Here is a 72,089-nt window from a genome sequence, read left to right as displayed (position 1 = left end):
AAAGCAGTTTCAAGCACCGGCATGGCTCAGAGGTTGAATACTGGGCTCCCACGCAGAGGGCCCAGGTTTGAACCTCGTTCTATCCTGGAATTTTTTCTTATTTCAATTTTTTTCTTATTTCGAGCGATAGTGGTTACGGACACCGGCGGCGGCGGCGGCGGCGGCGGCGGCGGACAACTACGGCACCAAAAACGGCCGGTGAAATGATCTCATAACAGCTTTCGCTGTAAAAATGCAGGTGATGGGGAATGGGCTCTCTGCATGTGGTGCAGCCAAAATTAACAAAGAAGGTGGAGTTTATCTGTGACAGTTCTCGCGTATTGACAGGTGATCTAATAAGTCTATTTGCATCAATTGCCACACTCTACATACTCAATTAAATGCAAGTAACCTTGAAACCGGTGGGTAGCTATAATGAACATTTTACTTACTATAGACTGCATTGTAAACCCAATGCAGCTTTCCTATGGACTGACAAGAATAAACAGTTCTACTAGACATATAAGTACACTCATAGTAATAAATGTCTTTTACACGTAAATTATAAAAAATGAGTTATGCTAATAATAATTAGTACAGCATTGATGAATATGTCAAATTATCAGTGAGAAAGATGGACACTGCATGATCTCTTGATGAATGTGGGAAGCTAACAGGATTGCAGCAGCTACAGTACTCTGGAAACAGTAGAGAAGATATGTTTATTGAATTTGTAGAAAGGATATGATTGCAAATAATGAATACGAGATTTACACAGTCAAATGTAAGCAAAGCATTAACTTCAGCACTTCTGGTGATATATAACACTTAAAGACAGGAGCAAAATTCTAGGCTGAAGCAGTACCCAGAACAGCCACATAACTCAATATGACACAGCAACAAACACAAAACAAGGTTCCTTATGAAGCTATAGGGATGAGGTGAAAAGGTTGTTTTATGATAATCAGAAAAAGAGTGGCAGGAGCATATCTGAAAAATATGGCGGACGTGAAAAGCTTGTGACACCTTAATTTGCAATACATGATTTCAAGCATGCGAGCAATTTAAGCATGAGGCAATATAAAACACATCACCGACTCATTTGGCAGTATACAGTCCCTTTGATTGCAACAAGTCTCTGAATTGAACACACACTAACATGTTATGGGTCCAAGCAGAATATTTACATCAAGATGACATTATATAACGCATCGAACTAACTACGCAGAAGTTGAATGTGCGCCCAATTTTTCTGCAAGAAAGACATACTGTGTCTCTAATTCCATGCAATAAGAAAAAGACAAAACCACCATTATCTTCCCAGTAAGAAGCTTTATTTGTGCAATGATCACCATCATCAGGTGATTTACACATGCAATTATACACATTTGGCACATTCTTTGTATATTTTGATCATCGCGCGCACCTAGGTGGACACTGCTGGTGTTGTAACTACCATTGCTATCACCGTTATGATCAGGCATGTATAAGATGACTGCCACATTAAAATTTCAAGATAACCTGGACTTTTTGGTCAAAATCAAGTTAATTAAAAAATCAAATTAACTGTCTAATGTGCATATTTATCTTAGCTTAATGAGTTCTTTTATTTGATGTATAAGACATTTATTTTTGACTGCAAGCTTTATATTTAGTACAATTTATTATTAGTTGTTCTGTCGATCAGTCCAATAAGAATTTGCATTGTTGGGCACATGAATTATGTAGTTTATGGACAATGTGAATTGCTTACATATAGGCCATGGTCAATTCAGACCATTCAGATAAAGCTTCTTGGACATGTAAGTTGCAGCAGCCAACAGAATAAGGTAATGCATATTTTTCTTTTAATTTGTAATGAAATTGGAATGAAATTCACCACTTAGCTTTAGTGAGGCCCTGTGCGAGTTGTTTGAAATAAATTTTAATCAGAATTCACTGGCTGAGTAATGCCTAGGAAACAGCAATATAAATAATAATACAAATTAAGCATTAAATAATTGGATCAAGGAAGCTGTACTTCCCTGTTTGTGAATGACATAATGGGCACACGGTAATGTATGTATGTCACATGCATGTGCCAGTGTTGATGATGTTTGATATTTCAGTTACCATTTGGCACACAAATGAATAAATATGTGACTAATTAGCTTTATCCCCTGGCTGCGGTTGGGGATTAGGTGGGAAAGGGGTCTGTGTAAGGAGACTGTTGGGCAAACAGCAAGTTCATGTCAGTCTTTGTTCCTACTTGTTCTACTGGCATATTCAGACTTCTTTGGTACATGCTCAGTTCAGTTGCTCATGCATGAGCCTGCCGACCTCTCCTACACCTCTCGAAACAGGCCACTTTGACTTCCATATACTGTGAGGACTTTCCATGCTTCATTATTAGATGGTACCAAACTTTGTAGAGTTATCAATCAATCAATCAATCAATCAATCAATCAATCAATCAATCAATCAATCAATCAATCAATCAATCAATCAATCAATCAATCAATCAATCAATCAATCAATCAATCAATCAATCAATCAATCAATCAATCAATGCCTTATTATACAATGCCCAAAAGAAACTGCATACAGAACCATTTCAACCAATAGCCTTTTTGGCTATTATTTGGTCCAATACAGAAAGAGCACTTGTAAGTCAGCCACAGGCTTCAATAAAGTTCTATAAGCAACTAAAACAGAGAATGGTACATGTGTGCAAGCAAGGGCATAAATAAATTAATCGAGATGCTTTACTACAAAGATAACAGTGTTATATGCAGGAGCAAAGTTTCTCGCAACCTTGTGTGGTAGATGTTAAATCTCCCTTGTGAGAAAGCTACAGAGGTTCAAATGAAGTTCCAAGTCTGCTCGGCATAACAATTGACAATGTGTGCTTTGGGTAGAAGTATTTGCAATCAAAGGTTGTCTGGCTCGGTGCCATTCGTCAAGTACGTGTGGTGTATATTTTAAGCATTGACGTAATACACGCCAAGAATCCTTGTTGATGGGTATAGACCCATCCTTGTTAGTCTGTGCACAGGTGTAGCTTCTTCTTTTTGTCTGCTTTCATTAGAGTGTAAATGTAAGGCATCAGCGCTCCTCTAAAAGAGCCTTCTGCCCAGATCTCTCTGCAGCGATTTTGGCCTGTCTGGTTCGGTCATGAACTGGCGTGTGGGGTGTTGGATATGTAGTCAAGATTACTGGCTTGCGTGGCTGTCTTTCCCCTGTATGCACGCCAGTGTGTCTCAGTACATGTCCACAGAATTTCAATATTTGGGTCGTTGTCTTGTATTTTCTTTAAATTTTTTAATGCCATCGGCCACAGCACCTTTAGTCCTTCGTGCCGTTATTATTTGGGCCACAACTCTCTATGAATCTGTAAGCATATGATAGTTATTATTTCTAAAGAAAATTTTAAGCTACGTCTACTGCACTATATATCTTAGCTGCAGGCTGTAGCAAAAAGAAGCAGAGAGGTTCACAAAAAGTAAATACAGTTCACTCTTAAAAACAACAAAGGTTATTGAATTACCACAGAATAAAGTGACAATGCCAAAACAGATGCCATTTTGTCATGGGCATTAGCACTCTAGCACTGCACAGGTGCCAAACAATCATGGGAGAAAATGACGTGCTGTGTAATAAAGCACAGAAACACAATAAAAACAAGAATTTAAAAAATAAAAGCTCGTTATATAATTTAAAAATAGGTAAATGGCACATGTTTCAGGAATTCCAGAATATGGAAGAAGAATTAACTGTTAACATTATTTTGTAAACATGTATTTGAAGAGCAGCAAATGTGGTCAGGTAGCTTGATTACAGAGGAACTTTTCAGTCGGCAAGCAATCTACAGTGTTTTTAAAGAGCTGGTTCCACTCCCTGACTGGGGTTGAATAAGATGAATTACTGACGGTGTTGCAAGAAAATCTATATTCTTTAAGGTGTGCGTTTAGCTTGAGCACGTCTTGTGTTTGATGGGAAGAAACGGCAACTGCTGTCAGTTCATCGGGCATTGTACCCACGAGCAGGAACATAAACGTTAACTGCAAGAATTTCACTTGCTTATTGATTATATAACACCCCAGACCACTTCAAGAGCTCACTGGGATAGTCTAAATGTGTGAATTTGTTGTGTACAGATATATAATGGGTTTTCTATAAACATTATCTAATTTCACATTATTATTTTCTGTATAAGGAAACTAATTATTATGACACCTTGTCCAGGAAAGGAACCCAAAATCAGGGCTGTATAGGCTAAGAGTTTAATGCATTGAGATATGTATCAGAGCAAAAAGTGCTTATAGCACTTATTGTACTTGTTTGTTATATTTGTTTTACGTCAGATAGGCATTTACTGAGTATTTAGTAAGATATAGCTGCAGTAGCAGTGCCTCATTCTTGTTTTTAAAATATGGAGACCATAAGAAAGCGTTTGCAGTAAAGAGGTCATCATTTGAAATGACACAATTTGGTTATAATAGATAGGATGGATAGGTACTAAAAGTGTGGGTTTTAGGCACCCAAGGCAAACACTTAAAATGAAACTAAAGGCAAATTTCATTTTATGTCAAAATGAAAGGTCAACGCTTGATAACCTCTAAAACGTCTATATTATGCGCAGAAGTGCTTCAGTAATCGAGAAATTAAGGTAAGAGTAGGTGATGATTTGCACCGCCAGTGGGACATTCTGGAACAAGATCCCCCATAGAACATACTCAGTAATACTACTCACTCAAACTATTCATGATATACATTACAGTGAATGAATTACAAGATGGAATACAATGGAACTTGCAAATTTCAGTTTGATTCATGGAAAAAAGAACTTGACGTTACCCCTGAGAACGGCGCGAGTTCCATTTTTGCCGGGCTGTGCTCCGTTGTTCTGGCTCTCGAGCAGTAAAGGGTGAGCATGGCAAATGCTGCGTCACATGGCCGTTCTTGGAGGCGGGCGGTTTGAATTGCGCTAACAATATGTGGCCCGCTAGAACATGATGTCCTTCAAACTAAGCATTTACTTGGCTCAAAATGAGCACTACAAGGTTTCTGGAATGCTATTTCAACAGCCCACATCAACTTAACGTTTGCCTTTAGTGGGCCTTTAAAGCCTTATTATAGGCATTACAGGCGCCAAACCTTACCAACAAAGTGAGGACCGAAGCAGATGCTCAGCTTAATTCATTTTAGGTTGCAAAGTTATTTATAGATTGACTGTTACTTTAGACATTATTCCACAATGCTTCATTATTGTGGAAGTATATATTGTCTTTTTAAAACATGCTGTATCAATAATACATTTTACTGAGCTAGTATGTGCATTATAGTTACAGAAACTGAAGCACAGCAAAATATCAGGGACAAAAGATAAGCTTATGGACCTGTCGTGCATGTACAGTACTTCTTTATCTACAGTCCGCATTCTCCTGGAAACAATCAATTGGAAAGAGTGCACCTGTCGCTGTTGCTCCTTTCGTCCCTCGCACTTTGCTGCACTGCAGTTTTTGTAAACTGCCATTTAATATTATTAAAGAAGAATGTATTAGTTTGATTGCCATAGACGTATGTAAGGTTAGCAGGTTCATTTTTCATATTTGTCATTGTGAATACTAGCTAGGGTTAGTTAGAAAGAATCTGGTCAAGCTGAATTTTATGGCAGGAAGCAACACACGTGTATTAATTAAAGAAATTTGCGAGAAGCCTGTGACCAGTTATTCATAAATATGCTTCAATTTACCTAGAGTAAAACTCAGACTTTTATTATTTGATTTGAAAACATACATGCATGTATATCAGGGGTGTACTACAGATATTTGAAATTTCGATTATGAATCAAGTAGACTTTTCTACTCGATTCATTTTCTATCCAAAAATGTGATATCCGAAAATCATGAGCACTTATTTCCTCTGTGAATATAAAATAAATAAAGAACACTTATTGAAGTCCAGAAGGAGACAGAAAAATAAGTGTGGGGACTGTTACAAATGAGTCTGCTGCTGTAGGACACAGCTGCGCTTGTGATGCAGCGGCACCAGTTTCTGAGCAAACGACCAAAATTTCTAGCTATTCAGCAAGACACGCTTGCTTTTAGGGAGCTTTTGTATGAATTTTCTCCAATTTCTGACTTGACCAGTCTCACTACATGTTTTCTTAGATTCTCTTACATAAACAATTAACTTATATGCAATAATATATTGCTTAGTCACACTTCCCTCCTTCAGTGAATACAACACTTTATGTGCATATGGTAACATGATGTTTTCTTGTTTAATTACTGTCATTGCTATGGTACCACAGGTAGTTACAAGCAGTTATAATTTATCAGTGTTTGCAATTGGGTCAGTTGGTGCAGTGCTCATTGAAACGAGACAATTCAGGGCTAAGTAATGCACATATGTCTTTTGCGTTGCCTGTGTAACTATTGTCTCAAAAGTGGGATAGGTTGAACGAACAGGAGAAAGTGCTTCGGACAGGCCAGCCGACGTTTCGATAGGAGGACCTATCTTTGTCAAAGGCGCCTTGTCATCCTTGGCGTGTTAGTTTTAAGGGGTTAGTGTTGACGTCATGTCCAGCGGTGGTGCGTGTCGCTGTTGGTAATTGCTGCCTGGAAAGAAAAAACTATGAAGCAGAAGAGTGTAACCCTTGCCACATTTCAAGAAAGTTTGCAACGGTGCTCAGGCATCTCATCTTAGAGATAAGGGGAGCTAAAAGGAAAAAAAAAGAAAAAAAAGGGAGGGGGGTGGTACAACAAAGCAAGAGCCGCCAAAGGCACGATGAAAAAAAGAGTGGAGCATGAAAGCAACTTGGAAAGCCAGCGGAAGGGCGCCAAGTCTAGCTATCACAAAGGGCTGCAGAAGATGGTGGCGGCTCTCTATCGCAAATCTCTATCACAAAGGACTTCTGCAGCCCTTTGCGATGGCTCCCATCTTGACTTTATTGTATCAAAAGAAACCCGAAGATGTGCGCCGGTCATGAACACATCAGTGTCCGAACAGTGCTATATTCCATTCCTTATGCCCCTGATTTACAATTTGATTAACAATACTGGAAGAGAAGTGAGGCTGTCATGAATTAACTTGGGCAATTACATAAAAAGTGATTTGAAGGTAACTCTCCATGAAAAATTCAAAAAGCTGATGGCATTATATATTATTTATTTATTCACAGAATACCTGCATTGCCTTGAATGCATTATCGCAGGGCAGACAGTTTGAATAGCACGTGCTCCATTTTTTTTACAGTGATAACCAATAAAATACATAAAACAAAGATAACATCAGAGTACACAAGGTGAAACAGACAATGTAGGTTAACATTCTCAAAGGTAACCGAAAGTTCTGACAAAACGAGGACAATAATATCATAAACACAGTCAGGAATAAAAATCATGATTATCAGATACAGAAACATATATGTGACACTATTTAAACACCTGTAACTACCTGGCAGGGAGGAACTCTGGCACTTGGTTTCAGGACATCAAATCTTTACTTTCAACACCAAGATGTCACGCAGACAGAGCCACAAGTCAGCTTTTCTCAGGAATCTGCCCAGGTGTACAAGGCAGGTGGGAAAAGAAACGGCTAGTATCAAGCCAAATACATAAATGTTGGCATCAGCACATGCATGAGTGTATGAACATATTAAAATAGATTAAACTTCAAACATATTTGAATGAGGCAGCTAGTAAATATTTATTTTAGGAATCTGAGCGAGTTATTCTTTCATCATGCAATGTGGGCAGTTGGTTGGTTCACCAGCATAAGATGATATTTTATATGTTTGAGGCCACTAGTGAAGCAGCGCCCACGATGCTTCACAATTTTTTTCTGCTTTGTCCAGGTTTTCTGATGGTATCCACTTGGTTGTTGGGTACTTTGTCACACAGACACACCATGCATATGTGGCATAGATAATCTGGCATTCCACAGTTGTGGCAGAAGTAAGGGAAGTGCATGGTGTGCAACTGGTGCATTATATGGTGAAGGTAAAAACCTCGAGGCACTGCGCCGACCAAAATAAAAGTTCAAACACACAGCAAAGACGTTTAATGGGCAAACCAACTGGTGTCTCAACACCAGATTTAAAGAACATTTGAATTGCACAAAAGGCTCTGTGCACATGCATCTTGCAATGTACACAAGGGACTGCAAATCACAAGGTAAGTGCACATCCCACTTTGAAGAAACATTTGTTGTTTTCAAGCAAAGAGACCAATCAGAAGGGAGGTTATTGAAGACCACGAAATTAAATAGAAAGGGAAAGGGGTGTGCCAGTCAAACTTCCTTAGCGCTTCTTAATGAAATGACTTTTTTAAGAAGGGACTTAGGCCCATGGCAAACATTTTGTGTGTTATAACAAAGCAAGTTTCTTGTAGCTTTTTTGCTAGTCTTCACCGGCTTTCTTGACGACGCAAGACATGTTGTGTTTCTTACTTTCAGAATAAACATTCAGTTGTCAGTAATAATAATTGTTGGGGTTTAACATCCCAAAACCACGATACGATTACGGGGGATGCCGTAGTGGAGGGCTCTGGAAATTTCTACCTCCTGGGGTTCTTTAACGTGCATCTGAATCTAAGTACACGGGCCTCAAGCATTCTTGCCTCCATCCAAAATGCGGCCGCCACAGCTGGAATTCGATCCTGCAACCTTCGGGTCAGCAGTCGAGCACCCCACTAGACCACCGTGGTGGCTTTCAGATGTCAATAGTGCGTTGCCTTGTCTGTTTGTGTCTTCACTTGTGTTCCATTAGTTTGCGCTCATTATTTGCAATGCTTCCATACCAACTTGCTCGTTTTTCTCTCTTGATGGGCGTAGGTGTTGGTTTGGAAGCACCACTGGACAACTGTCTCTGTCTTGCTGAGTTTGGGGTGAGGCAGTGGGAATATTTGTCTTTCTGTTTGGTAATGTTGTACGATATATGAATATTTGCAGAAGATATATGTCCTCAGGCCCTATCGTCTTGCAAGTCACCTCTGGTAAGAAGACCTGGCTTGTGTAATCTTGGGCTGCGACGTGCGTCGCATTTCCCATCAAAAGCTCACAACTCGAGCTCTAGGCAATGTATGCCTCAAAGAACAGCTTCTGGCTTAAGAGTATTTTCCAGGGTCTTGAGCGCAATCATGAGTATGTGACCCCTCTGGTAGTTGCGTCATGCTGATTGGAAGCCACATAGAATGATCCATGGTGTTGTTGGCACGCATTGATATGGGCAGCATGGTAGCCACTTACATCTACTGTGTCAGTGCTTTATGCTGGGATAGTAGCAGCAGTTTTAGTGGGAGTTTGCGGTGCTGGCTGTATGTAGGTGGCAACACTTCGATATGTGCACCCATATTGTGTTGGGCTCTGCAAAGTGTCTTTTGTTAAGTGCTTTTGTTCTGACCTACATGACCTTTTTTTGTGGTATGTATAGTGTGCGTGCATGTTCTGTGGTAGCAGGGTTATCGCCTCCGGCAAAATCTCTGATATGTGTCAGGGTTTGAGCTTTCTGGCGAATTGTTGCCACAAAGCCTTTGCTGTAATCAAACTGATGTAGGACAGTTCTGCCAATGGAGATTAATCTGAGCTCCTCAACTTGACTGGTTTTGTAATAGAGTCCTTTTTTTTTTAAGCTGTTAGCTGTACCACTGCTATGTTAAAGAGTAGAGGCAGAATTACTGATCGTTGCTGTGGGCCTTTTTAGATAATTCAAAAGTTTCAGTTCTCAAGTTGCTGGCCCAAACTCTGGATGTTCTGTGGATAGAGGAGCCTTGCACGTGTGTTGCAAAAGATGTGCTCCCGACAACTGCTTTCCTAGAAATATTGGAATAAATTACTTTATGGAAATTTAAACCGAACACGGATGAAAAACTGCTTGTGTTACTACTTTGAGAACTTCTGCTGTGATGTAATGACATATGAGGCCAGCGTTAACTCTGCAACAGTTTGTCGTCTGTTTCTTCGTGCAGGTGAGTGAACTTTTGCTGTGAAATGTAAAAAAATGTGAATGAGATCTGTTAACAAAGGTTTTGATTTAGAGCACTGTAATTTAGAGAGAAGGTTTATTTGTGTAGCCGTATTCACATTTTGGGCCAAGCCTAGCTAAACACTAGCCGTTAAAAGCCTCGCAGACACAGCATACCGTCATAGACGGCGACACCCGTAGCTCTAGGTACTATGCTACCTTTCATGCGATCTATGAAATTATAACATAAAAACACACAAAGGGGGGAGGGGCAGCCCCCCCCCCCCATAATTATCAATGGGTGGGGGGGGGGACGCCAAGTGTGCCCCGGAACAATTACTCAGTCGCATTTGTGCCGTCGTGCATTGTCTAAGGATGGAGGTTTTTCGCGATAATGGCGGCCGAGGGCCCCCCGATGTCAGATGCGAAGAACGCAGTGACTATTCTGTTGTTGTCCAGACCACAGAATAGAGTGCAGCTTTATTCTGTGGACCAGACCACAAACTAAAGCACAGCCTTATTTTGTGGCCCACACAATAAACTTGCGCGCTGTGGGCTGTGCACAATGTACGTACTTTAGCCCAAGCAGCACACCTCTCTTGACGATGGTATTCTGTCACAGATTGCGAGGGTTCATTCTGTGGTCTGGTCCTCAGTTAATGCCCTCAGAAGGAACTGAACCCACCCCATGAACACTTCGATTTGCCAACGCTCGAGCTCCCTTGACGACAGCTTCTCTCGCGAATCTCAATATGTGCTCGCCGTTTTGTGAATCGCTATTGAAGACGCGTATGCGTGAAAGATTCCAATGTTTTGACATATGCCAGTATTGATATCAGCCGCAGATAAACTTGTTATTGTGAACGGAAGCAGCAAAACGAAGGCGTATAATGATAACAAATGACAGCGGTTCTAAAATTTCCTGAACCTGATCTATCGCGTGCGGAACACTCAAGTCACTTTCACCACAGTACGTTTGTGTCATGCGCAAAAGTGCACTAACATTTGCACGGGAGACTCGAATTTTGAGCAATCCTTCTGAATGGGCGCGGCCATAAATCACCCGTAAAAGAACGCTAACGCCACCGCGAAAAGAAAACAATAATAACAAATGACAGCGTGTATAAAATTTTCTGGCCTTGATCCATCGAGTACGCAACGCTTAAGCCACTTTCGCCGCAGTACACTTGTGTCAAGCAAAAAAAAAAAAAAGCGCAATAAGATTGGCGAGAACGTACTAGTTGTCACTGGACACAGCACGCGTACTTTGTCACTTAATTAGATACACTTGCACGTGCCGTATAATTACGAGTACTTGTATGATCGTCAACGTCTGAAAACTTTACAGAAACAGCTGAAGTAGCCCCTTGCCAATGTCAGTGCACTTTTTTTGCACGACATTAATGTACTGCGGTGAAAGTGACTGAAGTGTGTCCTGACGCGCGAGATCAGGGCCAAAGTATTTCAGTAGTGTCGCCCTTTGTCGTTATGATTCCCTTCTCGCGGTGGCGTTGACGCTGGTTTTAAGGAGATCTGTGGCTGTGTTCGCACAATCGGGGGGATTGCTCAAAATTTGAGTCTCCCGTGCAGATCTTAGTGCACATTTTCTTTTTGCATGACACAAATGTACTGTGGTGAAAGTGACTTAAGTGTTCCGCACTCGATAGATCAGGTCCAGAAATTTTTAGAACCGCTGTCATTTGTTATTATACGCCTTCTTTTCGCTGCTTCAATTCACGACAAGTTTACCTGCTTTGGCATGTCAGACCAGCAAGCATGCCAAAGGTGGGCCTCGCCTTCATATTTCGAACCTTTTACGCGTAAGCGTCTTCCATCTCGCGTACTATGCCCGGAAATGACCTCCTTGGTCCGGAATTATTCACAAAGCTGCGAGCGAATATTGCGATTCGCGAGAGAAGCTGTCGTCAAGAGAGGAGGGCGCAGTGCTTATTCTGTGAATTCGACCACAGAATAAACCCTACCGATACAAGAATACAAGATCGAAAACCAGCTATGACTTCGGAGTGTGCCGACTTTGAATTCTGCTTTGGCTAAAAATTACAACCGAAAGCGAAACTGGCGCTAGCACAGACGAAGGAAATGAGGATTGGGAAAGCAAGGTACAAATAACTAAGTCTGATAAGACATTGGTACCAACAAAATTTGCACTCCTCCGCGGACAGGATTAATGCGCACAAACAATACAAGTAATTACCCACATGGAAGGCACATGTGCGGGGGGAGGCTACGCATGTGGATCCTGGTTTTATTTTAACTGTAGTAGCCGAAAATACGTTACAGACGTAAGGAAGGAGAAGCGGGGTGCGATCCCTTGTTATCCATAGAGAAGCTCAGCGCCAACTTGCTCAGCCAGAGTCACGGTGTAAGATATATACTCTCATATGGGTGCCTTGATGCCCGCGCGCTCCGCTGAGGGTGAGGACAGGCGCGTCGTCTGCTACGACGGCCGCCATTGCGAATCCCGCCGCCGCTCGGCAGCATGCGAAACGCGCTACACAAAGCGCTTGCGGTGCGCGGATACGTCCCGAAATAAGTGCACGCTAGTGAGCTTTCTCTCTTTCTTTTCTTTTTTGAGGCTTGGGCAGCTTTTATTGCTGTTTTTGCCTAAATGTTTATTAAGGAAGCATGTAATTCATGTAAGCTGACGGCCTGTGCATGTGTTATGCGCTAGAGGTAGACGTAGACTCCGTTATGTTGAAAACCAATCCTCTTCCTTACGTCGGAAACGACAAAGTCTAAAGCCTTACTTAATTTTCTCGTAAGCTCTGCATTCCAAATACAGAAACAATCGTTTAAAGTATTTGTATACATGTCAGCAGCAGCAGCAGTATATGTATCTGAACACACACAATTTAGTGTTGCGAAGCGACCTAAGCGCGATTAAGGTGGCTCATTTTGCTAAGTTTGCAAACAATTTACTCGTTTATTATAAATGGCAGCATGCATATTATACACGGAATAAAGGGCCGAGGGGAAGTATGGTGCGATTATCCTGCTAAAATGAAACGAAAGCTTCTTTATCATTATTGTTTCTTGCTCACAATCTGTAGCCGCTACTGTATCGGCACTCGAGTTGCACCTTGAGTCCTTATCAAAACCTTGAGTCCTTATCGGCCAATAAGCATGCTATGTCTCTTGCGACGTACAGCGGACAGACGCCCCGCCCACCGACGAGAGTGAGAACCGGCCTCTGTTTGAAAAGAGGGTGCCTGGGGAAACGGCAACTTCGCGCTCCGCTTGTGGCCATTACGCGGCGCGCACGACTGTAATATTTGGCAGAGCAGTTCATAGCCGTGTCAGCTTTCCGCAGGATGTGTTTTTTCAATCAGCCCAAGGGGTGCTTCATGACCCCTTTAAGTGCCTCATCAAACGCGAAATTTGACCGTCGGCGTCCAGCGTCTACGGCGTCAGCATACCACGACGTTGAGGACGAGGGACGAAAAAATCGTCACGTGATGACGTCACCATAGACGTCATCATGGCTTCACAAATTTTGGCGTGACGTCATATGATGCCGTTATCACATGACATCGTAGCTTGGTCAAAAGTGGGCAGATCACGGAGGCAGTGCAAAACCAGGTGAGGTGCCTCCGATCTTGGAGGCAATGCAAAACCGCGCTTTGTGCGCAAAAAACTGAGAAGAAGATGGCTTTCGCTTTCGAGCCGTCTTAAGCGTACGCATAAGGGAGCCTGTGAGTTTTTATTTCATTAACTGGTTTTCCATGACGTACTCACTGTACAACTTGACTTTGTTTCTCGTATTTTTTACTGACATAGCGTGTCTACTGTACACAATGCTTCACCTTCTTGTTGTTGTTTTCATGCGTCTTCTTTGTATAGACGTTTCGCGAGAATTGTTTGTATGCGCATTCCTGTATGGGCCTTCAGGGCTTACATTATTAATAAATAAATTATGCTTGCTGAAAGAAATAAGATACTGAATGTGTGTGTGTGTGTGTGTGTGTGTGTGTGTGTGTGTGTGTGTGTGTGTGTGTGTGTGTGTGTGTGTGTGTGTGTGTGTGTGTGTGTGTGCGTGTGTGTGTGTGCGCGCGCGCGCGCGCGTTAATATCCAGTGTACAGGCCATTTATTTGTGCGCATTAATGCTGCGCTGACAGAAGCAATTACAGAAATAAAACGCAAATCACACAATAAAACACAACTGCCACTGGTCGATTCACAGTGATCGTAAATGATTAAAAAAACAGAAACTGCGTAATTATTTAAGACAGGACGAAAATGCAACCTTGAAACACAGAAACAGGGAAGGACAAGAATCATTTAACTGGACACATACATACATGGGAATCAGACCAGCACAGAAGGCGTACTTGAAACACGGAAAGGAATATAAAAAACAAGAACCGCCGTGGTTTTTACTACGGTGCTTGTCTGATGACCCGAAGGTTGCGGGATCGAATCCCGGCCGCAGCGGCCCCATTTCGATGGAGGTGAAGTGACAGAGGCCCGCGTACTTAGATTTAGGTGCACGTTAAAGAACAACAGACGGTCAAAATTTCGGGAGCCTTTTACTATATACGACGCCTCTCATAATCATATCGGGGTTCTTGGGACGTAAATTCTCACAAATAATTATTATTAGGAAAAAAGAAGGATCTGATCTGCAGACAAACACGCACAATATATTCCATGATACATTTCAAATCACAAAAGTAGCGAAAGCAAAAATCAAAGGCAGATACAGGACCAACCAAGTGCAGTAAAGAATGTTTGGGAATAAAAATGCAGGATTCATGCACACGTGAACCAAAGCATTTTAAGCATGTGGCTGATATCAGTGTGTCCATATATTACGCAAGGTTAACACCGGCAGGTTACCCTTGCATGTGCATTCGAAATACCGGCCGGAAACTTACGCTGCAAGTGCATAATGTGTTCTTCGGATGCCGCTTGTCACGTTTGATTTTTGCTGTCCAAAGAAACCTCGTATCTTCTAAAACGATACAGCTCCCAGCGTTTCTGGAATGATTGCTGCACTGCGGCACGCAACACCCGGCCATGGTGACGGTAGCGAGCGCATAAAACTGGAGGGAAACGAGCACCGACCTAAAAAGAGCACGCGCGCCGCGCACAAGTGACCAGGCGGGGGATTCAAAATGGCGGCCACGCTGCCGCCAAGGCCGCGGAGGCGGCACCTGCCCTTTCAAAAGCTGACACCACTCTAAGCGGGGGCGCGCGCATCGAGGCACTCTACTCTCATATCTTACACCGTGGCCAGAGTTCATACCAGCTGCGATTGCGAAACATGACATAGCACTTGTGCCATTAAATGTACGTCGTTCCATTGCTCTTTTATCTTTATTCCATAAATATCGCTACAGCATCAGACCATCTCCCTTACCATTGGAAGCGCCTTCTCGCATATCACGCCGCTTGCATAATCAATATAGCATTAAACGCATAAGTGGACGAACTATAATGCTTTCAATTCATCAGCACTTCCCCGAGCCATTGTTTTATGGAATGATCTTCCCGACAATATTGCATATATCTATCAGTAACCATCAAGCATTTCTTGATCAATTGCATAAGCATTTCTTGAAATAGTGCCATGTCGTCACCATTACTTCTTTTTTTATTATTATTATTCGCGAAGTCTTCCTGCATTCATCTTTTGCGAGTGTCTGTGATTGGCGATATTTTTTTTTTTTCATGGAATAAGAAATGCTGTTCCTCTGTGTGAAAATGCTTTGCACTGTATACATACATATATATGTGTGTATATACATATTTGTTTTTTTTCTCTGTTGTTATTTGCTGTTTTTTTTTGCCGTGTGTAAAAAGAGGAGAATGAGGGGGAAAAAAAGTTCTCTAACTGCACTGTACCCTATTTCTTTCTATTTTTTCTCTTGTTATTTGTTTCCCTGTATTTGTTGATGTATTTTTCTGTGATATTTTGCTTTGTACTTGCTCCCCTTACTCAATGCCCTATTGGGCCCTGTAAGGTATCATGAATAAATGAATAAATAAATAAACTGGGACAATCCCATTGAAAAAAATCCACAGCATATCCACGGTGTGAATGATGATGAGTGGGGCGAAGCTCCGGAGGGAATCATCGGTAAACCGTGAATACTCCCAGTGATTCGCCCAGTATATGATCAAGTAAACACGTGAGAAACACCGTGTATCTGCAACGCAGCGAGCGCGGAGCGTCGGCGCGTCGCGAGGCGAGAGAGGGGGGGGGGGACTAGAGCACGCATCTGCAACGCAGCGAGAACCTCCGCGCCATCTAGGGATCTCTCTGAGAACTAGAGGTGGCTATGACAGCGCCATCCAGTGAACACTCCAAGAACTAGAGGTGGCTACCTACTACTACTACATACTACAGAGGAGGGACAGACCCACACCCTAAGGAGCTTCGCCCCTAAAATTTGCAGAGGATAATAGAGCGCGCGGGCATCAAGGTACCCTAGAGGATAACGAACTGACGCGTCACCTGGTGACGATGGTAAAAAACATACTGCATATCGCAACGATTGCAAACGCTGGCACGGTTGACATTCGCTGCGGTCTTCGCTCTCATTGCTCGAGCTGTCCCGGCAACCTATATATGTGCAAGAATCAGAACTTCTTTCAAGAAAGGTCGAAGAATTCCATGGCCGCCTCCTCGTTACGCGACGTCATAAGTCTGCAAAAACTCGCGGCGTTAAAATGAAGTGTGCACACTAAGCAGCACATTACTGTGCTGAACAATAACTCTTTTCTTTTTTGGAATAGCCAGACAGTGTCTCTTTCTGAACGTAATTTAAGAAGGCTGCCAGCCAATCACAATGCCAGGGGCTGCTTATAGCAGCGGGCGAGATGGATTCATATGTGTATAATAGATACTTTCATTTGTAGTATAACGATGTTGAGCTGTTTTTGCTCGTGTACAACTCTTTGTGAACTCATCGCTGCTGACAAAGAGGTAGAGAGAGAAATAAACGTTATTAGGAGCAGACACAATCCTTTGCAGGTGGGCAGCCTTCTAAGTCCAGAAAGCCGTGGACGCTGATCACCTCCCTGGTGAGGTAGATCAAGTAACGGGGCAAACTTGAAAGCTGGGCTTCTGAACGTGCTCGAGTCCTCTGCCTTGTGACAAGCCGCCACGATCGCTGCAGGCTACCATATGATAAGCCAAGTGAAGCAGGCTAATCGGAGACTAAAGTGGGAATCTATTTTAGCTGTCCTGGCTAGGCACAACTAAAATACTGGACACTTCTGCGCACTCGATCATCAAGTCACAGCAGCTTGGATATGGAGCAGTGGCGATGCTATTCGTTTTCAAAGAAAGAAACTGAATTCACTGAAAAGGAAGAGCGTTTGATCAGGCTATAATACGTTTAGTGGTTCCCGCCAATACTTGCGTCACGGATTACTTAAATTTCAGGCCAGGCAGATCAAAATAAAATCGTGACAGATTGCTGTAATGTTAGGAGCGCCCCTGCTGAGCGATAGCCTCCTCTGCAACGCTCGAGCGTGGAATGGGCAGCCCGCACCGCAGGTAGCCTACAGCGCGTGGTCATGACACACGAAGGACAGTCGTCACAGCAGAATCGTAGAACAAATTTTATTACAAAATCACGTTATTGTTGCGTTCAAGTAAAACTTTGCCTGACTTGTTAGTTTCCCAGTCTGCAGCCGTCAATAACCACTGTCGAAAGTGGGGGGGGGGGGGGGGGCTCCGCCCTTCCCCCCCAACATTTCTCCGTGGGGCCTGGCGCCCCCCTTGCCCCCCCGGTAGATACGCCTATGAACTCTGTGCTTTGGGCTGATTTCGCCGGTCCGCGATTCTGCGGTGAAAGCATGTACATTGAAATTCGAACTTGAATATATCTCATTCCGTGCGAATTATCGAATATATATATATATATATATATATATATATATATATATATATATATATATATATATATATATATATATATATATATATATATATATATATATATATATATATATATATATATATATCCCTAATTGCGACGGCCTGCAATTTTTCCACGTAAACAACTCGAGCAAATTGATGTGATAACAAAAAGTTCATTAACACGCTTTGTCTTCTCGAATTAACTTCAGCGGCAAGCTAGGTTCGCCTCAACATAGAGTTCGTCTGTGAAGAAAAGTGCCTTAGTGACAAAGCACTGTTACAGAAATTCTGTTTTGTCTATAAAAGACAAAAAAGAAAGAAAGGGAACACTCTGTACACACTCATTAGTTTACACTCTTTGGAGTATTTTTTTTTCGACATAAAAAATTGTAATCCTGGTTTCCTTTCTTGAAATCTCATTCGCCACCTTCCTATCAAAAATGGAATTTCACCTTGATTGTGCGTACGCGATTCGCGAGCGCGCTATCAGCGTGAAAGAAGCAAATGCACCTGGCAAGCGCAAGTGTTCATGAATGCTAGAGCGTAAAATGGCGTCACGTTCATATCGGTGCATAACGAGTAAGATTACATCGTTGTGGGACACGACAACACGACACCGCTCGTTCTTTCCCTCTTTTTTTAGCAGGTGGAATTTCTTCAATATTGCATTAGAGCACTTCGCTGGTCGAACACGGATGTACAGGGTCCGAGTGTACAAAGGCTGACGCCCGCCAGCGTCGCTGCCTCCGCAGTGCATTTTTGGGCGGTCACGCATATTTGCAACAGCCGAGAGGGGATTATGGCGGCACCCCGGGAGCCTTCGTCGAATAAGGTGCATAGCGTTAGTGTGGTGTCATGATCTGCTTTCACGGCATGGCGCCGTTCGGTTGGAAAGCATTTCCGTCGCATCTGCATGGAATGCGAAAAGGGCCCGGCACAAGCCTTCGTGTTGGCCGCTGTCAGATGGGAAAGGGACTCGGCACGTGGAGGCACTTTGTCCCAGAGCATCATCATCCGTACGTCTGCCCCGGCCCTTTTCCTTTCCGCAGAGAGCCGGCGACCTCCGACAGTGACTTGCCCGACGGGTTCCCGGCTTTTCCAAGCGAGCTAACCCCAAGCAGAATGTGGCCTGCCTTTAGGAGAGACGTCGCTGAACTTTTGGGGATCAAAAGCATTCCATGGGGTGTGGAACTGAGGCTGCAGGTGCGGCTGCAAGTCTCAGGAAGTTGTCTACATATGCGACATCATTATGAAGTTCGTAGAACTGTCGGTCGGCCGAGTGACCGCTTCTGCCTGGAACAGCTTTGCGGGAACGATTGGTGGCAGACTGGTTTTCGAGACGTTTTGGCTAGATGGCCAGACAAAAGCAAACCCGAGCAGCCCGCGTTGCTCGTAACCGCTTCGAAAGCGGTTGGGCTTTTTGAGCAACAAGGGCCACGGGAAAAGACACAATTTCTTTGAGCTGTGTCGTGCCTTTGTGAGTCCTTTGGTAGTTCGCTTCGCCCTTTCCAGGGGTGGAGCAGATGTTTTGTGTTACTTCTCCCCAGAAACTTGACCTGTTTTACCAGTGAGCAATCAATGGAAAATGTGAACGCACCTGTCTGACACTCTACCAACTTGTGCATTTTTTGTAAATTGATTTTTCGCCCACGATATTGTCTCCTTCCTTCTGCGGTGAAGACCACCACGCTCAAATGTATAAGTGGGTCAAAATAATGGAAAGTTGGGAGTTGAAAAGTTGACCTCGAATGGACAACAACCAAGACAAGAAATGGACAGGACGGGGCACCTACTCACAAGTCCAAGCTTTTATTGAAACGAACGAAACATATATAAGCGATTGAAATATACTTATGCAGGCGGACATCACATGTTCTAAAATTTCAGTAAGAACACATATGCATATCAGAATGTAGGCGGAAAACCCCCAAAAACAAGACGACCTACTTCGTGATGAGGAGGTAACGTGGTTTTACTCAGACAATGCCTCTGTAAAATGGGCCAGTTTGTATGGAAATTGGGAGTATGTATTGGCTCAAAAGTCGCACCTGTTTTGAGAGACTTGTACTCAAGTCGTGTCAGTAAAAACCTTCAGGAACATCTAAATAAATTTGAACACATATGATTACTTTTTGTTTTGTTCATGCAATGATTTCAGAAAGAATTTGACGGATATTTTGAAAGCATTTAGGAATGTATGCCGGGGTGTTGGTTTTAAGCTTGAGATTTTTTCATAATAATAAATTACAGTTTTTTTATATTTGTGCCTTTCAAACAGGGTCATGTAGAAGCCTTTGCTTGATTTTTCCCTCGTGCCATTAAAAACTTGCAATACAGGGGATTGCTTACCGAGTTCTTAGGTCCGCTATTTCTAATTTTTTTTTTTTCCAAGAGAGAAAAAGGCTAGAGAAGGATGGTTATTCTGCCCATGTTTTATCATTAGCCTGTAAAGCTCTCAAATAATATAAGGAAATGCGCTGAAACAAGACAAACAAAAATGTTTTGCTGTCTTGCCGTAGGCGCACGTGTTGCCATGGGTTACGGACCATGGCCAGTAGATATGGTGTCAATACAGTGTTCTCGGCACCCTGCGGCAGAAAAAATGATTACGGTGTTTGCGCGCTCATTCGTAGCGTGTTGCACTGGCATTGTGTATCAATTCCCACTCACGCATGAAAATTCTTATGTTGGACAGACCGGCAGGTGCGTCAATATCAGACTAAAAGAGCATAATCATTCGTGATAATTCTATATGCGTCACATCTAGCGCCGCATGGTATCATATCTGCGGCTGTTTACATTTGTTGGAACAAAAATCATTTCAAGACACAAATGCCAAAATACACGTGAAATTGTTGAAGCATTCCACATTAAGAGAATGGGAAAGGCTTGCGTCCTGTCCATTTTTTGTCTTGGTCCTTTAAAAGTTAACCGTGGGAACTCATCTCGAGACGGTGGGCCCTCCATTCCGCCGTCTTTTGCGTGTGGTGCCTATGATTGATTCTTAAACTTGGTCGACACCCCTCTGGCCTACGTAGGGACAATCTAATTATGATTTACCGTATTATTGCGATAGCAATTATATGGACAGTCTCGGCTGGAAAATGTCCGTCCCCGTCACCGTCATTCACCGTATATGTATAAGTATGCATATATATAGAAAGACCACAAAGAAAAATAATTAGGAAATTCTTTCCGACGCGCGGAATCGAACGGGCGACCTCTCGCTTTGCCGCCCGCCGCGTTAGACGTTAGGCCACGACAGCACCGTCTCTCAGCCTGCTAACGGCGAGCTATTTATATACACCATGTAATTCAGCATGCTTTCTTAGTGGCCACATAGATGGCGCGACGTGCGCGCGTGTGGTAGTGTGCCTCGATGTGTGAAAAAAAAAAAACGCGCAACAAAACGCGCATCAAGGCACCCTAGCGTGTTGCTGTTCGCTCTACAGGGCGTCGTCGCTTTCGTGCGCTTATCTCACAGAAAGAAGGGGCGGCCGGTGGGGTGCTTCGCTTCGCTCGCTGCAGCGGCCGCGTTTGCGAAAGGAGCGCGCTGTTCAAACAGAAATAAGTAACAACTGTGACAATTAGTTCGCGCTCGTCTTGTGTGTACCTGTTCGTTTGTTTCGTGCGTCCTGCTTTATGTTTGAGCAGTGCGCTTCAAGTGTCGAGCTGTGACGCATTAGTTCGCGCTCGTCCTGTGTGCGTTCTTTTCGTGCGTCCTTTGGGCTCGAGCGACGCGCTGGCAATTTCGAGCTACTTTCCGTTCTTCGCGTTACATTACGATTTATTGCTATCGCAATCATTGCTTCGCCGTTGCAGCGAAACTGTGACTTTTTATTATTCGTCCGATCTTAGAAGTTGGTTGCATTTTATTCTCTGGGGGGCCAGCATACAAAATTCCCCCTGGTTCTTTTAGATGATGATGATGATGACCTTTATAAATGGCTCACACCCACTCTGGGGGATTGGCCAAGAAACGGATAATTTATAGGTAAAAGTGGTCACATGTGAAAATGAATTATAGAAGGTTAGAATATATTATCAATACTTATTAAAAAAATTCCGAATCAAAATCGCCTTGATTCAATTAAGAATTTTTGTACAGCGGAACAGACATCCCGGTGACAATGACCTAATGAGGAGGCTGCGGACAGTGTTGGGTCATTCTACGCCAAACGTCCCAACCATTTTGGCGACCATCTCAAATGTGATCGAAAATTTTTTGCTGATTTCTTGCATTGAAAACAGTTAATTGCTAGAATATTTCGGAGGGAAAAAAATTTTGGTCACGTGGGAGCATTCCAAATTTCGCAGAATGTCGTCTGAGTGACGTTTGTTCGAAGATTAGTTCTGAGAGTATCGTTTCGTGTTTCAATGCCAAATTTGGTTCACATATTAAGCAAAAGCGTCTGCGTAAGGTTTTAGAACCTCACTTATGTTACTGCAATATTTCTGCCACATATGCCTCCACAAATTTTGTCAAAATGTTCTATGTTTGCATTTTCCCCCTTGAAATATTGCGCTTTGTATGAATATCGCAGTAATCAATAGTTACTCTACGAAAGCTATACTTTGCGATAAAAATATTTTCAGACCACTGAAGTTTGCAAATCTTACGAGAAAAAATCACGAATTTGTGAAAATCTTCATTTTGAGCCATACTGAGACGCAATTTACACCACGTGGTGCTCCAATTAAAAATCAGCTTTACACCTCAATCGAAAGCAAATAAATAAACAGGTCTTCTTATATGGCAACTTTTATAATTACAATTTTTGCTTTAAGGAAGAAAATAAATTTTGAAGTTCCCCATACGGCGGCTTCGTCATTGAAGTTGCCCTTGGGGCATCTTCTCTGGGCCACAGCAACAGGAACGTCTGCTTAGCCGTATGCGAATTTCTTAGGGACACAAGAAGAATTACTTGTTAATTTATTCCCAATCGAAATTTGGTACATCGTACTTCCTCTCGCTAATTGATTGCATTCCATATTATTGTTCTATTCATACATTTATTGGTACATAAACGACTAATTCTTCAATTTTTCTATATACCCTAGACGACCGAGTAATTCCTTTTCCTTCGTCGAAATTCTAAATTTCCCCACTTATATTAACCGCCGGTTTCATGGCCAATCCCCCGTAGCGGGTAAGAGCCAAGAATCAAGGGTCAAGCAAGCTATCGCGATGAAACTCTGGGAAAGCGTTCACTGGTCAAAAATAAACTAACGTAATTATTGCAGTGCCCTAAGTATACGATTAAGTTTTACATGTATCATTGGCAAACTGCCTGCAATGCATGTTTACGTGCTAACTTTTAGTAAAAGAAGAAGAAGAAGACGTTCCGTCAGCCGAAAAGTCGCTACAAACGTGAGTGGATCTCCTTATGGTCATTTTTGCATGTATTCGTGAGAGTAGCCCATCTTTTATGATGGTGAATCACTACAGAGGACGTGGCTACACAGGTGCGTGTACGGTTCGGAGAGATTGTTTTTTCTTTCAAAAGCACGCTCAACCATTCGAGCACTGCATGCTCGTCTCGAAAAAGAAGCCTCTCCGCTGTCTTTTATCTTTCACTTCCACACCTCCTCGCGTCGTTGAAGTGAGCGCCTTTCCAAAAAGCAGCATATCTCTCGAATAAAGGCCCGACGAAAAGCCCACCGATTGATTGTTGGGAGGGTTTCCGAGGAACTGCGCCGCCGAAGCGTACGTCGGGTGGTTGTACAACTCCATTGTGTTCTCATGGGGTTGGGAAAGATCCCCTGCTGCTCCCCCCGTGGCAGGGGCCTCGCTTTCCCCTTTCCTGGGGCGTCGGTAGGGTTTTGTTTTGGGGGTTGCAAAGCCGTGTTGCATCGCGATCGCGGCTGTGGGAAGGGGGGGAGAGGAGTGCTGGTGTAGCTTCGGTGAGGGCAAGGGCTGCATGGTGTGGCTTGGGGGGGGGGGGGGGGGGGGGGGGGGCAAGTGTCCCTTTTGCACACCCTTGCCGTCTCCCGTGCCACTGGGCACTGGATAGGCTGGGAATGACGTCACCTATTCCATAGTACATGAATCTGGGGAACACTAATGCTGTGAAAGAAGCGGTCTTTCTTATAAACTCACCCTCCCTTCGTTTTGTAAAATTACGCAAATAAACATGTGTTCTCTTCCACTCTAGAGATTCCACTCTAGAGACACTCCTCAATGGGAACATCACCCTGAATGTAAACGAGGCGGGACGATGGCGTGAGCCAGCTACCGATACTTAATCACACCGGACCTCCTCGTACAAATAATAATTGAACAGCAATAGCAGTTCTACTTCTGCTGCTGCAGTTGTGTAAATTTTACAGGGAACATTAGATTTTGCCAGGGAGCGTACATAATATTTTATTAAAGGGAGCCGAAGTATATATACAGGATACTTTTAAACATAACTATTGCGACAACATGATAAAGGTGACAAGTTACATGAAAGCTAATAAAGAGCCCAGAAAGGTAGCAATAGTTATAATACAAACACTATAAGACAATAAATATAAAACAGTAATGCAAAGCTGCACGAAGGCACAAACGGCATAGCAAAACAGGAGAGAAGACGAACAAATGAATCCCTGAAAAAAGATGCCCATTTAGCTGTTAACGAAAGTTTTGTTCATAAAAAAAAGTCTCAGCAGAGCCCATTGGAAAGTGGATGATTCTGTAACATCGGCAGTGACTCTCGGCAGGGTGCTCAATGAGTTGGTCGCGTAAACGTTACGTAAACGTCGCGTAGACGTTTCGCGTAAACGAAGACTCGCGTAAACGTCTACGCGAACCTTGGTGTCAGGGATGATGACAACTCCTATATTTAACCGTAACAGTCTTCGCCACCTCCACCTAAATCCCCCTCTCGAACATCGAGAGGGAATAACGTTCCGACACCCGTTACTCCCTCACGTTATCGCTAATGCTTCACCACAATGCACACCTTGTATGTTGCGGTGAAGCCAGCATATGACATTATTCCGTGTGGACAGCCTCACTGATGGCTGCTCTCTGACTGTTGGTCTTGGTTCCTTGTTTGTACTAGACCATCATTTCCTGTTTGCACACTTGTGAGAACATGCACTAGAAAGTTGCAGTCTCACTATGCTGCTCCAAGTGATCCCAAACTCCGTTTTGTCTGCTCCAAACCATCTCCAGCACACTACATTTTCAGCTCCAACTCTGCTTCAAAGCAGCTTTTTTTCCTGCTCCAAATTCTAAACTGGCTGGACCACCGCCTTACGCGTCTCTTAGACGGAACTCCGAATCGCATCATATGCAAATGCCTGCAGGGGCTGAGCCTCGAGGTCTGATGAGGGGACGGGTTGAGAAGCGGAGAACTTTTGCTCACTCGCGCATCGCAGTACGCCTGCCCACAGAACGTTGTCCTCGTCGTCTGCGCGTTAATGTCCGTTTGAATAACTGACCTGCAGGTTAAACCATGGGCGATGAGGAGACAGGTGAAAAAGAAAAGGAAGACGGAGCGGGTGAAAAGGACGATGATGACGATGACGATGATGCCGGAGGTGACGATGGGGCGCCCAAGGGAAAGAGGCCACCGGACTCCATCATGGTGCAGCGCAAGTCCGCCAGAGGGTGCGCAATTCCACGTTACTGTAAAGTCAAGTTACTACTAGAGTCATTCTGTGTATGCCACCACATGATATACACTCTACTTACTACTTATGCGTATTGTTACTGCATGTACTACGCCACAGCCTTGAAATTGTCTATAATTATTTGATTCTGCCACTTTAGAAGCGCCTTGAAAATAATTAACACTGTGAAATATGCGCTATATTTTAATGGCATGTACTGCAACTTAATTGGTGTACTCTCGGGGACAAACGCTCTCGGAAGGTGGGCTCCACATCTGAACTACTATACTCTGTAATGCTTGAGGCGTCTAACCTGACGGATAATTGTGTAGGTACGTCGCAAAAAATTGTGTGCTATCTTGCGAGCTTTACGAGAATTCACCTTTTTCGGAAATCTCGTGTCCCGGAGACGTTTGTCTCCGAGTGTGTACAAGTAACTGAGCAAGAACTTGGAGGATGCTTGCTTTCGGGCCCTGTTTGCATCGCTTCTCGGTGGACACCTCGACCATGTCGTGGGTGTGAGGGAAGGCCGTCTGTAATCGTGATATTGGCCCTTGTGTCAAAATTTCAAACGGACATGATAGGCTATGACAGCGTTAACAAATTCATGAGAACGTTACTAAAGAAACGCTGCTCTTTTGTGTCAGATAATATTGCCTAATTCCGCAATGGATTTCGTTTTTCAACGTCTGTCATCGTTGCTTATCTACATTATATACTTGCAGTATAGAGGGGCAAATTAAACAATTAAACAAACAATGAAACTAGCTGAACATTCAAATTAAACCAGTATGTGTAAATCTGTCGGATTAGACAAGCGAACGAGAGAATCAGAAGTGCCTACCACCATGGTTCTGCTTCGTTTTCGTTTTTGCTCTCTGTTCACCAAAAATCATGGAGAGTACGCCGTGACGACGCAGGAGCCAGAGCAGCTCGAGTGCCTCGGGTAAGTCGGACAGCGACGCCAAGTCTACCGCCTCAATGATCATGACCATTGGGGGCTTGCTCATATTCGCCGCCGTCGTTCTGGGCGTCGTCGGCTTCATCGTCTACAAGATTACGCAGTGTGAGTTACACTTATATATATATATATATATATATATATAATATATATATATATATATATAGATATATATATATATATATATATATATATATTAATATATATATATATATATATATATATATATATATATATATATATATATATATATACTACCCAGAGTGCCCGGAAGCGCGCGTTAGAGGCCACGGATGTTTTTTTTTTTCTTTTAGCTAAATAGAGGCGCAAACGACGCATGAACATAGCAGAGGTCAGCACCTCCAGCACTCCGCCCCCCCCCCCCCCTCACTACCAATCCACAACAGCACTTACCCTCACCCAAGACACACCGGCGTTCCCCCCTCACCCCGCCGCGATGCAACACGGCTTTGCACAACTGAAGGCAAAATCCTGCCGACGCCTATGCTTCCAGCTGGACGAGAGTAGCAGAATAATGGAGAGTGAACTTGATGAAACGATCTTGTAAATCATGGGCTAGTAATGACGTCAAACATCACAATGAACATGGAGGTCACTATTTTGTTATTTCTCGCCCAAACAAGGATGAGCTGAAAGGGCAATGAGTCTTTTCTTTCAAATTCAGTACACTGACATATATAAGCTTGAGTGCTGTGATTCGTATTGCCGTAGGTGTGTCAACTCCTCTCTGTCATTACTTCTCAGGCTTATGTTGCGAGTCAGCGCTCGCTCGAGGCTGATGTACAACGTCCACGCAACACGAACAGCGACTGACAGGCGTTCCACCATGTCGCAGGCCCAGGTAAAACATCAAATATCATAAATATTTCGGGGGGGGGGGGGCTGTCACAGGTGACAGACACTCCCTCACCGTGGTAGCAATGCTGCATGGGTGGGCTCAGACCCGTTTTACGAAAGAAATCACAGGCAAGAGCACGTACATAACCGAAACACGAGGACACCTCAAGTGGAAGTTTTACATCAGTGCGCCTCGCGGTCTAACCTATACACCGCCGTAGACCACCTATCACACTGCATTACCTACTGCACGACGCGAAGCACGAGTCAATTCTGTATATAGTGCAATACGACACAGAGGTGTGAAACGTGCGAGGGGTAGCAAAGATTATGCGTTATTGTGACTGGAGTGTATTAGAGAACAAACAAGTGTAGCCGATATTATAGCCGACATGAAGAAAAAATAAAGGTGGACCTCGCCAGGTCACGTAATGCGAAGGACAGATGACCGATGGTCAGTTACGGCGACGAACAGATACGAAGAGATGAGAGACGTAGCCGAGGGCGGCCGGTGGTTAGATGGAGTGAGGAAATCGGGAAGTTCGCAGGGATAAAATTGATGGATCGTTACCAACTAACCAGATCAAATTGTCCATAAAATAGAACCAGCTCGCAGAATATAGGGCAAATTGGAGAGAATTGGGAAAGGCCTTCGTCCTGCAGTGGACATAAATAGGCTGGAAATGACTGATAATGATGATATAAGAAGACAGCCGAGGTATACAATAAAACACGAACATCAGATCGAAAAAAAAAAAAAACCCAAGCATCCTATCAAGCAAAACCGCCACTGCCTGCAAACAGGGCGTCGTCACGATTCACAACCCTCTATAGATACATGCACGAGCCGCGGGTACGAGAAGACTGAACAAGGGGCCGCAGTCATCCGAATATTACCGCAAATGGCGCGAAAGTAGTCATTTTATCCGTTTGCAAGACACCATACATCATACCCTATACACCAGTGACTGTAGCCATACATTCACTAGTCACCTTACATATACCCTCCGAAAGCTTTCTGCGCACCTAACGTGGTTTTCGACTGCCTCCAAGACCGGAGGAACTTTACCTGGTTTTGCACTGACTCCGTGATCAGCACACCTTTGACCAAGCTACTATGTAATCATGTGACGTTACGCCACGTGATGTCATAATGACGTCACAAAATTTTGGCGATCTGGGACGTCTTGATGATGTCATATGGTGACGTCGTCCCGTGAGGATGATTTTTTGCATCACTCGTGTGACGCCGCCGACGGGAGACGCCGACGTGGAACGCCGGTCAATTTTCGCGTTTGATGAGGCACCTAATGCTTTCGCCTTAATATAACTGCTAGGGTTTAACGTGCCAAAACCACGATATGATATGAACCGTGGTAGGGGACTTAGGGTTAATTTTGACCACTTGGGGTTCTTCACATATTATAACGTGCACCTAAATCTAAGTACACGGCTGTTCTTTTCATTTCGCCCCGATCGAAATGCGGCTGCCGTGGCCGGGAATCGAACCACTGCCCTCCAGCTTAGTAACGCAGCACACTACGTTCATAGACGGAGACAGAGGTCTGTTCCCGACATCCACGCCTAGATGAAGGTCGCTGCCAGTTAAACAACGAAGTAGACATCCCTCTCCCTATAAAATAACTCCGTTCCCTCAGCTTTAGGTACAAATAAGTCTCATTACATAGTTGTCTTGGCGTGACTGCTTCCGGAAGATATGCTATATAATTAAAAATTTCTCAGCAAATAAGTAAGCTCTAGGCGTAGATGGCAAATAGCGGGTTATATCGAAGACTGCAATGCTCGTAGTGACGAATGTGCTTGTGCTTTTTTTCCCGTTTCTGTTGCAGCCGGGGAAAGCGAGCTGAACGAGAGCGCCGGCACCAGTGGAACAAGCAAGTATACGTCTGCATGATCCCCTCGATACCAGACCACCCCTCTGTGCAGGCTTGAAAAGAAAAACATCGTGTCAGGGTCACACTAAGAAAAAAGGGTTGCCTGTTACTATTTTTCGTGACTCCTGACTTGCCACATATGCAGGGTTCGAAGTAATGAGGCTGAGTCTGTATTGATCAGATTGGTACATACTATTAAAACTCTGGTGGGGGCGACAGTCTGTTTGTGCGTTGATACTCCGTTGCAAACGCGATTCAGCAGTATTAGAGACGTGAGTTGGGCTAGTTGGTGCGTATTAACTGCAGACATAACTGATTAGCACAAAAAAAAAAAAAACGGACAAGGTAGAGACGACAGACAGGATGGAGCGCATATGCGCTCCGTCCTGTCTGTCGTCTCTACCTTGTCGTTTTTTTCCCGCTAATCAGTTATGTCTGCAGTCAACGCGATTCCCACTCTGCAAAGGCTCCTAGAAGTCAGCTGCCGCGACCTCTTTCAGAGGCTGCCGGGCTTAAGGTCACTGGAACGGGAAAAATACCGCGTTCTTTTTCTCTCCGCCGCCTCGCCCTTTCGGCGGCTTCGCCACATAAAGGTCCAGCTCGCTCGCCTCGCTAGCGTCTCCCGGCCGCCGACGCACTGCGCTTTGAAAGGCAATTGCTTTTATAGCTTCAGAAAAGCGGGCAGGAACATTACGACAACCCGTGTCGCTTTGACTCTTCATCGCAAGCCTGTTGAGGCATCGAAGAAGGCCTGGGTGCGGCGCCGGCCGCGCCTTCGGGAGCAGCAACCGGCGGGAAACGGGCAAAGCCCTCTTTGCTATTCGCAGAGGGAATAAGGATGCCAAGCGACGGGCTGTGCGGCTGCACAGAATACGGCGCGGAAAATTTGTTCCCATGACTGATAGTACACCCGTCTTTGTGAGGCAAGCGTTTCATTGCGAATTCGCAAATGCTGTTTCGGGGAATGTTGGCGTCTCCGCTGCACTAGTGCAGCTTGTTTCGCGTGGTTGCTGCAAAAGGTTCATGCACAATAACATTGCCGGGCAGCTCTTAATTATGTTTGGCATAAATGACGCCTCCGGGCTCACATATAACAATCAGTGCACCATGAAAACTGACTGCTACAGATTGGTATTGCGTGACGTGACTGAATGACGAACATAAATAACTGTGTGTACCATGAAAATAATGGCACGCATGTAATGTAAGGCATCATTTACATACCATCCCAGGCAGCACAGCACATTGGTCCATATTGTTTATGCATTGGAAACAATGGCCCAATGGGCCATACAAACCACTATAAACCATGTTGGCAAGCCAGCCTACAAGTATGCCAATAATGGTCCATTTTTGCCAGCCAACATACAATATTGGTCGTGCTGTTCTTTGAGGTTGGCAACAAACGGCCCATGGTTCCCGATGTAAATACGATATTGGCAGAACCAGCCCGTATGGATGGCATATTGGGCCAGCTTATCCGTTGGTTGTGAACAATATTGGTTAAGTATGGCAGTAGATTGGATATATTGTCCAGTCAATCTGACTGGTGAAACAATATTGGATGGCCAATGCTCGCGCCGGACAAATTGTCCAGACTTACACGTTGTCGCTCCAATGTCTTAACACGGCAAGCATATGCATGATTAATCGGCAAGAATGTTTTTTTCCACTTTTACCATCACTGGGGAAGGTTAGCCGATCGAGCCACCACCTGCATGCACGCTATTATGAAAATCACTTTGTCCGGCATCCAGCGCATCTCAAGAAGATTTCTGGTTACTTATCACCATAGGCGTGCGCAGGGTTCCCCATTAGGGGGGGGGGGGGGGCAAGTTCGTCGCAGCGTCCCCCACCCTACTAAGAGGTTCGTCCGAATTAACCGGGTGCGGACAGGTATGGCCGAATAACGAGAGTGTGATGCCGTTAAACAATAAACATGCTTGCAGGGACCAGAGAACGCGTATTATCCGACTTTCCGAATTAATAAGTGTGGAATTAACCAGCTTTTACTGTATAAGATGGCAAAAACAGTCCATCGTTGTCAGCCAACAAACAAACTGCAAATTCCAATCTATAAGAAAGGGAACAATGGCGCACACAGGGTCTCTGATTTTAGGTTTGGCATTTAGTGGGCACAAAATATATGCGAAATAGTTTGGACAAAATTCGTTTTTCAGATGTTGAGCAATGAAAATAAGTACCAAGTTCTCAACTGAGTTTTGCGCGCTGTTGGAAATACATCTATGGAGAAAAACAAAACAAAATCTCACTTTGCAATGCTTGTGAAAGTTAACGTTAATTGTGGATACAGCCAGCGTATACATCGCAACTGTATAAAAACAACCAAAAACCCTACTTTTTACATTGATTGAAGCTGTACATAGCGTTGACGAGTTAATGGAGTAGAAGAGAAGTCATCTGCTTCGCAATGGGCCTCTGCGCTGGTGCGCCTTCTGCGCACCGCACACGCACCGAAATATTCTCAACGGTTTTATTAGCGGCAAACAATCAAAACATTTCATGTGACTTCAACCACGCTGTGTATTTCGTGTTTGTAACACGACTGGTTGAATTACAGGATTATAACTTCTTTGTGTGCGCGCTACAGCGACGTGCTGTCCAAGACTACGGTATCGCCCGCGGAATCTGTAAATGATCGATGAGTTATGTTTGCACTTTCAACGCTTCACACAACCAGACGGTTCACTTTGAATAAATGTTCTCGGTGATCGGGAGGCCGGAGAAGCAGCGCGGCGCCATGTTTTGCTTCGGAATTTCACGTCCTCTCCTCGCGGCAGTGGGGCAGCGCGGTGGTCGCTGGTCATAAACACTTGTCACTTGACGGCTGCTCCGCCCACGACGGTTCGCTTTCAATGCCTGTGAAAACGAGGGGGGGGGGGGTTGAGGGAGATGGCGGGAGACGACGGCACCTCGGAAGATGCGTACGCGTTTCTGCCCCTTCTGGCCGGCGGCTATTCTTCGTCAGTCAGTGGCGGTTACTTTCCCTCGTTCGGGCTCCCAGCATCGGCGGGCGCGCGCCCCTCAGTCTTCAGTCGAGAGTCATCGGGAAAAAACGGAGTCGGATGCTACTTTCAATTGTCGCGGTATTTCTCGAGCAGCTAAACAAGCTGAGGTTATTCACTTAGCTCGGTCTCGAAAATAGACATCCTCGTTTTACAGGAAACATTCGTGTCCTAGACTGGGTCAGATTTACAACTTTGACAGACAGTTTGGCACCAAATCCTACTGGAGTTATGGCGCGGCACATTGTCGGGGAGTTGCCATCATCTTGATGCCACGATTCACCGGCTCTGTGCTGCGCCACGCCAGGGATTCGGAAGGCCGTGTCCTGTCAGTAGATCTTGACTCTGGTATTCGGATTGTCAATATTATGCTCCCACTCAGAGGAAGGAACAAAGGATTTCTTTTCCTCGTTGGATCCATATTTGGTTGGCCCTTCTCGAGTTATTTTAGTCGGTGATTTTAACTGTGTTCTTGAACAAAGGGATCGCGTATCCCTTAAGGGAAATCCAAAGTATAGAGACAGGAAAGGCGACTTAGAGCTGCGGGAGCTTGTTGATGAGCTTGGACTGGTCGATGCCTGGCGCACCCTTCGCCCTGTACAGTCAGGAATGACATGGACAGGGAGGGGCAGCCGATCAAGGATCGACCGCTTTTATGTCTCGCCATCCCTCGTTCCCAGCATGCACTCCTCCTGGTTGTGTTCTTCCGCTTTGAGTGACCATTGCCTCCTTGCTTTGAGATTCGCCGATTCCAACCTCGTAGCACAGGGCAAGAGACCGTGGCGTCTGAACCCACGGCTCTTAAAAGATGAAGAAGCCGCTAAAGATGTTGCTGGGCTTCTTTGCCGTTCGCTGCTTGGCGGACAGGACTTAGGCGGCAGCGAATGGGATGCAGTGAAGGCCAGTGTCGCGGAGTGCTTTCGGGAGTGGGGCAAGCGGCGGGCACGCGAGGAGCGTGCTGAGATCAAAATCGTCTCAGACGCTATCCTCCTGCTCTCAAAGCCGCTGTCCGGTGGCCCCGGAGTAACCGCGGCTCTGACTTCGCTTCGCAAAGAACTTAGAGTCCTGCTTCAGCGACGCTGGGACCGCTTGCGAGCCACGGCGCGTGCTGAGCAGTGGGAATGGAGGCATGGTGTAGCAGGAACGTCCTTCGTAGGCACTTAGCTCGAAAGAGAGCGGTTATGGCCTCTCTCACAGATCCAAGTACTGGCAATCTTGTTGAAACGCAGGACGGAGTTTTGGAGCTGGCGAGGCAGTTCTACAAGAACCTTTATGCCAAACCACCTTCCTCCCCGCTACTCGTTTCCCTTCGTCAAGTCCTATGAACAGGTCGATATCTGCGACTCCCCACTTGTTGAGGAGGAGCTTCTTGCAGCCCTCAAATCTATGAAGCGCAATCGCAGCCCAGGCTCGGATGGCTTGACCGTTGAATTTTACGTCAAGTTTTGGAAGGTTTTGGGGAAGCCTTTTACCACTCTTGTAAACAGGCTTCTTCGTGAGGGGACCCTGTCAGCAACTCAAAGGGAAGGGCTCATCACTCTCCTGTGCAAGGACGAGTCGAGACGCACTGACCTGAGAGCCTGGCGGCCCATCACCCTTCTGAACTGCGATTACAAGCTCATAGCCAAGTGCCTGTCCGTACGACTCACTCCAGTGCTAAGCACGGTTTTGGGTCCGTACCAGGCATGTTGTGTTCCAGGGCGGTCCTGCCAGCTTCATGGCTTTGCTATCAGGGACCTGATCGAATGGGCGAATGCACGGAATCTCAGCGGCATTCTCTGCTCATTCGATCAAGAAAAGGCGTTTGACGTTATCAGTCACAGGTACCTTTTCAAGGTTTTAAGAGAGGCCGGCTTCAGCGGCCAGTTTATCAGTATGGTTAGGGCTCTCTATTCTCGTCCCAGCTCGGCTGTTGTAATACAGGATCGCATCTCGGAGCCTTTCGACGTAGGTCGTGGAGTTAGGCAGGGGGACCCGCTCTCGCCTGCCCTCTATGTGCTTGCGTTCGAGCCGCTTCTGCAGAGGCTTTCCAGTGACAACAGCATCGGTCGATTTCCCCTTCCACCAGGTTCCCCTCCTGTCGCACTGTTTGCCTACGCAGATGACCTCTCCATTGTTGTCCCTGATGAGGCCACAGTTTGCACCGTCTTGGACGTCATGGAGGGGTACTGCTCGGCGAGCGGAGCCAGGATAAACAGGTCCAAGAGTGTAGTCATGTATCTGAACTCCGCTCCTTCCAGCCCGCGTCCTGTTCACGGCCTACCCGTGCAACAACGCCTACGTATTCTGGGTTTCCATTTCGAACCGGATGGCCTGACTACTGAAAACTGGAGGCTGGCTAAGCAAAAGCTGACCGACAGGATTCAGGAAATCAGTGCCTTGGGATGCCCATTGACGGCCAGAGTAACGATCATTCGATCGCTGCTCTTTTCTTTTCTGACCTATGTAGCTTCCGTTATGCCGGTTGCAACCCGAACCAAGCTAGTCTTGGAGGGTCTCCTCTTTCGTTTCCTGTGGAGTGGCTCCTCTATGTATGTGGCGCGTCCTGTGATCAAGTTGCCCAGGAATAAGGGAGGACTCGGAATTCCCGACCTGGGCATCGTGGCCACTGCGCTGCATCTTAGATGGACACGGGTAGCTCTCGAATCGGATATGCTCCTAACTCGAAGCTTTGCGTCGTTTTTCCTAAGCACACGACTGCGGCTGTTCTCACCTGAGGCATTTTCTAATTCAGTGCCTCGGCGGAACTCCTTCACCCTTCTATGCGGGGGCCGCCTCCACTCTGGCTCGTCTCCGTGACGCCAACCCAGGGATAGAGCTAGATTCTCTCGAGCTCCATGATCTAGTCGACTTACTCACGCCGGACCTCCCGGCCCACTGTGTGAGATATGACCTGTCCCGCCACAGTCCTAACTGGAAGCTAATCACTGCCAGTTTTCTGGACGCCAAGCGCGCTACATTCATGTACCGCATGGCAAGAGGGTGCCTGCCCATAACATTCAGGCCCTTCACGAAAATCCCTACCAGAGGAAAGTGTCCGTTTTGTGGCAGTAGGGAGGATTTGGTTCACATCTTCTCTCAGTGTGCACTCCCAGCAGCCCTCCTTCAAAGGATAGCTAGCTTGTATGGCCACCCCGGAGTTCCATTCGAAACCGTTCGGTTCTTGAATCCCCTGCCTGCGCAGGCGGTTAACCAGTACGTGCTTCTTCTCGTCGAGTGCTCTTACCAAGTTTGGGTGGCACGGTGCGCTGCCGTTTTCGATGGGAGGCGGCCGGGTCTTCACGAAGTACTTGCAAAAGTGCGGAAGGAGATCTGGTTTGTCCTCCACCGGGAACGGCAGCACCTGGGCGTTAAGAAGTTTCTCGAAACCTGGCACCGTCCAGCAGTCATCTTTAGTGAGTCAGGAGGGCAGATCACCATCAACTTTTAATGATGGCTCCCTTTAAGGTACACCGAACTGGCCTAGCGTGCCAGTCACTTGTGTTTGCGGAACCAACAGCCCGAGCCGGTCTGGGTGCATGCGACTTCGGTTGCTACACCGCGGTGATGACGGTCGAGGTCTCCGCTGTTGCTTACCCGTGCTTTGCATGCGCCCGGGTAATCCAGTCGCCTTGTTGGCTCCACCCACGAGGTCCACGTCGGTCGTTTGCGTTCTGTGCTCGGTGACTCTGTTCGCCGCGACGAACGGCGGCCCCCTTGTCCGGGTAGGACACCGCTGGCCTTTGGCCACGCGGTACTCCCTGGGTACGTCTAGTTTGGGTGCGGTGACCAAGGTTGCCGCGCCAAACGATAGCCCCAATGTGGTTGCAGTTCAGTGCGCGACGATTGGACTCGTCGAGCCGAACTGTGGCCCCCCCGTCCGGGTAGGACCCCGCCGGCTCCCAGCCGTGCGGTATTTCTCGGGTACGTCTGTTTTGTGTGTGGCGACTGAAGTTGCCGCACCAAACTGTAGCCCCATGGCCGAGTCTCTCTGGCGTGGGGCCGTGAGACTGGCTACGTCTGTTTGGCGCGTCGCGCCGAGCGGTAGCCCCCTTGTCCGGGCAGGGACCGTCTTTCCGAAACAAACCTCCCCCTCCACAACCCGAGGGGGAGGAAGTGCCGGGATAGACGTACGGATGATGATGGGTTGATGAGTATCGTAGAACTCCGGGACAAAGCGCCTCCGGCGCCGCGTCTCCTTCCCATCTGACAACGGCACCGAGACAGGATGCCACGATTCTACGGATACCGAGATTCGACGGCGATGCCACAGTGAGAAGGCAGCTGCCCTGTTCTTCATCGGACCTGACTGTTTTGACTTTTGAAGAGCGATCCGCAGATGAGCGCCGATGTGTTCTGACAACTCGCAAACTTTCCGCCGGATTTTTGTGTCGTATCGCGTTCAGTAAGTCGTTTTTCTCCTTCGTCGCATGTTACTTTCCGTGTTGTCGTAAGTGAAATGTGTGCTGCGTTTATTATTGTCTACATTACCGCGTAAGTTTTTTTAAATTTGCTAGTTTGTGAATACCGATGTGGGGGGCTTTATTGTGCGCTTCGAAGTAGGTTGGTTAAGTTCTCGCCCTCAGCGATGTTGTCAGCATTTGCGTGTGCTATTTTGTTCTTTTCTCGCGTTGTAGTGCGTCAGCTTAACACCCTTTTTCATTTGCCCTTCGCCGCTGGATTCGCGCAAAGAAATGATGGATTTGTAACACAAAAATTTTTATAGTTGTGAAGTTGTCGCAGACTTTCAAGCTCTTGCCGCAGTCACCTTTTAATTAATAAATAGGCGATGAACTTTCTGGTAGTTCAAGGTGTTTATGGATCTCGGCTGTATCGAATGTCTGTTCACGTGCACATGTTCATTTCATTTCATTTTGTATCACGCTTTGCTTTTCACTGACTTCCTTTTGAACCTTCGGTGAACTGACAAATCAAATAAGCGGCTAACACCTAGGGAGGCTGTGTGTGTTTGTGAGTGGTCCCGTTTCCCCGATTTCTAATATAAGGACGTTATTGAAGGTAATTAGTGTAGGTTCTGTGCAGCTGTTATCTGCCAGCAAGCGGTCAGCAGAACAAAGCGCGAAATGCGAAATTATTTTCAAAACTTGCAGTATCTTTGCCATATGTATACATGCAGAATAAACTTGTGTGTACTCTCAGCTTTTGTACGCTGATTATCCCTGCTGCTTGCCTAAAAGCAAAAGCGTGGGCAACATGCATTTATTTACGTGCACAAAAATCTACCTCACGTTAAACTACACATTCAGTGGAAAATGTTTTTCATTTCCAGCGTTAAACGCTGGAAATGAAAGAACGATGGTGCAGCCAACGATAAAGGCTGGCAAAAAATATTGGAGCTGCCAATATTTATACAATGTTGGCGATACGTACGACGAACAATGTTGGCTACAGCCATCCTTGCCATTATTGGCGATGTGTTGGACGGACAATGTTGGCTACAGCCATCCTTGCCATTATTGGAAAATCATTGGCATCCAATATTGGACCAATGCACATTTAGGTGTAGCAAACCCCAAAAGCCAACGCAGGACCAATATTTCTGCCAATGTTTACCAACATTGTTCCGAGATTGGTCCAATGCCGGCGTGCTGCCTGGGATGCTCATGGTGCACTCGTGCCCGGTTCGCTGGCTTGATATGCACCAAAATCGGTATTGCGTGACGTGGCTGTATGACGAACATAAATACCAGGTCGTAACATGAAAATAATGGCACGCGTGTCATGTAAGGCATGATTTAAATGCCAACCCCATGGTGCACTCACGGCCGGTTCGCTGGCTTGATATGCACCAAAATCGGTATTGCGTGACGTGACTGTATGACGAAAATAAATACCAGGTGGTAACATGAAAATAATGGCACGCATGTCATGTATAAGGCATGATTTAAATGCCATGCTTATGGTGCACCCGCGGCCGGTTCGCTGGCTTGATATGCACCAAGATTGGTAGCACGTGACGTGACTGTACAATTGTGCCTTTTGTGTCAATCCGGCAGATCCCACGCATTGTGGGAATCAATCTAATATGCGAAGCAGCCAGCAAAGAGCTGCCTATATCGCCTTGTTCGTCTTTGAGGCAGATGAAATCATTGATGTCATGACATCTAGTTCACTATATATCGCATGTTTGTCATGCATGCATGCATGTATAATCTGGTATATACAACGCATGACCTGTAATATACGTTCGTCACGCACCCACATCATGCCATATCAAATTTGGTGTACATCCAGTTAACAAAACGGCCGGACGCGCACAGAGACAGTGTTATGTAAACCATGCCGTACATGTAATGCATGTCATGGTTTTCACGTTACCACCTGTCATTCATGTTCGTCATACAGTCACCTCGCGCTATACCAATTTTGGTGTATATCAAGCTACCGAACCGGCCGCGAGCGCACCATGAGCGTGGCAAGTACGTGATGCTGTACATGACGTATACAAGTCATGATTTTCATGTTACCACTTGTCACTAACGTTCATCATACAGAAATATCTCGTCATATCAATTTTGGTATATATGCATTTCACAAAACGACTGCGAGCGCCCTGAGGCCATGTCATGTTAATTATGTTTTTACAGGGTATGCCTGCCATGATTTGCACGTTATGACCAGTAACTTATTCATACACTCTTGTCACGTCATATTAGCTTTGGTGTGTATCACGCTAGGGAAGCGTCCGCGAGCGCAATATGAGCGTGGCATGTAAATCATGCCGTACATGTCATTATTTTCATGTTATCACCTGTAGTTTATATTCGTCATACAGTCATGTTATGCAATACCAAATTTGGTATACATCCCATTAACGAAACGGCCAGGAGAGCACATAGTCGTGGGCATCCGGATGGATGGATGGATGGACGGACGGACGGACGCGTAAATGCCACGCAGTTCGCATTTCTTTATCGCGTTAGTACGCGTGCGTGCGCATGTAGGCAAGTGAAAACTGCCGCTATTTCTTTCCTAACCAGTTAGAGAACAACGGTATGCTTCATTCGGGGCTGCAAAAGCCCACGCGTGAAATCAACACCGCGCCGCCGAAGCTTCGGCCGCGCTGGACCAAATATGGCGGCGGGCAGGGCGGTCGCGGTACTTTTCCCGTTCCAGTGATTTTAACCGGGTTCATATCAGGGCGCTGTGCAGCCCTGATATGAACCCGCCAGCCTCTGAAAGAGGTCGCGGCAGCTGACCTGATGTGAGCCCGGCAGGCTTCTTTCTGTTCCGTAAGCTCATAACCGTGTTCCCGCCATCCAACAGGCTGTCACAGTCTCTCAGAGAGGTCGCGGCAGCTGACTGTCGGGAGACTTTGCGGAGTGGGAATCGCGTTGGCAGCGGTGTACCGACGCCCAAGGAGGCTATCTTGAAGAATTTCAATAATATATAGCGATCAGACAAATAGTTTTATTTTTTTACCAGACCCAGACTCATGAGTCATTACTTTACGGACAAACCTCGTGGATCTCTTTCAAGATACATGTTAACTCGCTTTCGTAGAGCCGCGCCTACCACGACTCTCCGAAGACAGCATTATAATCCCCAAAACAGAGTTAAGGTGTATCTTTAAAGAGAGGTGTATATATATATATATATATATATATATATATATATATATATATATATATATATATATATATATATATATATATATATATATATTAAAGTGGACAGGTAATCTTTTCTCCTCCTTCTTCTTAGAGTGCAGCACAAGAATAGCAAGAGGGCTATTCAACCTTAGAAATGCAACATATAATGCAGCCCATGAAAAGCATATAAGGGAAGTTATTTGAGGATTTTAATTGATTAGTTCCTTTTTCTTCTCGTTCGACGTAGAAGAATACACAGCTATCGCATTCTCAACATATCAGTCTGTAATACACTATCAATGCTGACATGCAAGAGAAAGTAAGGAATCGTTCGATTTATCACCCCAACGAACGACTGACGTATACCCTGGCATGCGCACTTATACTGCGCAGACGGACCCTCGCTTGAGGATTACGAAAGATCGTTATGTATGTATGTAATAATTGTTGGGGTTTAACTTCCCAAAACCACGATATGATTATCAGGGACGCTGTAGTGGATGGCTCTGGAAATTTCAACCACCTGAAGTTCTTTACCGTGTACCTAAATCTATGTACACGGGCCTCAAGGATGTTGCCCTCCATCGAAAATGCGGCCGCAGTGGCCGGGGTTAGATCCCGCGACCTTCGGGTCAGTAGTCGAGCAAAATAAACACTAGACCGCCGTGGCGAATACGTATGTATGTACGTACGTATGTATGTATGTATGTATGTATGTATGTATGTATGTATGTATGTATGTATGTATGTATGTATGTATGTATGTATGTATGTATGTATGTATGTATGTATGTATGTATGTATGTATGTATGTATGTATGTATGTATGTACAGTGAAACCTCGGTGACACGATCGCAGCTCATACAAATTTCAGGTTGATACGAATTTTTCGTTGGTCCCGGCCAAGGCCCATTGGCCTGCAATGTAATGGAGTTCGGTTGTTGCGAAGCTATTAGAGAGTTTGAGAATTGGGGACCCAAGACGCTGGGCCCCCAAGCCGCGGCGTTGGGCAGCCTGCTCTTGCGTTCGGATGATCAGCAGAGTTCGAGAATTGGGCCAACGCAGGCTGCGTTGGGTAAAGCGCACGGAGCGCCACGCGTGTAAAGTCATGCGAGACGCGGGCCATACTGCGCCGTGGCCCGCGCTGCGTCTGTATCTTCTCGCTGGTGACCCAAAACGCCTTGGGGCCCCACGCTAGTTTTCAGTTTTAGGGGCGAAGCTCCTTAAGGCGGCACCCGTTCGTGCCTCGTAGTCGTAGTCGTAGTAGTAGTGCGTAACAAGTCTTACGCTTTCACCTCCAAGGTGGTGCCGGTGGGAGATTTTTCCTGTGCGTTGTTGAACAATAAAAAATTCGCAGCGTGCGCGTTAACTAAAAGCCGAATTCTTCTGTCTCTCATTCCCCATTAGCAGCCATTGGCATGTTCCAGTAGGAAACGTTAGTAGAAGTAGAAGTGTAAGTGTTAGCTAAAAGCCGACTTCTTCTTTCTCTCATTCCCATTAGCAGCCATTGTTTACCTCCAAGGTAGTGCATGGTGAGATTTCTCCTGTGCGTAATTAAACAATAAAAATTTTGTTCAAAAACGCCGTTGATTGACGAAATAAACCAACGAAAGACGCCAGATGTTTTGTAAAAGCAAAACGAAAGAACGCCAGATGTTTCTAAAGCAAAGCGAAAAGACGCCAGCTGCTTAACGAAAGACGCCACATGTTTTCTAAAGCAATGATTTTCTAAACAATGAAAATTCACAGCGTACATGTAAAATAAAGTGAGCTGCAAGTCGTCATAACTCATCGAACCTTTAGTATAAACGCGCCCGATCTCACGTCGGTGATGATGTACTGGGCAGAATTCACGGAAGATTCACGGTTTACCGATGAACCTCCGCAGCTTCGCCCACTCATCATCATTCACTCCGTGGATATGCTGTGATTTTTTTTTGCGTCTCGGGTCAACGCGAGCGCAAGAGCCCAAGAGTGGCTTGGGTTCTGCGCATGCGCCCTGGCGGCTCGCAAGCTTCTTGGGTCCCCAAGGTCCTTGGGGCCCCAATTCTCAAACTCTCTATTTTCACCCAGCGACGTTTGATACCAACGTACCCTCACCGGTCAGATACGATGAGGTGCTGTCCGCGCTGTCGCGGAAGACGCGCCGAGCCAATGCCTCCTTGACTAGATGCCCGCCGCGTCGCTCGGTTTCCCATTGCGGCGGCGGTTCCCTTAGTTCACCACAAAATCCGTGAGGCAGCGCTCGTAGCCTGACCGACTTCCGGCGGCAGCGGAAATAAGTTTGCACCTTCGAGACTGTAACAGGCGTGATGGCAATCTCGGAGGCAGCAGCACGTGACCTTTGTTAGTAAGTAAGTAAAAGTTAGTAAGTAAGGTGTTCATATTCCCTTTTAACACAGGACAGGCGTTTTAAGTGCCGCAGGAAGAAAAACCCGTTGCATCCGGTGCAGGCGTGCGCTATAGGGGGCGCTCGTGGCCTGACCGCGGAGAAAAAAAAGAGGGAGAGGGTACGGAACCGGGTTACCGGACCACGCGGCGGGCATCTAGTCAAGGAGGCATTGGCCGAGCACGTGCCAGCGCGGGAACGCGAGCGTGGGCATGCGCGCCCTCTTTTTATCAATCTTCGCATGGCCTCTATCCCCCCGTTTGCAAAGGCCTCACCAAGGCTAAAACATTTCAATTCGGCCTTCTCGGGCGCGTGCCCGCACTGTGCGGAGGAGTCTTCTGACACCTATCACATGGTGTGAGCATGCCCCTCAAATCCTGCCTACCCACCCCACTCCCACCCCACCCGAGAGGACTGGGAAGCTGTCCTGCTCGGCTGCTCCGACCTCCAAGCCCAACAGGCATTGGTGGCTAGAGCCCGGGCCGCCGCGGCAGCTACAGGGATACCGGACTAGGGATCCCTCCTAGTGTTTGTGAAGGGCGGGCCCATCCGGCGTACCCCATCCACACCTCTCGCTGTATATAGCTTAATAAATGTTTTCCACCACCACCACCACCGCCAAATCGTCAGAATCACGGTGTAAGAAAACCACCTTTCCTACGGTCAGAATAAACCTTCAGTGACGCGTTACGGCCTCCGATATTATGCGCGCGAATCTGAGGCTCTTATGTGCCTCCGTGTGCCTTCGCGTTTAGATTACAGAGGACATTAGTGCCATGCTTTCTTTTTCTAACGCGTCGACGCGGGCTGCTGTCGTTGTACTGTGTTAACACGTCCCTGCCTCGTGCATCAGACATCCTATGAAAGGTGGACGAGGACCGAAAGGAGGCTAGAACGTCAGGCCTCACAACGTCAATATGCGCGACCGTTGAGGTCGCACTTGTGCGGGCACGGCCGAAAATATCCCAAAAAACATCCCTAACACCTCTGCGATAACAAAATCGTAACACAGGACCGTGGTTCTGTAATTTTGTGGCCTTGATCCATCGCGTCAAAGCGCTTCTTTTGTTACTTTCGCTGCAGTACTCCGGTGTTGTGCAAAAAAGCATACTCAAATTTGGAAGAGGCTACTGCTGCCACGGGTCACAACGCACCTGGTTCATTAATTAAACACGCGCGTACAGGTATTTACAAGTGCTGGTATGATTGCCGACATCTAAAGACTTAACTGACAATCATTCAGGGTTCTTCCTGACGTTACTGAGGCCCTGAAAAATAATGAATGAAAATTTACGCCAGCTTTCTTTTGTCGCATGCTAATTTTCCATGCTTCCTGGTGATACGAATTTCGGATGATACGAATATTTTTGGTAGTCCCATGAGATTCGTATCACCGAGGTTTCACTGTATGTATGTATGTATGTATGTATGTATGTATGTATGTATGTATGTATGTATGTATGTATGTATGTATGTATGTATGTATGTATGTATGTATGTATGTATGTATGTATGTATGTATGTATGTATGTGTGTGTCTGTCTGTCTGTCTGTCTGTATGCATGTATGTATGTATGTATGTATGTATGTATGTATGTATGTATGTATGTATGTATGTATGTATGTATGTATGTATGTATGTATGTATGTATGTATGTATGGAACTCAAACGCCGTTCTAATTTTGACCACACGAAGTTTTATCTATATGCGCCTAACTGTGAGTGCACCACCGTTCTCGCATATCACTTTAATCGGAATGCGACTGCCCATTTATGCATATTGTATCCTATGCACGTCATTAATAAGAAACTTAAATTTAGAGCCTCTCATTTTAGTTTTCTTTCTTTCTCTTGCAGCTACAGAAGCAGGGGGCAATGGTAGCTCAGACGATGACAGTGGCTCCGTGGTGTCCTTCTTCGACAAGAGCGGCGCCCAGAAAGGTTAGCCGATGTTAAGTTAAGGTATGGGATTTCACGTGCCGAAACCATGCACGGCGATGCACGTCGTTCTGCACGGAAGACTCCGAAACAACTTTGACCACGTCCTTTAACGTGCATGCAATTCGCAGCACACGAGCGTTTCTCCATCTCTGTTGCAGATCGAACCCGCGACCTTAATGCTCAGTATCACGACGGCATATATTGCAATTAATCCGACGGACAGCTAGCTGATGGCGTTATGATGCGAGCTGGTTTAAGTTAATCGCAAACCTAGTTTGCCAAACTGGATTCACGGGGGCTTTATGTGTCAGTCGTGCAATTAGGATGTGAGGCCCGCTATATAGGCGGGAGCTCTGACCGTTCTTTAATTTTCTTGTACGCCTGGGTGCGTGAGCGTTTTCGCATTTTACCTCCATCCTAATGTGACAATCATGACAATCATGACATCATTCACGAAGTGAATGATGTTAGAGGAGCTTGCTCGGAGATGATCGGGTAACCCGTGAATCCTCCGTACAAATTCCTCTATCGTCATATAAAGGCGTGACCACGTTGTTATATGACGATAGAGCTCCGCGCTGCTTCGGCTGCGCGAGCCCTAGCCGCTGCCGCCACCTCTGGATCGATGGTAGCTTTTGCTTGCTGCCAGCGCTGGCGTCTCTCTTCTGCTCGCAGGCTCTCACCGCAGGATCTTGGCGGCGAGCCCGCGTTGCTGCTGCCTTGCGTGCTCTCACCCCCGCTGTCTTGGCTTGTTGGGTGTTCATGCTGAGTAGCGGTAGCGAAGTGCACTGAGTGAGCTCCCGCCGAAGAGAAAGGAAGCGCGCCGAGAGCAAGGATGGATGGATGGATGGATGGATAAGGCTGTACCCTTTAGATCGGGCGGCGGCTCACGCCACCTAGCCGTAATACAGTTAAATACTAGCACTATGTATGTACTAGCACTTCCTCCGTAGGTGAAGGAATTTTCACTCGCGCCTTGATTGTAGCCACCAATCAGATAACCTCCTCCTGGTTATTTCTACCCGCTTAAAGTCTATTTTACCTTTACTGTCCCTAAACCCCAATGCTTTGAACAATTCTGCGTCATTTTCTTGAACTATAGGGTGAAGCCCTTTACAGACCAGTATCAAGTGTTCAGCCGTTTCCTTCTCCTCTCCACACGCACTACATAACGTGTCTATTCCTTCGTACTTGGCTCGGTACGTCTTGGTCCGCAATACTCCCGTCCTGGCCTCAAACAGCAGAGAACTACCCCGAGAATTATCGTAGATCTTTTCCTTCGCAATTTCCTGCTTGAAAGTTCGGTAGGTCTCCAGTGCTGATTTCGTACTCATCCCTATTTTCCACATATCCCTCTCAGTTTCTTTCACCTTCTTCTTAACGGATAGTTCCCTTTGGTTCGGCCTCCTGCCGTTTTCTAAGTATTTACTTGTCAATTTTCTGGTCCGCTTCCTCCATTTTGTATCGACATCCCTCATGTACAAGTAGCTGAAAACTTTCCTAGCCCAACGCTTCTCCCCCATTTATCTCAATCGCTCCTCAAATTTTATCTTGCTGCTAGCCTCCCTGCCCTAAAATGATGTCCATCCCATGTCACCTTGTACCCCCTGATTTGGCGTATTCCCGTGTGCTCCCAAAGCCAGCCTACCTATGCCACGTTGCTTAACTTCTAATCTTGCTTGAACCTCTGATCTCATACACAAGACCGCATTGCCGAACGTCAGACCAGGAACCATGACCCCTTTCCAGATCCCGCTCACAACATCATAACTATTGTAATTCCACAGTGCCCTATTTTTCATTACAGCTGTATTCCTGTTACCTTTATGTCGCCATGTATCTTTCGTGCTCCCTTAGATACTCAGCCCCGTTGCTTATCCATACACCAAGGTATTTGTATTTATCCACTATTTCCAGTGTGACCTCCTGTATCCTAAGCTCACTGCCTTGGTTATCATTAAAAATCATGACTGCCGATTTTTCCTTACTGAACTTCAAATTTAACTTATCTCCCACATTACCGCAGATGGCTATCAATCCCTGCAAATCTTCCTTATTGTCGGCCATTAATACTAGCGCTGTATATGGGCGCGGCCCTCTAGCGGTGACCTATCTAACGAGAGCACGCGCCGTGTGTGCGGCGGAGTGTGCCGCGCCGCCGCTTAGGCGGCGCGCCATCTAGTGAGTGCGCTTGAATCACCGGAGAGAGCACAGCTACGCCTCTAGCGGGAGCAATGAGAACTAGCGGATACGGTGCGATGGACAAGGCGTGAGCATAAGAAGCTTGGCGAGCAAGCTCCTAAAGAAAAAAAACTACGCACATAACCCCTGCAAAGAATACGCACCCCCAATTCTTAAGCACATTTTTCCGTTTTTTAGTGCGGATTATATGCGAGAATATACGGCACTCATCGGCTAACATGCGAAACAGTATACATCGGCCAAACTGGCCGATGTTTGAATGAACGACTGCGCGAGCACCACAATTCGTTGAATACGTCAGACGGGGCTAATCTTCCCCGCCACTGCCAGATCTGTGGCTGTGTGCCGCTGTTTTCCAATGTTAAGATTTTGGGTAGAGGTGGGGGCTAGGAGGAGCGCGAAATCCTTGAAGCTTATCATATAAACATGCTCCGCGATGATAGTGTGAGCAGTACGTCCATTTCATTACTACAGAAGGAATGCGAGTTCCTGTCACTCTGTCGGTAGATTCTTGGCCGTTATGTAGGCCAATTTCTGCTTTTGCTTTTTCATGTTTTGGGTTTTGGCTTCATGGTTTTACGTGATTAGCGCATGCGCCGTGGTTCTTCTGGGAGGTGCTGTCAGCTAACAAAGCACAGTTGCTAGTCCAGTCGTTGTGTGTGTCACTTCTCCCCCTTGTCCGGCGCCTTTTTGACTGGTTTTTGCTTCAGCGGCATTCTATTTGTTGTGCCTCGCATAAGCGCCAGCTAAAAGGGGGGGAGGGGTACTGAAGTTGGCGTTTTTATTGCGGAGGTGTTGGCGCGAACGCTTTCTGTAACGCACGTGCGTCCGCAACTGAAGGCAGCGCCATGTCAGCAACGCCAATTGCACGGCCGCTAAGAGAGAGAGAGAGCAACTTTATTTAAAAAAAAAAAAAAAAAAGGTCCGGCGAGTTCTTCGGGGATTTGGGCTAATATCCCCACCTAGGCGTCGGCCACGAGCCCTTGAGCTCTGGCGGCTGCCTCGGCCCGCTGGACGGCCCAGAGTTGGTCCTCGAGGGCGAAGCTGAGCAGTGCAGTCTCCCAGCGCGTTCGGTTCGAGGCTGCGTCTCCGTCTGGTACCCCACCTCTGTCACACTCCCATAACATGTGTTCCAGGGTAGCCCTGGCCTCGCAAAACTTGCATCTTGCCGAATAAAGCTCTGGGTAACAGAGATTCAAGATCGCTGGGTTCGGAAACGTTCTGGTCTGCAGCTGTCGCCACGTGACCGCCTGCTTCTTGTTCAGTTTTTGGTGTGGTGGCGGAAATTTGCACCTGGCCAATCTGTAATGTTGTGTAATTTCTCGAAAACTAGTGAGGCGATCCTCCCACTCCCACTCCCCGCCCGACGTCGCGGCCGAGGCGGCGGCGGTGTTGACGGTGGCGGCGCGGTCCGTAAGCCCTCGAGCCGCCCCGCGCGCCGCCTCATTGCCGGCGAGCGAAGTGGTGTGTGCGGGTGCCCATAAGATGTAAACGTCCCTATTCTCGGTTTTGCCCGCAAGCAGAATTCGTAACGCCTCGGGGGAGACGCGGCCGTTGGCAAAGTTGCGGACTGCGGTCTGGGAGTCGCTAATTACCACTTCGGCCGTGGTGGTGGCCACAGCGAGCGCGATAGCCACTTCCTCCGCTGTCTCCACGTGCTCAGTGCGTACCGTGACGCTTGTCTTGCAAGCGTTCTCATGATCTATTACTGCGGCCACGAAGCCGCGCCTGTGTGCGTATCTGGCCGCGTCCACGAACACCGCATCTCTACAGTTGCCATACTTCTTCTGTATGTCCTGTGCTCTCTTTTCCCTCCGACCCCTGTGGTATTCGGGATGCATGTTCTTCGGCAAGGGAAGAACGACCAATTTATCCCTGACGTTGCTTGGTACGTCGAGTTTGACACCGTGCTGAGCGTGATACCTTATTCCTAACCTCTCTAGTATGTATCTGCCCGTCGGGCTCTTGGAAAGGCGTTCGTACTGCGCTATGTTCTGCGCCTCTATCAATTCTCCCAGCGTGTTGTGTAGACCCAGATCTAGTAACTTACTCGTGCTCGTGTTGATCGGTAGCCCTATTGCCTGTTTGTAAGCCTTCCTGATTAAGCCTTCCATCTTTGTCTTCTCCGCGACCTGCCACTTGAGGTAGGGTGCCACGTACGTTATTCGGCTCATTACGAAGGCCTGAACTAGTCTGATCATATTGCCCTCTTTCATCCCGCTGTGTCGGTTGGCTATGCGTCTCAGTAACCTGATGGTCTGAGCGACCGCGCCTTCCAGTCTTCTGATGGTCTCGCCGTTGTGGCCGTTTGCCGCGATGTGTAAGCCCAGAACGCGTATGTTCTCTACCCTGGGCACGGGTCGCCCGTCGGACGTGCTTAGTCGTATGTCGCTACTGGGATCCTTATCATTCATCGAGCCGTTCGGCTTGCGGCCTCTTCGCGTGGGTTTGTAAACTAAAAGTTCGGACTTTTCCGCTGAGCAGCTCAGGCCGGTGTTCTTTAAGTATTCCTCAACAGTCTCGATCGCACGCTGTAACGTCTGTTCTATGTGCCCGTCGCAGCCCTCCGTAACCCACAACGTAATGTCGTCGGCGTAAAGGCTGTGATTGAGCCCTTCGATTTCTTGTAGCTTGGCTGGCAACCCCACGAGAGCTATGTTAAAAAGCATGGGCGATATGACCGATCCTGGTGTACCGCGCTACCCAACTCTATTTCCTCGGAAGTAAGCTCCCCGAAAGTGAGCTTGGCCTTTCTATTCGTGAGAAAATCTCGAACGTAGTTATACGTTCGTTCGCCGAGGCCGAGTTCCTGCAGTTTGGCCAGTACGGTTGCGTGCGTTACGTTATCAAAGGCCTTCTTCAGGTCCAGGCCAAGTATGGCCTTGGTGGACCTGGTTGGGCTATCAATCACCTGGTGTTTTATCTGTAGCATCGCGTCCTGCGTAGAGAGGTTTCGCCTGAACCCCAACATCGTGTGGGGAAGCAGGTTGCGGTCCTCGAGGTAGTTGGTCAGCCTTGTGAGGACCACGTGCTCCAATACCTTCCCCAGGCATGAAGTCAGCGAGATCGGTCTGAGGTTCTCTAGCTGCAGTCGCTTACCCGGCTTCGGTATCAGCACGATGTGCGCAGTCTTCCATTGTTGTGGTAGCCGCCCGGTTTCCCAGCACGCGTTGAGGTACTCCGTGAGTTTCGTTATCGATTTATCGTCGAGATTCCTGAGTGTTTTGTTCGTGATACCGTCGGGCCCGGGCGCCGATTTAGTGTTTAGCTTCTGTAACACTGCCCTGATCTCTGACTCGCCGATCGGTCTGTCTAGGTCTTCGTTGACTGCGCCTCCGTAATCAGGATGCGTGTCCGATTGGGCAGAACTAATGTACCGTTCCGTGATCTCCCGTAAGATGTCCTGTTCGGAGCCTTTGTACGCATGTATAATTCTGTTGACGTTCTGTCTGTACGCGGTTTTCGGCAGATCCCACGTACCGTGGGAGTCGATGTATGCGAAGCATGCGGCGGGTAGGTGACTGTGGCGTAACTTTTTTTACCGAGCGACACGTTACAAAATGACGCTAAAGATTTGTATAACTTTTATACGCACACTTATATATGTTGAAGAGCCGCATATGTGTTATATAACCAGTTGTTTACGGTAGGGTAACGCTGCCAATGGGAACGTGGGTATTACCAACACCAGAAGCGGTAAGCTGATATGTAGTGCTTATACGTGTCCCGAGAACGCACGCACGTTTCACGAACCCGTGTGCATGTGTGCAAGAAGTTCTTGACAGTTTTTGAACAAGGGCATCATCACCGTGATCAGTGAGCACCAGCAGCTGGTCATGACTTGTTATAGGATCCGGTCGTGATCGGGGTGACGAGGGGACCATGTGTAGTGAAGTATGTGGTATAGTAGAGCTGTGGGAATTCGTGGATGCCTCGGTCATTTCTTCGACGAATTGTCTGTCGACAGAGCCGGCGACATGTCGGAACTTGAAGCCACCCTTCGCGTTGGTGAGGTATAGGCCGTCGAGGCTGGTATAGGCCTGGATAGTGCTACGTAGACCAACATCAGTGGATGGTGTTTGTCGTATTCGTAGACTACCTTGGCGTAACTGGCCTACATAGCCTAGTCTACAAAGTGGCTATCAAGCAATCTGGCATCATCCTCGGTCAGCATGAGGCCATCGCCCAGCCTCGTAAGAAATGAAGAGGACACTGCGTCGTTCTGGTGGACGAAGTGCACTTTACCGTACGGTGATGTGGATATCATATGTAACTTTCGTTAATGTATTCCTCCGGGGTCAAGCAATACTTCAATATAGCTTGCTGAATCATAGGAATACAAACGTAATGTTTATTATACTGCTATAAAAGCGGAGCCAACACTGGAACTACAGACGTTAATCTGATATGACGCCTGTATCGTAGAAGTACACATCGTAGGAGTATCATGTAGGGTCTATTGCTTTCTTGTAAAATTAGATAGCCAGCACCACAACCACAGTTGACGTTGCACCGATACTACGCCTGCGTAGGCTGTTTTCCCAAACCAGTTTATAGACCTGGCGTGGCTCAGTGGTAGAATACCTGATTGCCACGCAGAATGCTTGGGTTCGATTCCTGCTGGGATCCTAATTTTCATTCTTTCCATTCGTTGAATCAACGCTGCCGATATTGGTTTTCCTTAACGTTCTAGCATTTAAGTTATCAATGTCTGTTGTCGCCGTTCCAGGGAAGATATAAACTGTCAATCACCTGTGGCGCATACCCGTACACCGCGACCCGTGGTAAACGGGTATGTGCCACACGTGTCTAGCGGAAAGGGTTTGACGACGTACGCGACAGGATTTTAACGTTATTCATGTCATGACCCGGCAATCATATTCGTCAAATCCTCTTACCCTACCATGCAAATTTTGGTCTACACCAAGTTAAGGAGGCGATCATGAGAGCACCCAGACGTAGGCGGCTAGATAGATAGATAGATAGATACGTAGATAGAAACGCTCAAAGTGCCAGAGGTTCGCTAAAAATGCTTCGCATTTAAAAAACAGTTTTTTATGTTGCGGCCGTAGCAGAGGCCTGACTGCACGTTTGCTGGCAGTTCGCAGGATCGCCCGCAGCGGAGCTCAGCAGTTCCTCGTCTTCGCGGAGGCTCCCGAGATCGCGGACGAAGGTGAAGCCCGCTTCGCTGCATTACTCGCGCGGCTTCTAGGAAGTGATGGCAAATTTTGATTAGCCCTGCACACACACACACACACACAAGTTTGCGGTGTTACAAGTCTTTTGGATAATCGGCGTTTTATTCACTGCAAATGCTCCCCCACGCAGTGCCGGCCTCCATGAATAACTACACCGGAGGCAGCAACAGTCGTCTGGACGTACTGGACAACCTATGAAAAGGCCATTTCGCCATGCTCAACCTCAGGTAGCACGCGGTTTCGCTGCATCGCACTACGGGACATCTTCGATTATGCTGCATCGTCATGCGACGGAGAAGGAAGCGTGTGGTCTCTGGATCACCGATTTATTATTTTTTTGCGCTCTCTGCTTTTCTTAGTTGTGTTGGATTAAATAATTAAGCTACTGACTCATTATGACCCCGATGAAACGGAGCCACACAGCGCCACACGGAACACGCCATAACGTTTGCGTCGAGAGGCAGTGCTGTTCGAGGTCAAACATACTTAAAAAAATGTAATGATAATCCCATGAAAATATATTCTCACCAAAGCAACCATGAATATTCAGTTGAATATTTTCGTACATACAGGGGTTCGATTCGAATGACAAAAGCTTTGACGTTTGTAAATTATTCCTTGCTCTCCGTTTTATAAGTACATTGTGTGAATCCGGTATATAGCAGTCGATTGAAGTGCTCGCCTTAGGGGCCGCAATAGCAGCATATTACTGCCGCCAAAAGCTCAGCAGAGATCTGCAATAATATGTGTACAATATTGTGGCTATATTTTCAAATCAGTTCTGCGGAATCCCGCAAGGTGGCAGAAGGGTTAAAGAAAGGGAAATTGACAACCACCCGTTTGTAGCAAGAAGCCACAAGGAAATCCATACGGATTTCTCAGAAAGAAAGCCTCTTAGATGCCGAAAAATTCGTCCTGGTCTCCTGATATCGAACCCGGGACCAACGCCTTTCCGGGGTGGTCGCTCTACCAATTGAGCAAACCAGGAAGCTAGCAATTGGCAGCGCGTGGGCGAATTAATCGACAAATCGAAGCACACATCATTGCATATCGGTTCTGCGGCATCCCGCGAGAATGGTTTAAGAAGGGCAACCGCCCGTTTGTAGCACGATGCCAAGCTATATCTTGTGGCTATATATTATATAGCTACGACTTGTGCCTATATTTGCGGTGACAAACGCAACTGCTGCGTTTTGTTGTCTCTTGTCGCATATTGTTGTCGCATATTGTTGTCTCTTGTACTATAGACAACACCTTGAGCTTGCGATTTACGCATGAGCTCGTACACGCTTTACGTATAACGGTCCTTAATTGATTACCGTTCCAGTGAGTGAGCAGCTGGAAGCAGCCTACGATGTGGAAGCTGCCGTACAAGTGCGCCAGATCATGTATCCCACGCTATGCCGTCTAAAGCGTGGTGTGACGTTTTATTTCATCGGATCCACGTGTCAAATATAAATGTGAATGAATTCACACGCTGGACTTTATACTTGAAGGCGCGTGTGCATAGTTGCGATAAGAACATCTCGACTCTTTGTGACAAATAAAACGTGCGTGCGTGTTATTTATTCCAGTGGTGAAACATTAAAATGAAAAAAAATTAAGAAATTGGGCAATGTACAAATACGGACTTTTTGAATTGCAAACAACCAGCCACAATATCAAGGTAACAGACATAATTATGCAATGGTTGTAAAAAAAGACACATTATGCACTGGTAAAACTTGCAAAAAAAATTCGGCAGATCCCACACCTTGTGGGAATCGGTTTCATGTGAAGCAGTCAGCGAGCAGTTATATATGTTGCATTTTTCGCTTTGAGTCAAGCGTTACGGGGTGCGTCGACGTGTTTTTGTAGGTGTAGTAGTTGTGTGCACATCATGGGCTTACCGGGCACGTCGACATCACTGGCGTTTAAAGGGTAATGACGTAACGTCAGCATTCACACTAGAGCACATGCGTCGGTATTAGCGAAACGATCACTTTACGGTGCGATGATGTGAATATCATACGTAACATTCGTTAGCGTATTTATCCGGGGTCGAGCGACGCTTGAATATAGCTTGCTGAATCATAGGGATAAAATTTAATGTTTATTACACTGCTATAAAAGCGGAGCCAACACTGGAACCACAGACGTCAACCTGACATGGCACCTGCATCGTAGGAGTACATATTGCTACACGTGCTAGTACGGTACGCACCACTATATAGTGCCACGCGTGGCACTATATAGCGCTTATTGCTTTGTTACGAAATTAGATAGTCAGAACCACAACGACAATTGATGATGATGATCAAATGAACTTTATTTGGTCCTGGAGAACCCCGATCAGACAACCCCCGAAGGGGCGTCCGCCGCAGTTGCACCGACATTACGCTTGCATAGGATGTTTTTCCAAAGCAGTTTCCAGACCTGGCGTGGCTCTGTGGTAGAATACCTGACTGAAACGCAGAATGCTTGGGTTCGATTCCTGCTGGGATCCTGAATTGTATTCTCTGCATTCGTAGGGTCAACGCTTCCGATGTCGGTTTTTACCAGTGTCTGTTGTCGCCATTCTTTGGTAGATATAAACCACCAATCACCTGTGGCGCATACCCGTATACCACGGGCTGTTATATGGATATGTGCCATACCTGTCTGGAGGAAAGGGTTTGACGACGTACGCGACAGGATTTTCACGTTATTCATGTCATATTCCAGACAGTCATATTCGTCAAGTCCTCTTACCCTCCCATGCTAATTTTGGTCTACACCAAGTTAAGGAGGCGATCACGAGAGCACCCAGACGTAGGCAGCTAGATAGATAGATAGATAGATAGATAGATAGATAGAAACGCCCAAAGTGTAAAAGGTTCGCCAAGAAATGCTTCGCTTTTAAAAAGCTGACAATAGAGTATCTACAATTCAACAAGGCTTATGAAAGGGATAATTGACAACCACCCGTTCGTAACGCGAAGCCACAAGGAAATCTATTCAGATTTCTCAGAAAGGAAAGCTTATGATGGAGAAAGATTCGTCCTAGTCCAGGTATCGAACCCCGGACCAGGACAAATTTTCCCCTTAGTTTAATCTAATAATCAATATGCCACTTTATTTAATCTATATATAAAGTGAAATTTCAGCAACCTGATTCGTGGCCTACCCCTGATTGTGGGTACTTGGCAAATGATGTAAGAGGTCACCATCGTTATCAGTACGCAGAAGAAGAAGCAGAAGAGTACCTGGGCGAGCATCGTTCAGAAATACAAACCAATCGTTTAGGCGACAGAACAAAACGAAAGAAACCAATCGGATGAACAACCGTGATTTGAGGCTACAACAACAACATGCTCGCACCAGAAACTGCACAGCGGATTGCCGACGTCGGTGGCGAACCAGCTGCGATCGATCCAGAGGACGTCACGTCCATCAGGCTGCCATGCAAGGCCAACCCGTCGACGGCAGTCCTACCCTCTCCGCTGAGCAAAAGCTCTGGATGGATGAACCTCACGAGGTAAGCGTCTTCACAAAACACAATGACCCAGAAATGAGGACGTGGGCCGTATTAATGAGAAAATTGATCGAGGCAAGGCTCGGTGTTGTAGCACGTAGGAGAAGGCAACGCGCAGAATTCTTCATGGCTAGACGTGTTGCTAAAGCCGCGACAAAAAAGAAGAAGAAGAAGAGGAATTGCGATTGCTTTGGTGTTTTTTGTCACCAACATGCCCATTCTTACGCCTGTAAACAGGTATCTAGCCTTGATGATCATTCCTATCAGTATGTACTTTCTGCAAACTAGTGAGACGAAACAGGTCCGCCGGCGAAGTTAACAACTGTAAATGTGCTTATGAGAAGGAAATGAGAAAGAAACACCGTAAGGAAAGAGCAACAAAAGGTAAGACATTGCTGAGACTTGGCTTTTGAAAGCTAAACTAATAAACTAGCGTAGAAAAAACGGGAAACAAGAACAGCGACATTTTGCGTCGCTTTCCAGTTTGTTAAAAAAATAGCTTTCAAATATATATCGTGTGCCATTGTGCCAAGAACTGTTGAAATGCCCGAGTTCCACTAAATCCACCAGGAGAAGCCGTTGACTGTTTGACTGAGAGATCTCGGAATCCAGTGGTCCGTTGGCTGAGTGGTTACTAAACGTGTCCAAATTGGTATCACTACAGTAGGGTACGCATTTCGGCTGGTTGGTTCATGATTACGAGCAGAAAAACGGCGCTAAAATGACAGGACGAAGAAAGGACACGAGACGACGGCACTGACTAACAACCAGATGCGTTCATCCTTCCAGTCAAGATATATATATTCCTCCATTGTCTCAATGAAACAACAGAAAAAAACAGGAAAAAAATGAAGGCAACCTGCACAGAGGCAATAAAAGCGATCAATGGGACAAGAATCCATCTCCTCCGGAAAGAGGGAAATCGAGGAGACACATGCCTTGCCGCCCTATTGAGGATGTGATAAGCTTCAGAAATAAGGCGCGCGCGTGCGTCATGGTATTTTGACAGGAAAGTCTAATCTTTAAAAGACGACTGGCAACTGCAATCAGTATAATGTGTCACTAACAGACGTACAGTACACACGGATTGAAACGCGACAAATTTTTTTTTAGTATAACGACTAGTATGCGCATTTTCTCGATATAACCACGTCATGTCGCGACGAATCTGGTTTCTAGATAATTCTGGCTCTGATCTACGCGTTCGAGTCAAATTACGCCGATATGACCCGAACTGAAGACGGTGGAAACGATAGTATGTGCATTACTTAGTCCTAAATTGTACCGTTTCAATCCGTGAGTACTGTACATGTCGGCGTATGCGGAAATGGCGTCGAAACCATCGCCATTCAGTTCGAAACCAAGCAATGGCATATTATATTACTTTTCTTACGCTGCACGTTCATATTTTTCGACGTAATATTAGCGCTCGCCTGAGGAAAGGGAAGGGCCTCGCATTTCTCATGCCAGTGAGAACCAAGGGCGTCCGCAGAACTTTTTCCAGGGGGGTAGTACATCCGCACGGGGGGAGGGGGGCTTCCAGCACAGACAGCCAGATTAGTCAATAGTTAGGAACGTGCAATGCTGGCTGGCAATCCTGAAGGCCGTTTCACACAGATATGCGAGATCTGAGTTTGCTTATCAAGCTGTGTAGCTTACTGCTACTGCATAGAAAAATATTATTCGAAATTCCAGGAGGGGGGGGGCAGCCATCCTCCCTTGCACCCCCTTCCGGAACGCCCATGGGGAGAGCCCTCCCGCTTGAACATATATTTACTTTTCTCACTCAAGCCCCTCATTTCTAATATCTCTCTTTTTACTAGGTAGAAGGATCGTTCATCAATGCTTTGCCAAGTTACCCTTCTTATATGCTGCCCGATTTCCAGGTCTTCACCCTACGTGTGGCTTGCCATATTCGTGTTCCTCTCCGCTACGTCCTTCTCGGCCATGCTTGCCTGGAAACGCCTCAACACCAGCGCCGCTAACATCGAAGGAAAGCCTAACGACGTCGACAGCAACAACGCCTTCCTGATTTCCGCCTTCAATGACAGCAGCCTGCAAGCCCTGAGCACTAGCTTCACACCGGGGGTAAGCGTAAGCGGGCAAAGGCACCCAACTAACAGCTCTCGGGTGCCAAAAGAAGTTAACGTACCCGACAACATTTCCGGGCGTCTCCCTCAGAACCACTGGAAAGATGAAAGTAATTTTCCGGCGAACATAACTGCGCCAGAATCTGTCGACAACGAAAATATGTCCAGCTCGGACTTGATGTCGATTTCGCGGAGAATCACTAGTACGCATACCTTCACGACAACGCCTTCTGGTGACGGCGTTTCCCTTAATTCGTACTCGACATTCGCAGACGAAGAACCATCATTGGTGAGAAATGCCGTCAACAAGGCAGAAGCGGTTTCCGCGACCCGCTCGCGAGACGTTGTCGCTGTAAATACTGCGAAGGGGCCCATCATCGGCAGAAAACGGAAGCTGCTCGGCAGAGAGGTGGCCGTTTTCCTCGGCATACCGTACGCCGCGAAGACTGGTGGCTCAAACCGCTTCTCCGTTCCGCAGCCTGTCGACGGGTGGAACGCCGCTCTGGACGCAACGAAAGCGCGTGCCCCATGCTATCATTTGGTGTCGCCAAATGTACACGAACGTGAAGACGGCAACAGCCACGCGCCGCCATCGCCGTCGGAAGATTGCCTGCACGTCAACGTATGGGCGCCCATGTGTAATAACTCGCCCTGCTCGGGCCTCACGGTGGTCGTCTTCATTCACGGCGGAGGTCTTCGCGCTGGCGGAAACGCGGACCGTCTGCATGACGGCTCGGTTCTCGCTTCTCAGGGCCAAGTGGTCGTAATCGTGCCAAACTACCGCCTCGGTGTGTTCGGGTTTCCCAGCAGAGACATCGTGGGGGCCGCCAGAAACCCGGGACTACTGGACCTTGCGATGGCGCTTGACTGGGTTCGCGAGAGCGTAGCCGTCTTTGGCGGAAACTCGAAGAACGTCGTGCTGTACGGCAGCGGATGGGGCTCGTACTTGGCCGGTCTGTTCGTAGTCTCACCGAAGCTCAGGAGCCACTTCGCGACGTACAGGGTCATCCTCGGAAGCGGATCGCCTCTGCTCAAGTCTAACCACGAGCATCAGACGGAGGAACATTGGAACGGCTTTCTCGGCGCCACGGGTTGCGGTGACGCTGACGAGAACGCTACGCTGGAGTGCCTGCGAAACGCGACAGCTTCGAGCATCGCTGTGGCGCAAGAGCAGTTCCCGGGAACCGTGGGAGTTGTGTTCCCCGACGATTTTGTGCTGCCGGAACCTCCTGAGGAGTTCATAGCTGAAGTCCGCACGTACTCGTCTGTCGAGGTGCTCTTGACTAACGTTATCTCGGAAGGACGAGCCGAATGTCAACGCCTAATCGAATATAAGTCGGATGGCGCCGACTTAAGCGTCGAGAGCTTAATGAATGCTGTTGGACTCACAGCTTCTCAGCTTGCCTACGACAATCATGTAGAACTGCAAGGTAAAGTCTTATTCTTTTCGCTCGTTATTCACACAAGTAAAGCAAACTCACGCATTCTGTGGTACGTACCATTTCAGCCGCGGTGAGCAGCCTGTACAAGGAATGCGGCACAGGGCGCGGCTGTGTGGGCGTAGAGTTCTTGGGTGACGCGCTGTACAACTGCCCTTCCGTGCTGTTCGCCAAGAGACTGTGCAGAGGCCGTGCGCACGTGGTGCACTTGCTGCTCGCCGAGTCGACGGCCGCTCGACCTGCAAGTACTTCTTTCTCCTGTTACATTGTGAGCTCCGAAATTTCATTGTCAGAATGAAAATTTAGAAAGCTGGTGTGTAAGTTATTGTTAGCACGGAAGTGAACAAATGGGTGTGCTGCGCGGTGACGGTTTCTCTAACGCGTAAACCTTGAAAACATTAAAATAGAAAGGGCGTGAAAATAGAAGGAGAGAAACTCGGTTCATTATAGCCGCATGTATATGTTAACACGGTCGGAACACGTGCCACCGTGCGTAAAGCCGCCTAACGTTAGATATAATGGAAAGCGTTTTAATAGGTACGCCTGGCATATGCAGAACACCAAGTAGATGGCGCGCGTGTTATCGGCTACTATCTTCAAATAATGGTGAGAAATATATATGCTGCTGCTTTTCCGCTGGATAAATAACAAATTTGCACCGAATCGGTTCTTTGTTTATGTGTCTCTTTCTGCGCTGTGCAAGTAATTATGGAATACCAATTCTAGCCCGGTCATGCACCTTGCTTAAGGTATGCAACTAATAAGCCCAGTGCTGCAGGTTATTCGTAGTCTTTGGGAGCGCTCGAGCATAACGAGTGCAGTCAACCTACAGGGCAATGCTAACAGTCCGTATTTACGTCCACTTGCAGATGCCAAAGGCAACGCACGGCGATGACGTTCTCTTGGTCTTCGGCGTCCCCACCGCGAGAAGCATTCGGGAGGGGACAGCGTCTTCGACCAATGGAGCAGACGTGGCTTACTCTCAAAGGATAATCTCCATTTTCACAGACTTCGCCAAGAACGGGTACGAGAACGACTCCACTACCATCGACACAGAACTATTTAGTTCATGGTTGAACTTAAGAATATCGCAAATTTGGTCTTATACCATTTATTATTTTGGAAGCAGTAGGTGCATGTGCTGTGTCTGTGTATACATGTGCGTATGTGCATGTGTTCGTGCTTCCCACGCATAAGTGATAGAGAACTCGGGGCGCAGGTTCGAGGCTATGTCGGCAGAGTTCCCAGCATTCTGTGATCCAAAGACCAACGGCACATCTACCGTGTTGTTCCACGATCACGCCATCCGAACAAGTGGCTGGAAGCAGCGGCAATGCGCCTTCCTTAACCGGTACATGATGTACCACGCGACGAACAAGCTAGGACCAGTGGCTTCGCTGCAACGTCGCCTGACCACGAGTAACGCCGTCACAGCTCAGCAGCAGCGTCATTCTTCTTGATGGGGCCGTGCACGTTTTGGTGATCTTACTATGATGGACAGCAATTTGTGCCGCGCAGCCTTGAAGCATCGCTTGTGTATTGATGTGCGTTGTAATCTGTTGGTCACTATTTATGCGTTTCCGAATGAATGATTTACCAATTACAAAGGTATTTTTTTTCTTTTTCGTTTATTTCTAAACAATATACAATTCGCGCATTTAGCCTTACCGCGGAATAAACTTGCAAATACTTTATCTGGATTATCTTTCACATTTATCGGCCGCTGAATTTCGTGTTCTATGACACACACACACACACACACACACACACACACACACACACACACACACACACACACACACACACACACACACACACACACACACACACACACACACACACACACACACACACACACACACACACACACACACACACACACACACACACACACACACACACACACACACACACACACACACACACACACACACACACACACACACACACACACACACACCACACACACACACACACACACACACACACACACACACACACACACACACACACACACACACACACACCACACACACACACACACACACACACACACACACACACACACACACACACACACACACACACACACACACACACACACACACACACACACACACACACACACACACACACACACACACACACACACACACACACACACACACACACACACACACACACACACACACACACACACACACACACACACACACACACACACACACACACACACACACACACACACACACACACACACACACACACACACACACACACACACACACACACACACACACACACACACACACACACACACACACACACACACACACACACACACACATTCGCCCAAGACGACTGGAAGGCGAAAACGATCTTCTTTTTTCTTCTCAGTCGTTATAATGATCCTCCCCCGCCCCCCTTCAAAAGCTTAACTTTTTCGCATCTAACGCGGTTTCGCACTGCCTCCGTGATGGGCCCACCTTTGACCAAGCGACGATGTCATGTGATGACGTGATGTCTCTACGATGTCGTGATGACATCACAGTGACGTCACAAATTTTGGCGATCGGTAACGTCATCACGTAATGACATTTTCCATCACTCGTGTTGACGCCGCCGACGCGGGACGGTGATGGAGCTGACGCTCAATTTTTGCGTTTGATGAGTCATCCAAGGCTTTCGCCTTTGAAGTGAACGAACGATAGCGCAGAGCCACAGATCACGTAACCAACGCTGTAGAGCTGTCCAAGCTCTGTATTCGTCGTATTCGTGCTTCCGATTTCATAAGACGTAGCTTCCCGCCCGAAAAGAGCACCTACGGTCAGCTAACGCCATCTGCGGAACAATTCAGTTACTTCAGGAGAAGGTAGTTTGATTTTACCCTCCTAACCGTCGCTGCAGGGCCGAAGCGATTAGAGTCACTGTATATGCTACCTTTAGGTAGCAGAGTTGCGCATCTGTTTTCCAAATGGCCGCTAGCAACAATGCATTGCGGAGAAGCTGACGCTTGGGCCAATTTTTGTATTTCTCGACGCCGCCGCTGCAGCTCACTCAATTAACACTAGTCATCGACAGCCAATGTTTATCGCCGGCCTTCGACACGCCAGACATGTTTATCGGCGACGCGGTAGGCATGTCGCCTGCAAAAATGGAGTGCGACTTCACCGCATAGCTGTGGTTGCTAGCCGGACCTATGCGCTACTCTGCTACCTAAAGGTAGCATATACAGTGACTCTCGAAGCGATTAAGGTCCCTCTATTTGAAAAATACAGGGACCTTAGACGAGATTAGAGTTACTGTATATGTTACCTTTAGGTAGCTAAATGTAGCATATACAGTAACTCTAGAAGTGATTTTTCGAAGTGTTTGTAGCTGCCAATGACACGACTATAAGCGGCAAGAGATTGCTTTCACATTACTGCGTATTCTCATCAAACGTACACGTTTCCAGGTGCGCCATCAAGCAATGCAAGACGGTTGTATTGAATATATTTTTTCAAGCATACAAAAGCGACTGCACGAACGCCTAGTTTTAGCCGCTACATCGTACCTTATTTCTGGCTACGCGAGGATTACTCCTTATTCCTCAATTATGGTGCACAAACATTCGTATTGAATGAAGGTTGGTGCTGAACTAGCCCAAACATGCACATTGCTATGTACTATGTGCATGTTGATTTTTAAAGCGGTATAGCTCGGAAATTACGGGCAGAAAAAGCTGCATGAAACAAAGGAAGGGGACGTGGGGAGGAAGCGTGACTAAGAAAAAAGATTCGGGAGATCCCACGCCTTGTGGGAATCGGTTTCATGCGAGGCAATCAGCGAGTAGTTGTCTATGCTGCATTTTTTGGCATTGAGCCAAGCGTTACGAGGTGGATCGACGTGTTTTTGTAAGCGTAGTAGTTGTGTGCGCGTCGAATACACTGGCGCTTAATGGGTAACTTATGGTTTGACGTAACGTCAGCACACACTTTAGTATAGAGACGTGAGTATTATCGAAACGAAGTGCACTTTACGGTGCGATCAGGCCCGTGGCCAGGAATTTTTTTCGGGGGGGGGGGGACGTGGGGGGGGGGGGCTTGTCTATTTGAGAATACAGCTATTGTCATTATTTATTTTTGGTAAAAACAACCACTTTATCAAAATTTTGGGGGCTCTAGCCCCCCCCCTCCCCCCCCCCCTCGCCCGCCTGCGAGCCTGGGTGCGATGAGGTGAATATGATACGTAACTTTCGTTAGCGTATTCCTCCGGGGTCGAGCAACGCTTGAATATAGCTTGCTGATTCACAGGAATACAATGTAATATTTGTAATAATATGTAATAATATGAATACAAAAGTCCCTTTCGATTTTAGCGAGTGCTCCTTTAAAGTTTTACATACAAGCAGCATCCGTCCTTTTGCCGCGACATGCATCGTCTTGTCTGGCTTGCCGCATGTGATTGGCGTTTCGTGCACGATCTTAACTGGTGTTGGCCGCACGTGTGTTCCATTCTTCATTTGTAGTGGACCAGTGGTGAGCAGCGGAGGAGGAGAAAGACTTTATCCCAAGGGTGAAGGGTGCGGCGGTGGAGGGAGCAGGGGAGCCTACCCGGCGTAGGTCTCCGCTACCCTCTCGGCCCAATCCAGGATCTGGTCCTGGACCTCGGGCGCCGAGCTGCACGTGGCAGCCTCCCACTGCTCCTTACTATTAATTAGGGGTGTGCGAATATTCGAAATTTCGAATATTTTTCGAATAGTGTTTGCTATTTGATTCGATTCGCACTGGAATTTTACTATTCGAACTATTCGAACTTCCCAAAAACAAATACAGTCAACGCCCGATTGAAAATGACCCCTTCAGATTTTTAATATGCTTCACCTCATTACATTTTCGTATTGCCGCAAAGCTTCCTTTCAAGCTCCGTTACGGTCGAACTTAGCCAAGAGACAGTCAACGTACGATTGGAAGTGGTCCTTAGATGTTCAATATGCTTCACCCCATCACACTCCGGTATCGCGGCAAAGCTGCCTTTTAAGCTCCGTTACGGTCTAACTTTGCCAAGAGACAGTCAACGTCCGAGTGAAAGTGGTCCCTAGATTTTTAATATGCTTCACCTCATTACACTTTCGTATTGCGGCAAAGCTGTCTTTCAAGCTCCGTTACGGTCGAACTTCGCCAAGAGAGAGTCAACGTCCGATTACAAGTGGTCCTTAGATTTTCGATATGCTACACCCCATCACACTTCGGTATTGCAAAAAAAGCTGCCTTTCAAGCTCTGCTACAGTCGCAAATGTATTAACTCAAGAAAATGCTGGTTCCAACATGGAGATGAAACATGTGGCAGAGGTGAAGGCTCAATTAATGCTGTCTTGGACCTGAAATTTGGGCAGGAAGTTCGAAAAATCGGAAGCCGAAGCTTTTTAGCATCCAAAATTTCAGATGTTCTTATATATCGACGTCTACGAGGCAGATTTGGAACTCCGGACTTGAAGGGAGCACACCTTTGTCCGCCACAAATCATGTACATAAATAGAATTCGGCCTCTACATTGCCTCATTATTGATAAGACAACTACGAAACACCACACCGACAGTGCTTCATCAACCTAGCGAAAAGAAACTCTTTAATGTTGCTCTCTCATAAGAATATGCTTAGGAATCCTCTCTAACTTTATTTTTCTGCAATTTCGCTTCGAAGTATTAAAAAAATATTCTAGAAATATTCGGAGAAATATTCGAAAAATATTCGATTCGATTCGCGCTCACACTTCAATATTCGAATTCGCTTCGCACCCAAAATTTTGCTATTCGCACAGCTCTACTACTAATGCTTAGTGAGTTAGGTGGTGGGTTCCGAGTACACCCCCTGTTTGCACAATTTCTGTGGCACATACAGTTTTACCCGTGGACGACGTAAAACGGACGGACGCGCCCTAGCCATGTACAGCTCCGTTGCAGGAACAAGGAAGGACGGGAATACGAAAGGGAGAAGGCTGGGAGGTTAACCAGACAGCAGTCCGGTTGGCTACCCTACGCCGGGAGAAAGGAAAGGCTGCTTCGCCTCTATCATGACGGCATGCGGTCTAAGAAATCATGCCTGTAGTGGCAGGACTGCGGCTGAATGAGTCATGTGTACATTCGAATAAGTAATCACCGTTATCTTTCTTGTATAGCGATGATACAAACGCCATCGTCAAACTGTCATGTTGCGAATCAGTATCCGGAAAGATCGCCCCTGCTTGGATATATTGACCGAACTGTGATTAAAGCATCGTCTTCACACTCCTTTTTGGCTGCTTTTAAATTCCTCCCTTTTGTTTGCTTCTGAAGAGTTGAAGAAAAAAAAAAAGCAATGCCCCACAACCTGTGAGTGTCTTTCAATTTCTGTGTTCTTTAATAGTTAACAGTGCGGATAGCGATGAAATTACCATGATATAAATGAGCGTGTACTATAGCATAGCTTGCTGCATAGGCTTGCGCTTCGTATCACCCATTTAAGCACGCCACGTCGAATCAGATTTTGGTCCCCACAGTGACAGATTTATTTTGCTTACCTCACTCAATGCACAGTTAATCCGCCTCGACAACCGCAAATGGGAAGTCAAAGCCTCTGCGTTAGACGTGACTGTAGCACATTTCATGTTAGCTTTCAACGTATTGAAGCCAGAAGCGAAATAGAAATAAATTAAAAAGACAGAATTTGGATCTTTTTCCGAAAGAAATTTGTTGAAACTATCTGCGCCCTATAGGATGACAGGTTTAGGTAAGTGAATTTATGATCAGTACTGGGGACTCGGCTCGACTATGTCAGCGTCGACTCTGACTACAGAGTGGTTACGAAATCTCTCTTGACAATGCGACTTAACATGTCCGTTAAGCGGAAGACAGTGTTCACGTGGAGCTTCGGAGTGATTGGTGGACGAAGTTGGGCACGTGATCATAGGTCGCATATCTTCCTTCATTAAATCCGATGTAAACATCCTAGATAACGTCCGGGTGTTTGATTAGGAAATAGCTGCTGCTTCTGTTTAAATAGCGTGAAAGACCGGGAAAGCAATGTTTAAAGCTACCCAGAGGTATTCTGCACATCCGAATGACAGAGATATTGGAGCATACGAAAGTCGCGAAAAGTGGCATGCTCTCAAAGATTCAACCAGGATATCCGACCTGAGCTCTACTGTCGCGGGGAAGCGTGCCTTTTCACGCCTTTTCGTCTTATTGTGAATTCGTTAGCTGCAGCAAAGCAATATTTTGTTTTCACGCTACGACCAGGCGCGACATCAAGGTGGAGAGAGGGGGTGGGCGTGAAGTGACCGGCCGAAATATTACATATGCCTCTCGCCTCCCTTCACCCCATCGCCCCTTCTACAGCACAAGAAAGCTGACTCTAATAATGTCGAACCCGACTATATCGAAGTCGGGTAAATCGAGTTATCCTTTATATCGAACTATTTTAGAATACGACAATGTTTTAACGTCATTGCATAGGAAAATTTACGGCTGCATCGGACAAAAATAGACGGAACACTTGATACATCGAACATCGGGCAGTGCGATACGCCCCAACAAGTTGGATTTTCCTCACAAGAAGTTCTTTTTTTTTTCACGGAAGGGGACTTTCTCGCATGCGTTTGGGAGAGTGCACGAGCGGTGTGATATAGCAGGGCGCCACGCAGAGCGAATAGAGACTATCGCTTGCCACCGCGTGTTTTCTCCCTTGATTCCTTGTCGCGGCAGTCGTGCGGGGTCGCCGTTCGCCTCTCAGCTCATTTGTAATGGCTGCCATAAAATGGAAGAACGTGGCTGTTCTCCGCAAAGCTTGCAAAAATCAACACAGTCGAACTTAGAGAAAAGAAGTGTAACGTCGCCGCTGCGTACAGCATCCCAAGAAGACCGATGAGTGTGATATTGAGCGACAACGCCATCAATAGGGCCAAGGCAGACAGAGGATTCCGGCGCCCAACGAGCGCGCACAATTGCGTATTAGGATATTGAGTCGCTGTTTACATCGATACCGTACTTTTTCGCCTACAATCCACGCCTGCATATAGCCCACATCCCGAACTACAAACAGAAAAAAAAAAAAGATCCCCACGTATCAGTAAGTTGCCTTCTTTGCATTATTGTAAAGCAGTGCCGTGAAGCCAACTTGCACACCGAAATTCACATCAGAAATACGGTAACTGCTTTAAAAGTTTTATATCGAATTATACGATATATCGAACTAATCGAACTATCGAAATTTTTTAGCGAGTTCGATATATGCGGGTTCGACTGTATACCTTAACAAAAATCGTTGGTGGGCTAGTTTATTCTTATTTATAGATAAATACTGGAAGGAGGGCGCCAGTATGAGCGATGCGTCCGTTGTACTGCGCAGCAAGGAAAAACAGCTTTTAGAGGCATTGCTTTCATCTGTATTCTTGATGATATGCCGCACTTGATATGCCGCGTGGCTGAAATGGACAGTGCGCCTGCGCGTACTCGCGCGGCTGGGTATACATGTAGGGAAGTAAGTGACACTAAAGCTAAGTTGCGAGGAACGTTATCCTCTGTGTCAGTGTTCTTTCTTCGTCTAGCGTTAATAGATCATCCGGCGCTGCCCAGCATTTATCTATATCTGATTCTGATGGTTCCTCAAGGGGTGCTCCTTGCTTCCTTATAGGAGCTCTTTAACCGCAACTAATCCCCCCTCCCCCCACAAGTGAGGGAATATATTCTGGTGCCACCGCTGGCTACGAAAACCACTTTGGGAGGCAGGGGCACATATTGGTCACATCAGCTAGTGACACCGACATCAAGCAACATGTATGCAGTGTGTATTACTTGCGCGACATTTCTAGAGAGGAAATCCAAGTTCGATTTCGAGCGCGGAAACATCTAATAAGGGTATATCCAGCGGGAGTACCGGCGAGGAGGAGACTTTCCGCGATGGGGGAAGCCCCGCTCGAGAAAGGGACGTCGTCGCCGTGTGCGCCTTCCGCATCGGCCGCTTCGATCGGCGGGTCCCGGGAATCCGCCCGGGCACGCCGACGCCGGGTTCAAGGTCGCACAGCCGAGGTGGAGGCGGCTCTGTCAACAGCGCGTGTTTCTGCCACATCGTAGCCTCGGCAGCCGGGTGAAGGCCACAGCGTAGGAGAAAAACAGGTCTTGTGACCCACTGAAGCCAAACTGGGGCTTTATTGCAGCATTCACCCTGGGCACGTCAACTGTGAGATAGCTTGCATTCTGGCCAACCTATGACTGCACTTCAAAACAAAAAAGTTGTCCCAACGTGCCCTGAAAACAAGGGCATGCATCGCAGAGCGCTTGCACAAAATGCCAAGTTACACGCCTGTGCTGAGTTGTGCGTACCTTTACCCTTTGGATTCAGAGGAGGAGGAGATGGATTTATATTTAAAAATAAATTGTGGTATTTTTCACCTGCCTGTTTATGAGGCACGCCGCAGTGAATGATTCCGAATTTTATTGACTTATTGATCAATTGATTCCATCGAAATTCGGCCGCCAAGGCTGGCATCGAACCCGCAACTCCGAGCACTGCATCTCAAGACCGCAGACGGAGAACAACTATGGCGAATATATTCATTGTAAGAGAAAGCCTGTAAAGCTTCTCTTAACTACTGTGTTCTATCCTGCTTCTCAGCGCTGAGGTAACAAATAAGGTAAATAAAAGGAGACGAAGAAGCTAAAGATGATTATGATTAGAAAGAAAACTGCGTCGGAATGCAGCTTACCGTTTTTCTTCTTCTTCTTAGGTGCGAAGCATGTAGGCAAGGGTGTTTCAGCTTCGCTAACGCTGGTGCTAACACTTCACACACCTGTCGTTCGCTTGTGAGTACCCGAAAAGCGTACTTGGATGAATGCCGTTGTTTATAGCTTGCAATGTAGCAAGAGATAGAGAAAGCGAAGTGTTTTCTGTTTGCGCAAAAAGAGAGGACCTACGAGGGCGTGCGTGCGTATGCAAACATATGTATCTTTGCACTGCAGAGTGCGAAAGGACATGTATTGGCACACAGACGTACCACTGAAAGAACAACAATAAAAAAACTACGTTGCCGAAATTCAACAAACGATGTTATGGCATCGACGAGTGTAAAAACATGGTGGCTTACCGAATTATCATGAAAAATTAAAGAAATGTGTCACAGAGATAATGCTTACTGTCTCAAAGAACAGGCGACAGGTGGAATGTTCGGCGGTAACTTTTGATCGACAATAAAACTTTTATAAAGTGTAATTTGAACCATCCTCAAAGGTGCATTTAGTGGACACAGACACAAACTAAAAAGTACAGGACATAAGGCAACGAGTGCAATGTCCTATGTCCTTTGCCTTATGTCCTGTACTTTTTAGCTTGTGTCTGTGTACACTAAGCGCACTTTTGAAGATGAATCAACACCAACTAGCCCACCTTATAGCTCTCCTCAATTTAATTTGGACTTTGTATACAGTGATTGGTTTGAGACTTGTTAAACCAAAAAAAATAAAATGGAAACAGTGCCGGCTCCGGTACTGTTGCCTAATTTCTGTAGCCTAACATGACGTCGTTAAGATAGCAGGCCGATATTAGATAAAAAAGATTAACGTAATGAACGACAACATGAAATCAATATTTTTATTGAAAATGGAAGCTGACATTCGCATACTGCATGACTATGTAATTTGATAACGAAACTAGTCTGATTTTGCTGGTTCTTCAGAAAGTAAAGTTTTGTTTTTAAAAACAACTTCATTTTTTAGTTTTCGTACTTCTTCTGACCCTCTCCACACTGCAGAAAAGTGCGCGTCGGATGTTTCACAAAAGTGTACTTGTGTTATACTTCAAAAAGAAAAAAAGGAAAGTGAATTTGCGTGTGTGTGTGTGTGTGTGTGTGTGTGTGTGTGTGTGTGTGTGTGTGTGTGTGTGTGTGTGTGTGTGTGTGTGTGTGTGTGTGTGTGTGTGTGTGTGTGTGTGTGTGTGTGTGTGTGTGTGTGTGTGTGTGTGTGTGTGTGTGTGTGTGTGTGTGTGTGTGTGTGTGTGTGTGTGTGTGTGTGTGTGTGTGTGTGTTGTTTTGTCTTTGCATAGTAATTACAATGAAGACCGCTGACAGGACAAAAATTACTTTTCCGTCATGGCGGTGTATTCTCTAATTCTTGCGGGTTTGCGTTTGTTTACAGCGCCACTCAATAATTAAATGACGGCTGTTAATCATTCGAATCGGTTTTCTGTACTGAGGATATTTTCTGTACATCTGGCTTCTTTGCACATGCAATATTGTTGAGGAGAAGCAAGCTTGCGGTCGTAATGACGGATGTAGAGGTTTGCTCAGCTGTGGTCCACCTTACGACAAGCGCAAGAATATAGCACAAAGGGAGCGTATAATAGTTAAAGCAAGTCTCCTCCTCTTCTTTGTTTCGAAAGACGGCAGTGTGCAAGGGCTGCAACACCTCTGATTCGACAAATCCGCAAACTGGGGCGAATCGGTGACAAGTTTTGCCAGGAAAGTGCGAATGAGCAAAGACGACCGGAACACAGGACGAGGACGGCGTCCTCTTTTCTTTGTTCATCTTTGTCCTTAGGCACTCCTCTGCAATGTTATTGTCCTTTCACTTTTAGGGGCGAAGCTCCTTATAGCGGCACCCGTTCGTCCCTCGTAGCGTAGTATGTAACCAGTCTTACGCTTTGACCTGCAAGGTGGTGCCGGTAAGAGATTTTTCCTGTGCGTTGTTGAACAATAAAAAATTCGCAGCGTTAGCTAAAAGCCGACTTCTTCTGTCTCTCATTCCCATTAGCAGCCATTCTTTACCTCCAAGGTAGTGCCTGGTGAGATTTCTCCTGTGCGTGATTAAACAATAAAAATTTTGTTCAAAACGCCGTTGATTGATGAAATAAACCAACAAAAGACGCCAGATGTTTTGTAAAAGCAAAACGAAAGAACGCCAGATTTTTCTAAAGCAAAACGAAAAGACGCCAGCTGCTTAACGAAAGACGCCAGATGTTTTCTAAGCAATGGTTTTCTAAACAATGAAAATTCACAGCGTACATGTAAAATTAAAGTGCGCTGCAAGTCGTCATAACTCATCGAACCTTTAGTATAAACGCGCCCGATCTCACGTCCGTGATGATGTACTGGGCAGAATTCACGGAAGATTCACGGTTTACCGATGAACCTCCGCAGCTTCGCCCACTCATCATCATTCACTCCGTGGATATTTTCCTAAAGAAGACAGGCGTTTCAGTGTTCTTAGATCAGCAGTGATACACAACTTCAGCTTCATAAGAGCCAATTGGTCAATCGATTTACGGCATTACGTGGTTAAGCATGTAGACGGTAGTTATTGGAATAACGTAAGCATACGTACACAGTTTTGCTCCACTTAGCCCTCACATACTATGGCTTTGATATTGAATCGTGTCGATATGTCAGGACCGGAACGAAATCGCTCTACAAGCAGTACTACTTGCAGATCAAAGAGTTCGCGTTCGGTACGAGGAGGCAGAATACGTATACACTAAAAAGGAAGCCAACCACAAAAGAACCACACCGACGAGGGTCATTCCGCCATTCCTTAGGGCTTCCCGGCACTGAGGTGCCGTTATAGGGTTTGAACTCGATTTTGTCTATGGACGATAAGTGTTTAGCATAAACATGAATGATGCAAGCAAGCGATGGAGGCACGCCTAACGAAGGAGGCTAATGGAACGAGTAAAAAGACTCTAAACGAGACATACGCAAGGGCGAACACACCCACACACAATGCGGACGGTCATGTTGAGTAAGCTGCAACAAATTGTTCAAGAAGTGGTTTTAATAAGGTGCTTTGTTTCCACTGTTCTCTCTATAGACGAAACTGCGCAAACAAAACAACGGGCTCGTAAACCTTTGGCATTTCAGATAGTATGTCACTAAATCGCTTCACTTTTACTATGCATTTACGTTATACTGCGATGCTCTGAAATTTTAGAGCTGTGAACGTTCGGAGTACAAAATATCGTTGGGAAATTTTTCTTCAGCATACTTCATTCAACGCGTCATCACATAACGTAGGGGATAGGATATCATCTTGACCGAACGAAAACAGCTAAAAAAAAAAGAAAGCTGTATGGTTTTCACCTATGACCGTATTGCTTAGAAACGTGCTTCTATAACGTTTTTGCGTCGTGACGAAGATGATAATATTTACAGTCATAACAACCAGCAATAAATGGCTAGTCGCTTCTTTTTTTCATCATCGAGTCAGCCTGCTCATGTTTATTCGCTGCTGCCAATGACATCAACTACGTCAGTGGAAGTGACCCAAGTTGAAGTACAAAATTTTCCGTGCTCAAAGAACGGCTTAGCAGGACATGAACTTGGTCGTGTATGTTGTTGTTGCATCTCGTTTCGTTCTCTCACGCCCAGAACGGCTTACTTTACATAGTCAGCGTCATTTGGTGTCAGTATAAACAAATGGCCAGAGCGTGAGCCCCCAAAATATCGCTTGGGTTCAATGATCGAGACTTTGCTTGAGAGGAACAAAATATTTTCGTATATTTTCTTATCGATAATTTACACAGCATACCTCGTTGCAAATGAATCACACTAGGCAGTTACTGTTACATCTAAACTGGCAAC

At 46.3% G+C, this 72,089-nt stretch overlaps 1 protein-coding gene and 1 pseudogene across 1 annotated transcript; one reads left to right on the top strand and one right to left on the bottom strand.

Annotated features, from left to right (window-relative positions):
* Positions 1-45,048: 45,048 nt before the first annotated feature.
* On the bottom strand, positions 45,049-46,121 carry LOC125757916 (uncharacterized; annotated as a pseudogene).
* An 8,691-nt stretch (positions 46,122-54,812) lies between these two features.
* LOC125757915 (carboxylesterase 1E-like) lies at positions 54,813-59,965 on the top strand. The gene is made up of 6 exons (XM_049414287.1): positions 54,813-54,979; positions 56,863-57,064; positions 57,545-58,496; positions 58,574-58,746; positions 59,375-59,529; positions 59,725-59,965. The coding sequence occupies exons 1-6, from the start codon at positions 54,813-54,815 to the stop codon at positions 59,963-59,965; spliced, it is 1,890 nt and encodes a 629-aa protein (XP_049270244.1).
* Positions 59,966-72,089: the final 12,124 nt, after the last annotated feature.

Source organism: Rhipicephalus sanguineus, chromosome 3 (genome assembly GCF_013339695.2).
Source record: "Rhipicephalus sanguineus isolate Rsan-2018 chromosome 3, BIME_Rsan_1.4, whole genome shotgun sequence".
Classification (NCBI taxonomy): Eukaryota; Metazoa; Arthropoda; class Arachnida; order Ixodida; family Ixodidae; genus Rhipicephalus; species Rhipicephalus sanguineus.
Note: the sequence above shows the minus strand (reverse complement) of the source record. Positions and strands in the feature narration are given on the sequence as shown.

Bases quoted from the DNA above. Each gene is read 5' to 3' on its own strand.
- LOC125757915 (XM_049414287.1), top strand. From the start codon at position 54,813: ATGCTCGCACCAGAAACTGCACAGCGGATTGCCGACGTCGGTGGCGAA. The intron at 58,747-59,374 runs GCAAGTACTTCT...GTCCACTTGCAG, and splicing joins AGTCGACGGCCGCTCGACCT to ATGCCAAAGGCAACGCACGG. The intron at 59,530-59,724 runs GTACGAGAACGA...CTCGGGGCGCAG, and splicing joins ACAGACTTCGCCAAGAACGG to GTTCGAGGCTATGTCGGCAG.